The 54,416-nt window shown below is 41.1% G+C and overlaps 1 protein-coding gene across 4 annotated transcripts; it reads right to left on the reverse strand.

Annotated features, from left to right (window-relative positions):
• Positions 1-216: 216 nt before the first annotated feature.
• On the reverse strand, positions 217-28,241 carry LOC308080771 (uncharacterized protein). Of its 4 annotated transcripts, XR_013932736.1 has the most exons (14): positions 28,116-28,241; positions 24,558-24,635; positions 23,769-24,039; positions 22,742-22,789; positions 21,963-22,010; positions 21,064-21,153; positions 20,801-20,887; positions 20,218-20,511; positions 19,270-19,599; positions 16,866-16,895; positions 15,762-15,791; positions 14,484-14,890; positions 13,716-14,028; positions 12,636-12,775 (listed from the first exon to the last, which is right to left on the reverse strand). XR_013932736.1 is itself a non-coding variant. In XM_080422747.1 (9 exons), exons 1-9 carry the CDS (start codon positions 13,759-13,761, stop codon positions 1,595-1,597), a joined length of 1,386 nt encoding a protein of 461 aa, XP_080278873.1. In that variant the 5' UTR covers positions 13,762-14,520; the 3' UTR covers positions 217-1,594. The 4 variants fall into 4 exon arrangements, 1 of the variants encoding a protein (XP_080278873.1); XR_013932737.1 differs by having other exon boundaries at positions 13,716-14,890; XR_013932738.1 differs by having other exon boundaries at positions 13,716-14,890; positions 28,111-28,136.
• Between the last annotated feature and the right edge of the window lie 26,175 nt (positions 28,242-54,416).

Below are 54,416 nucleotides of genomic sequence, written 5' to 3' on the forward strand. Positions count from 1 at the left end.
CAAATAATTACCATTTAAGCCCTGTTTCAAAAATCTACAAGCTCACAATGCATCACATTTCGACACGTTGGGAGCTTTACTTGTAGATTGACTAGTACAGGCTATTTTTGAAGGGGGGGGGGAATAAAGACATTTGAACATTAAAAAAAACACACGTCTATAACATGTTCAGGTTCAAGGTTCTTCTTTAATGTTTCATCTTGTGTACAGGTACATAGGAGTTAAACTTATTTTTGTTTGGCTTACTTCAGACATTGTAGCATGTCTGAAACAATAATAGTTATAATAGTAAAGAAAAAAATTAGAAAACAAGAGCAAAAAAGACAGTAGGCAATGCTATAAGATAATAAAATAGGTCAGTTATATGTACCATGTATATGCACAGCGTATTATATACACCCATTAGCCATTATATACGTACATCCATCTACACGTGACATGATAGATAGATGGATGTACATGGATGTAAGGTATACAGTATGTACAGAGAAATAGACAAATTAGAGTAAAAACTGCTGTCTAGTTTTTACTAGAGTTTCTGAGCTGTATGTTTGACCGAGTGCGTTTGTTCGAATGTCCATATGTATGAGCACGGTCTCAACAGCTGCAGCTGATATTTAATATGTACTTAACATGGGAAAAAACACTTAAAAGTTGTTCAAATGAGTAAAAAATACTTGAAAGTAAATAAAGTGAGTAAAAATACTTAAATGTAAATACATTGAGTAAAAATATTTAAAAGTATAAAACGAGAGTAAAACATACTTCAAACTAAATAAATTGAATACAAAAAAATTGTGTTTCCACCAACTGCTTTCCAATTGTTATACTGTAGTATCTTCTTGTACATACAATACTTATATTATGTTCCTATTATAATTATGTCCCTGCTGGGTAATTACTTATTATCCATTTATACCCTAATACCCATACGTTTGCTTTGAGTTTACTGGATAATAACGTAGTATCTTCTATTAAATTCTAAATTCAATTATGATAAACATTTTTAAATAAATAAGAGTTTCAGGCCACTGTGTTTTCATCATATCAAATGTAGTCCTATGTTGCACTGAGAAGAGCAATGGTCACTGAGTTATGGCCATTTGAAGTTAAGCCATTTCAAGCTCACAATACGTCGCATCGCGACGCATTGTGAGCTTGTAGATTGGCTATTTTCAAATGTCCAAAATGTATGTAGGACTGAAATGCATGTTTTGTAATAATAATCAAAATCTACAAAGTAACTAAAGTTTTCAAATAATTGTAGAGGAGTAAAAGTACAATATTTGCCTCTGAGATGTAGTGGAGTAGAAGTAAAAGTACTGAAAATTGGAAATACTCAAGTAAAGTAAAAAAAACACCTACAAATTGTACTTATGTACAGTACTTGAGTAAATATACTTAGTTACTTTACACCATTGTCTACCAGGCTAACACCTTGTGCCATTCATATGGCGTTCTTGAGTAGGCTCCTTCCAGGGCCCTTTCCTGTTGTGCTGTGAGGGTCCATGTCTCAGCGAGTGGATGAAGGGGACAAAGGAGAGGAGGTAAGGGAAGGTGTGTCACCTCCTGAGGTTTCCTCCTTTTTCAGCCCTCAGACATGTTCTCCTGGACTGAGGAGGAGAGGAGGCTCCTCGTCAGTGGCGTTCGCTGGCCTGGGTCCCGGGGGAGTGTCCTGATCAAATGGTGACGAACATGGAACATAATGTATAAATATACCAGTGGCGAATTTTCAGGGCCTTCAGGGTATTCAGAGAAGGCCCTGGGATCCTCAGATGAAAGAAAATAAAAATTCTATAAATAAAATATTTTTTTGATATAAGTTTTTTTTTTTTATCAAGTAATTTTTTTTTTATTGTGTTGCTAATCTGTTAAACTGCACTGTTTCGCTCGCCATACTTATTTTATTTGTTTTTGCCCCATGCACTGTGTATTTGAGTGTGTTTGTGTTGGGAAAAATTAACAGCCAATCAGAGAATTTTACTACAGAGTCTCTGGGCAGAATATTCGCCATCGTGGGGATTCTAGCATGACCACCGTCCATCGGCTCAATAGTAGCCTAGGTGTGGATTGACAGTTTAAGCAACCAATCATATTTCGAGTTGTAGTCAATGGGCGTAGTCTTTCAGAGTTCAAGGTATTCTAGAAGGTAGCGGAAGTCTCGCCCCAAAACCCGCTTGCCTGAGGTTACGTTTAGGAACACCAGTTGAATACTGGCGGATTTTCCCCGGGGTGATTGTGTTTTGGTGCGAGTGTTTGGTAGACCCGCTCAGCTACGGGAAAGCGCCAGACTGTCACGGGGTCACACAGACTGTGATTGTATGAATGTAAACAAACGCAACATGGCAGCAAGTGAAGTTAATACCGTCGCAAATGATGATGTCGTTGTGGATTTATTATCAGTGCCCTTTTCAAGACGAGCCTTTAATGAAAAGATGGACATTGTTAAAAAAGGTCGCCCAACACCGGATAAACTGGAGATCAGCCAAGCTTCAAAGGCGGGCTACGAGCGGCATTTTCAGGGTAGCAATTGGGAACGATACCCGTGGCTTACAGGCTCGGTTCTAAATAAGAAGCTGTACTGCTGGGAATGCTTGTTGTTTGGTACCGATAAGGGTGCGTGGAACTGGAGAGGCTACGACAACCTTAGCAGTTTAACCAAAGCTGCACAAAAGCATGAAGGCTCAGCAAGTCACCTTAAGGCAACTATTAGTTTGAAAACCTTTGGAGACACAAGGATTGATTTACAGCTGGATGAACAGAGACGGAGAGACACAACCATGCACAATGAAAAGGTGAAAAAAAATAGGGATCTTTTGAAACGTCTCATACACTCTGTCATTTTCCTAGGCAAACAGGAGATGGCTTTTAGGGGCCATGATGAGAGCAGAACATCATTGAATCGCGGTAATTACCTGGAGATTTTATCATACTTAGCAGAATATGATCCAGATTTGCACTACCATCTGACCACTTCAAAAGTGTTTATTGGAACCTCAAGTCAAATACAGAACGACTTAATAAGTGCTGTTGGTGGTGTGATGGATGATGCCATTAAAGAAGAAATAAATAAAGCATCATTTGTAGCTCTTTTGCTGGATGAAACATCTGATGTGAGCAATGCTGCGCAGCTATCGATTGTTCTTCGTTACGTAACAGACAGTGGCGTACAAGAGAGGTTCGTTAAATTTGTGGATGTGTCGGGGGGCAAACGGGCAGAACAGGTAGCAACCCTGGCCCTTGGATTCTTGGAGGAATATGCATGCACAGACAAACTTGTAGCCCAGTGCTACGATGGTGCTCCCGTTATGGCATCGGGACTGAACGGGGTCCAAGCCAAAGTGAAGGAAAAGATTCCCCAGGCGCTTTTCATACATTGTTATGCACATGTCCTTAATTTGGTATTATCACAAGGTGTAGGTAAAATTAACGAATGCAAAATCTTCTTCGCACACCTTTCTTCCATGGCCGCATTTTTTAGTAAATCGCCAAAACGAACGCAACTGCTCGATGAGATATGCCAGAAGCGACTGCCACGAGTTGCACCAACCAGGTGGAATTTTGCATCAAGATTGGTGTGCACTGTATTCGATCAGAAAGATGATCTCAAGGATGTGTTCGAGTATGTAGTTGACCACCAGGATGAGTATGACGATCCTGCTATAAGCAGTGCTGATGGTTACATATCAAACCTGAGCAGCTTTGAATTTTGCTTTTTGCTTTCAATATTTAACGACATATTTTCACATGCAGATGTTCTCTTCGACATCTTGCAGAAAAAGTCATTTGACATGCAGTTTTGTATGGCCAGGGTGGACCAGTTTTGCATTTGCATTGAGGGGCAGAGGGCAAATTTTGATCAGCTCTATGACGAGACAGTGCAGAACACCAGCGTGCCATCTGGGCGCAGAGTGCATGGAGATCCACGTGCACACTACAAGAAGTTGTTTGACAGCATTATTGACAATATTCTCAATCAAATGACAAATCGTTTTAAAGATCACGAAAAGCTTTCATTCCTTTCCCTCCTTGACCCCAAGCAGTTCCCCATCTTTAAAACGGCGTTCCCTGAAACTGCTTTCGCGAGCTTGACTGACAGCTACGGGCCGCGTTTTGACTTGGTACGGCTGAAAACAGAACTCAGTGTCATGTACTCTATGGCAGATTTTCAGGGAAAGGACCCATCAGACCTTCTTCTATTTCTCCAAGGCAAAGGACTCTGTGACAGCATGCATCAGATATACAAACTAACATGTTTAGTTGTAACTATCCCTGTCACCACTTCATCCGTGGAAAGGACATTTTCCGCCCTCAAACGGATAAAAACATATTCGAGGAATACAACAGGACAATCCCGACTCTCTGCATTAGCTTCCATGTCTATTGAAAAGCAAATTCTCTTGGATCTTAAAAGTACTGATCAGCTCTACGACCGGGTCATTGAAAAATTCACTCAAAAGGACAGGAGGATGGATTTTGTCTTCAGGTGAACCACGTCATTGGTGAGTGAAAGTGAATTCATTTATATTGCTGGATCTGCCGCTGTGCATTTTATTTCCACACACTTATGTCTGTCTTGAATTATTGGCCGCTGTGCCTTTTATTTGGGTCTTTCTTTGCATTGATAACTGCTGTTACGAGGCTGGTTGTGTGGTTGTGTGGCACTGGCGGGCATCAGACCAGTGTTACCAAGTCCGTTTATTTACCGCAACTGTTGGAAGAAAAAAAAAGGCTTGTTTTTGGAGCTCGGCTGGCTCATTTCTCTCACGATATTTGGCAACACTGACTAACACACGCACAGCTGAGCCTGAGCTGTCACTGTCACAGTCACACAGGAAAGAGACAGGACAGCACATAAATCGCCCTGTCATTCATTCATCCATTCCAGTGGCAGCCCGCATCCATTTAAGAGTGCCATAATTGTGAATGGAATTATTAGCGGGCCTATACCTGTTTAAGTGTGTGTAGTGGTTCTGTGTTGTACGGTTATTTTTTTTTATTGTCAGCTAAATCATACCGATTGCGTGCAAAGTGTGTGCGAGGTGGTGGTGTGTGCGTGTGTGTGTGTGTGTGTGTGTGTGTGTGTGTGTGTGTGTGTGTGTGTGTGTGTGTGTGTGTGTGTGTGTGTGTGTGTGTGTGTGTGTGCGGGAGGAAAAAAGAAAAAGACGAGCAGGAGGTTTTTCACGGCTGGAAAAGTCCGACGGTTCTTGTTATCCATTTCTCAATGGAGAGGTGCGTTATGAGAGACATTTTTCTGATCCGAATTAACCGAATAAAAGTAAGAAAAACACGAAATAAAAGGGGGGGGGGGGTGCGGGAAGAAAAAAGAAAAAGACGAGCAGGAGGTTTTTCACGGCTGGAAAAGGGCGACGGTTCATCCATTTCTCAATGGAGAGGTGCGTTGTGAGAGACATTTTTGTGATCCGAATTAACCGAATAAAAGTAAGAAAAACACGAAATAAAAGGGCTATAACCCGCCCAAAAGAGAGACATTTTTCTGATCCGAATTAACCGAATAAAAGTAAGAAAAACACGAAATAAAAGGGCTATAACCCGCCCAAAAGAGAGAAAATTTTCTGATCCAAATTAGGGCTATAACCCGCCCAGAACCGCAAAAAAAAGGGCTTTAACCCGCCCAGAACCGCAAAAAAATCGCGCGCGCGCGCTTCGCGCGCGCGCGCGGGGACTCCGTCCCTGAGAAGGTCCGGTTCATTCTGGTACGCTTCGCCACTGAAATATACATATATACACACATATACTGTATACTAGTGTTGATTTTGACAACAATTTCTTCCCCGTTTTAGTCATAGTCTTTTGAATCAAATTCCATTTAGTTTTAGTCATATTTTAGTAATTTGAAATGTTTTACAATTAGTCTAGTTTTAGTCGACTAAATATCATAAGATTATAGTCGACTAAATCTAAAGTTGATTTAGTCGACTATAATGTATTTTGGCGGTGCCTTGATGGCATCGTAATGGCTGATTTTACACTTGGTTGCATGCTGAAAATAGGCGATCTACAAGCTCTCAACGAGAGCTTGTAGATCTGCTATTTTTAGAGCGCAACACCCGAGCGCAACCAAACATATAATGACTTGTCTTTTAGTTCTCTTCTCCACTAGTCCCTCCCTAACATTTTAGTCTAGTTTTCATTTGTTGACGAAATTGTCAATATATTTAGTCTTAGTTTTTGTCATCGCAGCTTAGTTTTTATCTAGTTTTTATTTAGTTTTCGTCAGTGAAAAAAGGTGGTTGACGATCTTTTTTCGTCATAGTTTTAGTCGACGAAATCAACACTCACACACACACACGCACGCACGCACGCACGCACGCACGCACGCACGCACGCACGCGCACGCACGCACACACATATATAACTAAGTTAAGAGATAAAATGTTTAATAAATGCTTTATTTATAAGAAATAGCAGTTAAAAATCATCATATAAGAATAAACTATAGATAAATAGTAACAGAAGAGAAAAAGACATACCATGTCCTGAATCACTGTTGTTTGATTTGGATCAGCTATGTTCATTAGTGGAATCTCTATGGCACAAACATGCAAGCACACACACAAACGCACACAAACAAACAAAAAAGTCCGTTATTTCTGTGAACACGAGAAGCAGTTCTCTCGGTATAATGTTAAATTGTAGCTCTGTAATACAAGTGCATTTTAAAAAGGAAAACACAGATTAAATGTTGTTCCTCATTGAGAAATTTTCCTTTTAGCAGACCAGTCTCCAAGTGGAGGTCTGAGCACAGGACCAGTAGCCTGGTAAACCATCTCGGTCGCGTGAATTCCCATAATTATGTGTCTTCTGGCCCCATGCAGGCGCTGGGTGGGCGCTTTGCAGAAACCAAAAAGTGGAGGAGCCAATCAGCGTCTGTCAATCACAGGGCCCTGAGCGCAGACGCTTGTCTCTTCCACTTTTTGGTTTCTGCAAAAAGCCCACACAGCACTTGGGGCCAGACCAGTCTGCAGAAAACACATGGTCTACCAGGCTACAGGACCAGTGGTGGAAAAAGTACTCAAAAGTTTTACTTAAGTAAAAGTATCAATACTGTTACAAGTAAAAGTCCGGAATTAAAAATGTACTTGAATACAAGTACAAAAGTATTGGTATCAAAATGTACTTAAAGTACCAAAATTAAAAGTACTAAAATGTTTTAAAATAGTAGATCTACAAGCTCACAACGCGTTGCGATGCAACGCGTTGTGAGCTTGTAGATCGGCTATTTTCAAATAGCCTAGTTATAAAATAGGGCTAAAGTGGTCAATGTATGTTTTATAATTAAATGATTTATATCTGCAAAGTAATTAAAGTTTTCAAATAATTGCAGTCGAGTAAAAGTACAATATTTGCCTCCGAGATGTAGTGGAGTAAAAGTATAAGTATAGACAATTGGTAATACTCCATTAAAGTTAAAGTACCTCAAAATTGTACGTAAGTACAGTACTTGAGTAAATGTACTTCGCTACTTTACACCACTGCTACAGGACCAGGCCTCCTAAACATCTCTTCAATTCTCAGCTTTTTTTATGTGAAGCACCCATGTGTTATGAAAGCTCTCTACAACAAATGATGAGTGCTGACGTTGTTTTTGTTGTCACAACGAGGTGTCAGAGGTCAAATACGTAGGAAAACCATCATAACTGTCCTAGTCAGTTCTGCATGTTATAGATAGAAACCTTTAGGACTTGCCTTCATATCCATCCGCTGATGAAGTCACTTCTGTCTCTTTGCCTCCTGAGTAGAGAAGAAAGGGTGTTCATGTTGTTACAGTCAAGTTAGGAAATCAAAAGCAGCTTCAGACTAGTTTATATCCCATTATTCTGTTGGTTTTGCTGTTTAAGGATATAAATATGTTGACAGTGAACTGTCAACATATTTAGGGCCACACACGCACACACAGTTTAGGACCACACAAGCACACACACACACACACACACACACACACACACACACACACACACACACACACACACACACACACACACACACACACACACACACACACACAGGCGCCTAACTTTCTCTATGAGTGGGAGAGCACAAAGAGAGACACACAAACATATTTTGTGCCAGCCAGGGAGCATTTGTGTTGTTAGAATGTTTGAAAAAAAAAAAAAATCCACATTTTATTGCACGAGTTTTTGAAAATAGCAGATCTACAAGCTCGCATGCTGCGGAGGGGGGAGAGCAGGGCAACGGGCAATGGTAGCGTGGGGGAGCATGTGCTCTCTGTGGCTCCATGCTTTAGGCGCCAGTGACACACACATCACACTCACAGGTAAAGTAAAAAAAAACAGTGCATCTAGAAAACAAACACATTATACACAACACATTATATACACACCGTTTGTATTAAACACTTGGTTTACCCGTTTGCTAAGATGGCTCCCGTCTGTCTGCCTTGGCCTACTGCCAGTGTGCACGAGCAATATGGTGCTTATCGGCACAGTAGTTTGCGAGATTAGTCACGCATACACAGACAGACACACACACACACACACACACACACACACACACACACACACAGACAGACAGACATATACAGACATACACAGACAGGAGCCAAAGCGTCTCTGCGCCTGGCCTTATCAGCCTGGTGGAGATAACAGCACTGCGGGTGCTAATTTAAAACATGATGTCTTTCATTGCCAAATTGAGAGAATGACACGTACAGCTCACAGCCTTTTCATAAAGACAATGTTTTATAATTATTATTATTATTATAAATTAGTTGAAGGTTCAACTCCATACAGAGTGCTAAAATAAAGTCCTAAAACTCACCATCAGGATTAACCACAGGCTTAGACCCACATGAACACAACATCTCCTTAAAATGATCTGAAATGAAATTCATACACATAATAATAACATAATTCCAGTCAGATCACAAGTGTGAATATTATTTGATCTTGGCGTTCAGGTCCTGCTCAGCACATTAGAAGACAACCATTTAAGAGCAGGGATATACACCATAGATGTTCAGGCCGTTATGCAGTCTATAAATCGAGTCTGATCAGAGCAATGCTCACAGAGTTACGGCCATTTGAATTGTTAAACACTGCTGCAACACTACTTTAGCACCCCGTATGTGTGCATTCTAGGTTTTTTGGTGTGACTATTCTCATGGCCAGACCCCTGAACAGTGTTTCTGTCAAGTTTGGTGCAAATTTTAAGAACAGGGCACCTGTGGCACCCAGGGGACCTGTCACGGTGACGGGTATGACTATTCTCATGAAAAGTCATCAAATATCTTGAAAAAGTTGAAAGTTGAAAAAAAATCATTAAAGATTTCGTTTTTTCTGCGGTTATACAAGCTGGCAGGTCATTTTTACCCAAAGACAACACAAGGGTTAAATAGACTGTCAGCTGCTTGACACGTCACATATACTGTACATCGCCCACATAGCGGTGCTCATGCGGGTATAAACCTCTCGAGTGTATCTAACTGAACTACAGTAGTTCCCAGGCTATGCATCGTACATAACATAACAGTGATATGAGGTTTCAGCTTTTGGCTTGTTTGAATACATGTACAGACTACTAGTTCATGCCCACACGCGGGCGAGTGAGCGGGCGGGCAGGCAGGCAGGCAGGCAGGCAGGCAGGCGGGCGGGCGGGCGCACACACACACACACACACACACACACACACACACACACACACACACACACACACACACACACACACACACACACACACACACAAACATACCTTTAAATCACAAGAGAAACTTACCACGGAATATCAAACCCAGCATCACCGATACCAATGTTAAAGCAACACCAATACCTCCAATAGACCATGGCATGGATGTATTTCCTTAAGAGAAAAAACAAAACAAACAAAAGTGCGTGTGTGTGTCTGTACATAATATCGGACACCGCAGGACGGGTCGGCATCGACTTTTGCATGCACACTCCCAGTAGCTCAAGGAAGTTACTGCACCCCCCAAATGACTTGCCTTGCCTTACTATATATATATACATATATATATATATATATATATATATATATATATATATATATATATATATATCATGAACGCAGTGTCCAATCGGCCCATTGGCCCCAAAGTTGAATAACACATTGAGGGGCCTCTAAACAATGCAGAGCGCAAAGCAATTTCACTGACACCTTTTGGGGTGCCAGAAATGCTACAAATGTCACAGTTTGTTGCAGAAATTTGATTTTTTTTTGTGTCAGTGAGCGTCAATCAGGATTTTGATTTTCCATACCGTTTGCTCGTAATTACCTTCCAAAATTGAGGGCGGGATCTATTTCTTACAAAAAACACCATATCTATTTGTTCACTGTAATATATCATGAACTCTATCAACCCCAAATTGGAATCGCATGTTGGGGCCACCTCCAAAAGCACTTAAGAAAAGCGTTTCTGGGGGCACAGAAAATGTGAAATGCTTAATCATGTGTTGTAGAAAAGCTACCCCCCCCCCCAAACGTGATGAGGAGAATTGTAGTTATGCAGCAATGAACTATCATTTCTTCCAGCTGCAACCATGCAGCATCAATAGAGGCTTCAGACACATAGAGCTGATTATAAATTCATCTTCATGATTTACTGTACTTGAGCTGTTCCAACAATAATAAAGTTAGTTACTTTTACTGACAGGGCACAGGAGACAACAAGAATTACCAACATGGTTCAGCGTGTTCAAGTGTCTTCTTCACTGTGCTCCATAAAGACATACGGTACATGAGACGTTTTATGATTCATGTGTTAGGAGCCATAATACGTCAAAAGGTCAACACTGAGCCCTCTAACACTGATTGCATTTCCAAACATTGTGGAGTAAAGTACATACCTTTTAGATAAAACAAATTGTCAAGGGGATCGCTCTGCTCCACACTGACTGGGTTCTTCATTTCACAAAATAAATGTTCAACCTTTCTCCCTTCCTCATCGTTGACAATAATCAACTGTTCAGAGCTCTGTCCAGAGTCAGACACCATCCATTCCCCTTCATCTTTCTTCCAGCGATAGGTGACCAGACCTGAATCTGTGATGTTCCCTTCACAGACCAGTGTGCAGTTGGTAGATTGAGGTGAACAAGGTTTCCTGATATCCACCAATGGCTTTGGGACTTTCTCTGTTGGGTGAAAAGAATGAACACAGCTCAGAATGAATGGTGATGTTGTCTCCAGACTGCAGTTAGAACATTTTGATGAGGAAATTACATGTTGGCTCAGGCTGCGTGATCATCCCCAGATTTCACTCCCTTTCTTGGTCTCTTATAATATGAATCACCATCACTAATTATTGAACTGGCACAGTAAGTAATGATGCCTAAACATAATATGTTTCACTTTATTAACACCCACTCCCTCTCTGATATGAATCGCCATCCCTAATTGTGAGTTATAGTCATCCATCGTGAATCTTAACGTTTTCTCCTGACTGGTCAGATGTGTATTGAAAAAGGTGGTCAGTATGAACGAGGTACGTAACACATAACCTTAACTTTAAATGTTAAAATAGGTTGCTTTTAAAATGCAAGTGCACGTTCTATAGTGTTACTAGGCTATAGAATGATAGATGTATAGTGTTATACGTCTATCATAATATCCTGGAACATTTCATACTTACTCATGACTGTAATCTTGTGAATCATGTTCTGCAGTCGACCGTTTACCTCCACAGAATATACTCCACTGTCTTCTATGTTCATGTTGTTGATGATCAACTTTCCAGTTTCTTTATTCAGTTCTGTGCGGTTTCTATAAGTCCCATAGTAATCCATAGTACCATTGAACTGATCCCCTTCTGCTGCATCATAGAACTGATCCCATTCCATAGTACCATTGAAAAGATCCCCTTCTGCTTCTGCTGTACCATAGTCATAGTAATCCATAGTACCATTGAACTGATCCTCTTCAGCTGTGTCATAGAACTGATCATAGTCATAGAACATAGCATAATATTCTACTACCTCATTGGGGCCATGTTTCCACAGGATGCCAGTGATGGGTTCAGTAACGAAGTTGGTATCTGGAAGCAATTCAAGGATTCCTCCCAATGGTATGAATGCCACATTTTCTGTGGGGAGATAATAATAATAATAATTATTATTAGTGTAATAATAATAATAATGTAATTAGGCCTGCAACTTTTTTTTGTTGATTGTTGCATTTTGCTCTGTAGCCTTATTCCTTCCAGCTGCAATCATGCAGGGGGGGGGGGGGCAACCAACATAATAGAGCTGATATTAAGAATTCATCTTCATGACTTCTGTTCCAACATTGTACTGTAATAAAGTTTGTTACTTATTGAGAGGTCACAGGAGACAACAAGAATTACCAACACGTTCTTTCAAAAATGTCTTCTTCACTGTACTTAACACAGACACACATGATCAATTTTTCGATTTCTGTGTTATGAGCCAAAATAATTGTTAAAAGGTCAACATTGTGCCCTGTAACGCAGTGATACAAATTCTACACCTTGTGTACATACCTATTATATACAATGGGTTGTTAAAGGGATCACTCTGCCTCACACTGATTGAGTTCTTCATTTCGCAAAATACATGTTCAACCTTCTTCCCTTCATCATCGTTGGGGATAAACCAGCTTGCAGGATTCAGTCCAGACTCCATCCATTCTCCTTGATCCTCTTTCCAGCGATAGGTGGGTGGGAGAAAAACATTGCTGCTGTCCCCTTGACAAACCAGGGAGCAGTAGGTCGATTTTGGTGAACAAGGTTCACCGAGAGCCACTGATGGTTTTGTAACATTTTCTGTTGGGAAAAAAAAGAATGAACACAGTTCAGAATTACTGGTGATGTTGTCTCCAGACTGCAGTTAGAACATTGTGATTGGAAAACACATGTTGGCTGTGTGATCTTCCCCAAGTAACGGTTACGGTGCAGATAGATATTTAAAATGCTCCCCATACTCTTGCATGCAAAGGAAAAGCAATTTTCACTGGGTGGCAGCCAATCAGATTGTTGAATGTGACAGAGTAGCAACCACAAGAGCAACATGACACCACTTGATATTGACTGAAACGAGACAATATGTTTATCATGGATATTATTTACAGATGGGGCAGCTGAAAGTCAAACATTAACAGTGCAGAAAAGTTGCAGCAGAATAGACCATTTGTAATGCACTTTTAAAATGTAAGATATTTAAAGAATCAGATTGTATATTGTCATCACATCTGAAACAATTTTAAATGTAACTGGAACAATCTGAGATCTATGTGAGCATTTTGGATTCCATTGTTGCCACTCTTTCTGAGTCCTTACAGTACGCCGCTTAGGCTGCCGGTAATCACTCTCACTGGCATCCTCTCTAGTTTAGACCATATACTGACTGGTAATCATTCTTTGTTAACTTTAGTCAAAGCATATCAAATGCCACCCTGTATAGCCCCAAACATGATAACGTTTTGGGCAGAATAATAAAGATTGAGCGAAGAGAACATGAATTGTACTCACTTGCTAACGAGTCCACTAATTAAGCACAATACATCCTCATTATCCCTCACAGGAGGACACAATGCATACTAACTGGTAACTGCAACCTTGTAAATCTTTGTACTAGGTAGTCTGTTTACCTCCACAGTTTACCTCCACCACCTCAGGACATGAGGTGGTGTGCCACCTGGGGGCACACCCTCAGCACCCCTATTTCCTGCGGAACCCTACTTCACAGAACACAATGCATACTTACTGATCACTTCAATCATGTAACTCGACCGCCTGTGACCGTTTACCATATGCTCCACTTTCTTCTATGGTCATATTTTTGATGACCAACTTTCCCGTTTCTTTATTCAATTCTGTGCGGTTTCTATATGTTCCATAGTAATTCACATTAGGACCATGCCGTTCATGCCATTCTGCCACCTCCACTTCACACGGTTCTTGGAATAGAGTTGTGATCAATTTAGTTCTTGTCCACAGGATGCGATTGATGGGTTCAGTAACAGATTGGACCAGAGTATCTGGAAGCAATTGAAGGATTCCTTCCAGTGGTATGGATTCTGTGTGGATAAAATGATTTAAGTTAAGTTGAACAGTTAAAGTAGTCAGTAATGAAATAATAGTAGAATGTAGAGTTTAGCAGCAACAAAAACTAGAAAGGGGCACTCAGCCAGGTGTATATCTCTGCCAGGCTGGGTTGCGGGCAACGCCCTACTCGGCAACGATGCAAGATGGGAATTGGGAATGATGTAAGTTGAAAATGCATGCCCCACCCAGTTATGTAAACCTGTTTTGCCCGTTGTCAGAGTATCCATTGTCCCTGCCTGTTTGTCTGTGTCCCTTTCATACCTATATGGAGATTTCTGTATCTGTCTGTGGTCTGTCAGTGTCCTTTTTATGCCCATATGCAGTTCTGTGTCAGGTATGCTCAAATATGGAGTCCCGGCCCATCTATAACGTCAGAACTATGAAATCATATTGATGATATCAGGGTACTCCATAAATGAGGATTTACGTTGTATCAATATTTTTGGGGAGATCCGCTGATGCTCCTCTCACTTGGCGCATCACTCCCTCAGGTCTTCTGCAATATGCACGCCGATTTTGAAATCGATTGGCGGTTCTGAACAACCGGATAATAATAATGATAATAATAATGAATTGCATTTATATGGCGTCCACTGTCTTCTTTGGTCATATTGTTGATGACCAGCTTTCCAGTTTCTTTGTTCAATGCTGTGCGACCTCCATATGTCCCGTTGTAATTCACATTAGGACCAAAGGACGCATTCCATTCTGCAACGTTCTTCATTGTACTGTCAGTGTTCATTGTCCACAGGATGCCAGTGATGGGTTCAAGAACAGAGTTATTATCTGGAAGCAATTCGAGGATCCCTCCCGCTAGTGGTGTGTATGGCAGATCTATAGTATGTGGAGAACATTATTTCAGTCTAGTTGATCAGTTAAAGCAGTTGGTAATGAGATTTAGTATGTAGGTTTTGTAAAAATATGTATGTCAGACTGTAAAACTAAACAAACTCAAACCAAAACTCAAACCAAAACTCAAACCAAAACTCAAACCAAAACTCAAACCAAAACTCAACAATCTTTACAGTAGCACACATTACAGTAGCACATATTCTCAAAGACCCAAAGATACATACAGCAGGAGTAAAATATGTGTCAGTACGCAAACATACCGTATGTCCTGTAACGCAGTGAATACATGCATTCTACATGCTGTATACAGTATACTACTCTGCGGAAGGAGGATGTTTTAGTCCAACTCAACCATTCAGTGTGATTCCTATGAGTGATTCTGAGGTAACCGGAATGCTCACCCCAAAACACACTCGCCCCCATTTTGTATTGCGGAACTCGTACCGCTTGGTGCGGAACGCTCGCCCCCAGCGAGGCGGACCATTCGGCCCGTTTGGTGAGAAGAGACTAGCCCCTAATATTAAGTTTGGAAGTAGTGAGGCAAAAAACTGTTACAACGACGGAGGCGCCCCGTCTGAAGTGGACGTGAGCCACAAGAGGCACCGCCGAGCGAGCTAAGGCGAGCGAGTCGCTGTGCCGAACGTTGCAAAGTCCGCTTCAGCTGAATCAGCGCCGTTCGAGTTATGTCCCGATAGGGACAGAATCGTGAATTGTAAGTCATCGCTATAGATATTATAATCCTTTTCATAATGACAATAATATTGTGTAACTATTAATATAAATGTGTTGGGGGCTCAAATCCAGACCAAGTCACATCACAAACTGCTCAAATAAAGTTCTCAAACTCACTCACCTTTATCCAAACACTCCCTTAGACAGGGGCCTGAAATGAAATCCAAACACAGTGATAACATATAATAGTGATTTACTGTAAATTTGCACATGTTTTGGACATGTGCATGTACATTATGCATAAACATGCTGTGGCAAACCATGGGAAACAGGGAAAACAGCGAAGCTAATCAAATACAGGGATGGGATCCCAAGCTCAGGCTGGGGGAGGTGACAGATGTATAGTCTATCCAGTCCAGGTTTTGCAGCCACTGGGTCAACCCGTTCTCACTCCTAAGGCGTCATATTTTGCTGCTCTGTCAGTAGCCCTGAAACGTCAGGTTTTGACATGACAGGACCTGATGAAGACCCTTTTGCGGTCGAAATGTTGCCTGACTATTTAATACATATTTTTCTACTGGGAGCTAAAACGGTGTGCCGACTTCCCGTCTTTCTCTGATTGACATGACAGCAGGCGCGCAAATCCCGGGGGGACGGGGGGGTCTCCCCTAGCTTCAGATTGGACTAATTCATTTAGAATAATAGAAATAAATGTTAAAATAATTATTTCTTTGATAATAAATCAGTAAAATCAGGCAAAAATAAGAATTAAATACTTCCTGTAAACACAAAAATACTGTGATGACAAAGATCAAGGGTTCCCAAACTTTTCAGGCCACGACCCCCCAAAATAATCATATTTGAACTCCCCCCCCAAATCATATTTGAAATGGGGACCCCCCCCCCCCACCCTGACAAGCACTTTTAGTTTGACTCTGTTTCACAGATAAATATTGTGAAAATAGCTGATCTACAAGCCTGTAGATTGGCTATTTCACAATGTTTGCCTCTTTCTTAGGTAATATTTGACAAATTTTCCAATTTTGTATTAAAGCGGTCTTAATTTCTAAATTCTAAATTGTAACTTTAGAAATGTGCATATAGCCAACCCTGTATACACTTATACTGTACGCTGGTTATTTACTGTTGAGTGAGAAAACAAAGTTGTTTAAGCTAATCATCTGGGGACCCCCCTAAGATCATTTGGAGACCCCGACCCCCAGTTTGGCAACCACTGACATAGATAATACCTTTATGAATATAAATAAATCTTGATTCCATTCACCTGTTGGGCCGCACGGTCCTCCACTTTGACCTGATTTTAATTAGGGAGACACAATTGGTCTGTTAGTCTTTATCCAACTCAAAATGACGGTCAGGCGGTGTATTTCTTGTTTTAAACTTAAACAGCGCATTAAAATATGTATCTGAAAACATTGGAGGTGAGAAACAAGCAATGCAGTACACAAAAGTGCTGCAGCATTATTTGCTCCCTTCTCTCCCCCTCAGCTGGTCTCTGATCAGTGCAGTGTGTGTGAGTCCAGCGATCCCATAGACACACACGACCGGAAGCGGAAGGCCTACAAATTCACGCCCACTTTTGACACAGTGCCGCTACTCGGGGTCCGTTAGAACGATGAACTGCAGCTGTCAATGCATTCCCTATGAGAGAATATGAGAATTAGCCTACTTTTAAAATTATCCTATATTAACTGGAGACGATATTGATTTAAATAAAAATATGTTTCCAAATGTATGGAGTGTCTTTGTCAACATATCTTCTTGTTTTCTTAATAGTTGATGTGTTTCACATTTAATTTGCCACTTTAACGAGTTACCCATAATGTTAACACAGCAGAGGGTAGACAGCACACAGACAATTTCAGTGACATCATCGCCGACCAGTGGCGTACCCACACTGTAGAGGCAGGACAGGCAGTCGCCTGCCCAACTAAGGTCTGGCCTGTCGCCTCCCCTAAAAAAAACAAATAACCCGAAAAGGTGTGCTCAATGCGTGCTTAATGTCCTCAAAGTCACGCATCCAACAAGCTTTGAACCGAGCAGATTGGACCTTCTGTTCCAGAGATAATGACCAAAACATCTTGAAAACGGCCACTTTCACCAGTTTTCTGGGTATTGAAAACCTCAAGGGATGCGTCCGTGACGTATATACCATGCGACCACTTAAACTCAAGATCTCCGATGCTAGCGGTTTTGACACACTGATGGAGTATATTATAGTATATTGTGGGTAGTATATCGAGATGACAGATATGGGACATTAAAAAGGACAAATTAAACAAATGGGACAGTTTATTAGAACACAAAAAAAAATCGCTACAGCCTCAGTAGTTAACCAGTGAAATTACGGTATTTTACAATGCCTCTCATAGAGATTGCATTGAGAGCTGCAGTTCATCGTTCTAACGGACCCCGAGTAGCGGCGCTGTGTCAAAAGTGGGCGTGGATTTGTAGGCCTTCCGCTTCCGGTCGTGTGTGTCTATAGCTTGGAGGGAACGGGACCGTCGGCTGTGATTGGTTACATCAAAACACACCCTTATTTCTGACCTAACTTAGCAAAAACGTTAGCAATAAAGCCATTTCATGATGACTTTATTTCCGAGCTTTATTTTTTAAACACGGAGTGCCCTTTCATGCTCAGGTGCCACTGCGCACGTGCCAAATTGACCATATGGTAGATCCGGCCCTGGCGGAGAGAATAAAAATAAAGTAACTCCCCTGCTGGGTGAGATACAATTACGAGAGGTTGTGGGTACAAGCTAAGCGTTGCTACCAGGTAAGCCACAAGACTGGTCATTACCCCGATTCAAGTAGTGTTTGAAGCTCCAATACGTACGTTATAGTTTTTGTAGGCTTATGGTAGTCTAGTTACGCATTGTTTAAAATGGTGGTTCTCAATATTTTCATGTCAAGGACCCCCCAAATTATAATGTATTTGTCCACAGACCAACATCTGAACATATTTTGTGCCAGGGACCGCCGTACCAGATTTCTGTTGTTAAAATGTTTAAAAAATATTCCAAATTTTTCACTTTTTTTCAAGAATGTTTTTGAAAATAGCAGATCTACAAGTTCACAATGCATCCGCGTTGTGAGCTTGTAGATCTGTTATTTTCAAATAGCCGATTCGTATATATAGGTTTAAAGAGGTCATGTGGCCTAGTCGCTTCTTTTGGGCTTGTTTTCATAGACCTGGTTGCTTATTTCTCTCGCAAAATGGCAACACTGGTTGGAGGAGATGCAAAAACAAAAATTTCATTCAACCATCCACCTGAGCAGCATTAATAAAGTGATAATGATGTTAGGAGACAAACAAAAGCTCTCATTCTACAATGCGTTAGACTCAAGATGAGATCAAAGCCGATCTAAGGCGCAGTCACTATCTGACTTTTCTCACTCTACCTAAAATAACAATGTGGTGCAAGATAGTCACAAATACATTAAGAAATTAATGGGCACTGCTGGTGAAACTGACAACTGGACTGACTTTAAACTAGCAATTTGCACCATTTTGCATTGGGTGTAAGATGGGACCCATAGTCATTGAAGTATGAGTGTTGGGACACATACGTATCGTCCGAACATTCCAAAACATGACAAGTTTTATGGTCAATACTGAGCCATGTAGTGCAGTGATTCAATTTCTACTCATTGTGGAGTAAACGTACCGATGAAATGAAAAGGAAAGGGATCACTCTCCATCACACTGACTTGATTCTTCATTTCACAAAATGATTCAGAAACATGCTCCGAGTCTTTATAGGTGAGAAACAACCTTTCAGGATTCCGGTTGTGTGTCTCCCATTCCACGCGGCCATCACGCCGAACTAAACGCCAGCGATAGGTGACCAGACCTGTATCTTTCATAGCATCATATTCTTCGAGGCGACCTGAAAGTTGATGTATAGATGTGCGTTTGACGCCGCAGACCAGTGAGCAGCAATTAATTGTAGGTGAACACTCTTGATCGGTGGTCACCAATGGCTTCGGGACTTTTTCTGTGGGGGGGAAAGAATGAACACAGTTCAGAACTAGAAAATATTGTTCCTATAACGAAACAATGTGGGCTCGCTTTAAAGTACTTAAAAATAAGTACAAATTCAGTTTGACTTGGTATCTCTGTCTTTGTGTTGTGTGTGGGTGCAGACTTGACTCCGGTTGATCAGATTGGGAGCACCCGTTATCATTCTCCTAATTGTCATCAGTTACACACCTGCTTGCATAGCTGATGGTAGTAAGGGGATGGAGGGGTATAGAGGGCGGGGGTGTGGGCCTGTGGGGTGCTCCAACCCTGGCTCCAGTGAGCTTGTAGATTAGCTATTTCCGATGGTTTACAGTGTGTGTGTGTGAGTGTGCGTGTGCGTGTGTGCGTGTGCGTGTGCGTGTGCGTGTGCGTGTGCGTGTGCGTGTGTAAGGCACCTGCTCACTCTTTAAGAGAAAAGATGATTCCATCCCACCCACTTTTTCCTGAGGATTTCGTTTTTCACCTGAGGTATCACTATGCAGCCATTGATAAAATAAAACTGAGTTCCCCTTACATAAAAACCTATTGGACAAGTTAGATTGATTTAATGTGTGCAAAAATCTATTGTTCACAGGACACAATGCATACTTACTGATAACTTCAACCTTGTAAGTCTTGCTGAGCAGTCGGCCATTTACTTTCACAGAATATACTCCACTGTCTTCTATGATCATATTGCTGATGACCAACATTCCAGTTTCTTTATCCAATTCTGTGTGTTCGTTAAATGTCCCGTAATAGCCTTCATACCATATTGCCACCTTATTGGGGCCATTTGCCCACAAGATGCTTGTGATGGATCTGGGTTTAGTGTCTGGACGCAGTCGAAGGGTTCCTTCTACTTGTATGTATTTCAGATCTTGTTGATGTGGAATATCGTGTGGAGCTGTGTGGAGAAAATGTTCTTTTTTGTTAAAACTTCCAGTGCAAATGAATAGTCACTGATTACATTTGCCTGCCACTTCAGATTAGAATTATAATTTGTGTGTGTTATTTTCACAGTTTTTGCACAGAGGCAGGAATGAATAAATGGAAGCAGTGTTAAAAAGAGAACGCATCTATCCATTTTCATACATGAGTTTTTATTTTTGTCTAAGCACTTGGCTGAGGGCACAAGCTCTTACAGTGCTTGTGAGGTGGGTTTTAGAATAAACATTTTTATAAACATTACTCACATTCAGGATTTCCCGAGTAGTTTGGCAAGGAGGTTCTTCCTTGGTCTGCTGGTCTGCTGGTGAGTGCAGAGCTGTGCCGGAGATTAGCTGTGCACACACACACACACACACACACACACACACACACACACACACACACACACACACACACACACACACACACACACACACACATTATAGCATGACATTTGCTTGTGAAATTGCATGCAGCTGTTGAGAAACTTTGTAAGCATGTATAACTTAAAATAATTAAAGAAACTTACCATGAAACATGACACCCTGCATCACCGATATGACTGTAAGGATGACACCAACACTAATACCTACAATAATACCTCCCACAAGTCTTTTTCCTTAGGAGAGAAGGAAAAACATATTTTGGTTTGCACTTTTCCCCAACTTTTTTTGCAATCTGCAAAATAAATGCTTACCAACAGCTTGCTTCACTTCTTCAATGTGTTCATAAAGGTGTCTAATAACACCTCTCAATTAGTTCCGAACTCGACTCCTCAGGAAACTTTGTGGGAACCCCAAGAATAAAAATATACCACTCAACAAAAATGAATACGTGAAAATTATGGTGATGGATAGGCCCCCTGAAAAGTAGGCAAGGACGATTTTATGGCCAGGGAGTCATGTTTACTAAAAACTAATGGTTGGAATGGATTCAGCACAGGGCGTACCGTCTGAAGCGGACTTCAGCCATGAGAGGCACCGCCAAGCGAGCCGCTGGGCCCGCGATTCGCCTTGCCAAATGTCGCGAAGTCCGCTTCAGCTGACTCAGCGGTGTTCGAGTTACGATAGAGACATAATCGTAAATCATATTTTTTTCATTTTAGTTCGTTTTTAAACAGTTTTGTAAAGCCTCATTTTATTTTTATTTCAGTAAATGAAAAGTTATTTGTTTTTGTTTTTTCAATTCAAAATTCTGTTAATTCGTTAGTTGTAGTTAATAATAACCCTGACACGATCGCGCGCACGCACGCTCACACACACACACACACACACACACACACACACACACACACACACACACATACACACACACACACACACACACACACACACACACACACACACACACACACACACACACACACACACACACACACACACACACACACACACACAAGACCATTCTTAGACCAAATGTAATACTTACTTTTCTTCATGTTTTGTCGAGCTTCTGGCAGCTCAATCCTGGAAGAATCTGAAATAATACATGTCAGCATATCACTACAATGACAGCACAGTGCTAAAAGCCCCACACACGATTAATTCTAGAAGGTGTGTTCTAATATTTGTCTATAGTCAGATAACATTAACTGTTGATTAATTATAGAAAATGTAATGAGTGAATTCATGTGGAGTTGTGTCATGATCCCAGGAATCCAGGGAAAGAAAGATTTTGATTGCATGATCTACGGTTCAAGAGTTATATGGAAAATAGCGGCCTGTCATAGCGCCATCATCATGTGGCTGTTTTGAAATATTTGGCGAGGAGGTTCTTCATTGGTCTACTGAAAGTGTGAGTGCAAAGTTTCACGCCTATCGGTCCAACTGTGCCAGAGATTAGTAGTACTGCGCGCGCGCGCACACACACACACACACACACACACACACACACACACACACACACACACACACAACACACACACACACACACACACACACACACACACACACACACACACACACACACACACACACACACACACACACACACACACACACACACACACACACCATTTTGTCATCTGCAATTTGAACAAATTAAAGTTTGTTTTTATGAAAATAAACCTTTTATCTAACATGACTATGGGTACATTTTGACCAAAAACACCAGCGATGTAACCAAGGTAAATACAGAATGTCTGCAGACATCAGAGAGATCAATTTAATAGTTTTTAAGACAATTTTAAGACCAAATGTAATACTTACTTTTCTTCATGCTTTGTTGAGCTTCTGGCGGCTCAATCCTGGAAGAATCTGAAATAATACATGTCAGCATATCACTACAATGACAGCGCACAAGGTGCTAAAAGCCCCACACACAATGAATTCTAGAAGGTGTGTTCTAATATGTGTCTATTATAGTCAGATAACATTAACTGTTGCTTAATTATAGAAAATGTAAGGAGTGAATTTAGACTGAAAACAAGTGGTATATTGTAAGATAAACATGACCATAAAAATACAATTTGAATCACAGTGATTTGGCCTATACCTCACGCTATACGTGGAGTTGTGTCATGATCCAAGGAATCCAGGGAGAGAAAGTTTTTGATTGTATGATCTACGGTTCAAGAGTTATACGGCAAATGTCATAGCGCCATCATGCGGCTCTTTTTAAATATTTGGTGAGGAGGTTCTTCCTTTGTCTACTGGAAGCACAACAATAACAATAACACAATAATAAACATAAATGTTCCGATCAGACACTTAGCATAAACATTAATTGGGTGTGGGGCGTAGTAAGGGACCTGGATATTGTAGGGGGCACTGGCCCAAAAAAGGTTCAGAATCACATGATTACAATCTACAAGAGTTGTTCAACCCATTAAAACCGGATAAGCATCTGTGTCATTTCAGATTTTTTTTGCATTGGCAATAAAAAAAATTGCAGATATTCAAGCTCACAGCGCGCCACTTGAAAAAGTTTGAGAACCACAGATTTAGAAGGCACTTGTAGAATCGGCCTCGGGTCTTAATCATATTACAGCATCTAAAGGAGCTCCTCAAACCCCCGACCTCCACCCGCTCCCTCCGCCCTAGAAATTCAAACACCCTCGAACCCCACCCAACGAAGCTCAGCACCATGTTTTATTATTATTGTTTTTTTCTGTTTTTAACATGTAGCACTTTGAGATTTGTTTCAAATATAAAGTGTGTTACAAATAAAATGTATTATTATTATTTATTAAATGTATTAGCATTAACATAACGTATCTACCCTCTCTTCACTTACCTTCGGGTATAAACCACTTCAGCAGATCATTCCTGTTCATCTTCTTCAGAACATTCACAGTGATCTTAACTCCGTTATTGGGATAAGCCTGCATGATCAGACTGACGGTGTCTTTCCTGTCAGCAGTCTCCAGGCGGAACTTTGTGAGTGGCTGGAGGCCTTCCAGGTAAACAGGCAGTTGCAGACGCGACTTGAAACTCTGGAACTCATTTTGATCCAGGGCCTCCAGAGATTTCAACATACGATCCTCAAGTGTTTCCATAGTTGATTCCTGGTACAGAGTATGTTAACATCTCATTTTCTTAACGCTTTAGGTATGAAGACTGGCCACTAATAGCTTTCTGAAGTTGTGTATATCAGAAAAACACACATTAAAGATGTACTTCACCCAAAAAATGACTATCAATTACACACCCCATGAAGCCTTGAATTGATAGATAATTTTTTCCTAAACATACCTAAACCAATAATTTGATGACCGGCAGAGACTCAGTAGGAGACCCAATTGAGTCTCCTACTGACTATGATTATTGGCTTAGGAATACGACAAAAAACTAAAACAAATATAAATGCCATATAGATGAAAAATAACTGTTACATTAGATCATGGGACATACACACAATAACGGAGGAGGCTTTTCTGAAGACCATCTGTACAAACTGATTCATGAGATCTTTGAATTCTCACAAACAGTATGTATTACTTACTACACTGCATTGCTACTGTAACGTGTAACTCAACATGCCCGACAAAGGTCTTCAGGTAGTTTGGTTTGATCATAAACATACCATGTTATGTGTCCTTTATAGTAGTTTTAATGTTGCGAGATTCCACCAAGTGTCCATTAGATGGCAAACCTTAACCACCTGAGAGAGAAAGAATGGCAGAGAGAATAGGGACAAAGTCACTGTGAGAGATATACAAACAATATGAAAATAAGAATATATATTCTCCTTGAAGAAAATTCAGAAACATTAAAACTCTATACTAAATGTAGAACAAAAAAAGGGCATCATCTATATATATATACACATCTATAGCTCTGCGCCAGGCTGGGTAGTCATCCCAGGGCTGTGTCAGTCCCACCTACAAGTCTTTGAAGCCAGCTACAGGCACACATTGTATTTTATTAATTAGGCCTTGTGTGGTAATGTTCCTTTGTATCTACCCTCGCTTCTAGAACCAAAGGTTACTGGACATTCAACACGTTCACACATATTAGATATACCAGTCCAACAGTGAACAAGGAAAGACTGCTTTCAATTATTATATTCCACACAAATGGGACAAACTTCAGGACTCCATAGAGACTTTTAGGGTGCTTCTTGAGGACACATTACATAGTGACTGCACCTGTTTCATGTAACCCTATTATTAATCTGTTTTAATTTGGTTCAAATGTTTGTTATTGTTTTCATTATATGTATTGTATTTCATAACTGTACTTGTTTTCATGCTGTAATCAGGGTGTCCTTGAAAAAGAGAGCTTTCTCTCAATGGGCTTCCCTGAATAAATGAAGGAAAAGAAAAGAAAAGGAAGAAAGACAGTATGGAATATCAAAACCTTGTATACAAACAATGGCATTTGTATAATTTGCGGTGCCCCCTATAGGTGAAATTTGGCTCTGTGTTGCTTAGCGGTCCCTCAATGTGTGGTTTAAATTTGGGCTAGCAAACTTTGGAGGCAATCATCAAAATGGAATATGAAACATTTGAATGATTCATTCGTATCACATGACTACAGGTACAATATGTACATATTTGCAGTGTTGGGCAGTAACATGTTACAAAGTAATATAGTACTGTAATATCATTACTTTCATGACAACACGTTATTAGTAACGAGTAGTGTAACTTATTACAATTGTCAAAACAGTCATATTATTACTGATCCAAGCAAACTTACAGGCATTGCGTTACAATGAACACAATTAGATAAGCTCACTCTTTCTCCTATGTATAGTTTGTCTTTGAGCAGTGGTGTGTGTCTGCCCAGCTCTGTACAGAAGCCCAGTCAAGCGCCATAGAAGGTTGTCACATCAAAGAATAGATCTACAAGCTATCAACATGTTGTAGCATTGTTAGCTTGTAGATCGGTTCTTTTTGAGCATGCACATTCGCTAAATTATGATTGTATGTGCAGGTCAGGGGCAGAAGAAGAAAGGAATACTTTGAACACTTGGCAGTATATGTCATTATTTTTTAGCTTGTGTCAGTTAAATATACAAATGTTGTCCATTGTAAACTTTGTGCGACCAAAGAATCACTTTCAACCAGTGTTGATTTCGTCGACTAAAACTATGACAAAAAGTGTCTACTACCTTTTTTCATTGACGAAAACCAAATAAAAACTAAGCTATGATGACCAAAACTATGACTAAATATATTGACAATTTCGTCAACAGATAAAAACTAGAACAGATAAAAACTAGAGTAAAATGTTAGGGGGGGGACGCGTGGAGAAGAGATCCAGTAGAACTAAAAGACAAGACATTATATGCTTGGTTGCGCGAGAGAGAGAGAGAGAGAGAGAGAGAGAGACAGACAGACAGACAGACAGACAGACAGACAGACAGACAGACAGACAGACAGACAGACAGACAGACAGACAGACAGACAGACAGAGGCTAGGATAGGTGTGTTGTTCCACCCACTAAGCGGTTAACCCAAAGTGGGGTTGCGGGAAGGTGCCGTTGGGGTCGCGCATTGGCAACCAAAAAAAGAAGATATAAGGTTTTTTTTTCATCTCGAAACGGTTACAAAAAATTATAAAGTGAGGTCGTCACGACCAACATGAAGAGGACGGCCACTACACTCCACCTCACACACACACACACACACACACACACACACACACACACACACACACACACACACACACACACACAGGGTGTAGTGGAGGGGGGACGCGGGGGAGCGGCGCTCCCTCACTTCTCTAACTGCTTAAAAAAATAAAAAATAAAAATATATATTTTTTTTTATGTAATTTAAAAAAAAATGATTTTAAAAAATATCATTTGCACATTTAATAGCAACAAATTTGTAACAACAGCATAATATTGGGTTGTGCAGGTGATATTTAGAAAACCCTGTGGGGTGGTCCACAGGCCATATAAGCAGACTTGGCAAGAGTCAGCCTCAAGAGCTAAGGGTGGATCAGAGGTTAACCCTAAAACCGAAATAAAGTAACAAAAAAAGACCTCCAATCCGCGCAAGACCCGAAAAATGTTCGCGCGTGCTCCCCCACTTCCAAAGCACTACAACACTGCACACACACACACACACACACACACACACACACACACACACACACACACACACACACACACACACACACACACACACACACACACACACACACACACACACACACACACACAGAGCTCGGCCTCCAGCACCGGCCGAGAACAAGGAGCAGCACAAGAAAGCAGTGGTGGAAGAAGTACTCACATTTTGTACTTAAGTAAAAGTACCAATACCGCAATTTAGAAATACTCTGTTACAAATACAAGTCCAGTATTCAAAGTGTACTTGAGTAAAAGTACAAAAGTATTCACTTTAAAATATACTTAAGTACTGAAAGAATGTCCCATTTCACAAGTTTCCAAATGTGTCAAAATGCTTTGAAAATAGCAGATCTACATTTTCAAATAGCCTAAGTATGCATAGGGCCGAAGTGGTTAATGCATGTTTTGTAATAAACAGTAAATGTATTTAGTTACTTTCCACCCCTGCAATAAAGACAACACACACTTTCACACAAGGCAAGCCCTTGTGCATGCAGAGTCTGAGGCACACAAACTGACCACCAAAACAAATCCCTCATAATATGGGGTCGTAGTATCCACAAGTTTCCTAGGCTGCCTGTGTGGGCATCACTTCCTGTCGATTTCATTGGATTTCATTGGATCAAATCGACAGGAAGTGATGCCCACACAGCCTAGGAAACTTGTGGATAAAAAAGTTTGAGAAACCCCTGGGGGGTAGGGATTACCAAATCCCTCCCCCCTAGTGTGGAAGGCACACCCACACTTTTCCCACAAGGACATTTTCCTGCACCTTTGGGTGCGTGCCGTGGACTGCACGTGTGCAATTACACACATACACATCACATCATGCAACATAATTTGCACATAGGCTACATAGGAAAGGACTGTGATGGAAATAAGCCGCTGGCTTTTTTGCGTCTATCCTTTTGATAATGGTGTGACAATGTATGTCATTTTACATATGTTTTGTTATCAATAAAGATGTCAAAGTCAAGATGTCAAAGTCATAATAAAATCAAAAGATGTGTTTTTGGTTTCCTGTTTCCTGTCCTGAATCTAAAACAGTTCATACCTTACCAAGAGTCCTGTCCGTCCATGGTCCTTGTCTGTAGAGAGTGAGACCGAGTTGCTGTAGACTTGAATAGCATGTAGAGTGTCTGTATCACAGCATGAGATTACAAGATGATGCAGGATCCTGGTTAGACTGTTTTCCTATCCACTGATGAAAGATTATACATGGGGGAAGAAAAGAAAATATTCTGTGTCAAGGGTAACAGGAAAGGTGGGGACCAAAATATTCTGGGCACTGGGGAAATGTGGGCATTTAGGGGGGAGGGGGGAGTGGGCATGAGGAAGACTGGGCACGAGAACACTGGGCACTAGGGAAATGTGGGCACCTGAAGTCTTAGGATTTTTATTAAACTTTGGCAGTTGCTGAAGCCGCGACCCGACTCCGGATAAGCGGTTGAAGATGGATGGAGTTGCTGAAGTGCTGTTATTTATGACCTGGCGTTCGCCGTTGTTTGACCACACACCCGTGTAACACCCGGGATTCAAACTCCAGTCTCCCACATGGAAAGCCAACATCGTATCCACTAGACTAAAGGGAATTACTCATAGCCCAGGGCTGTAGACGTGCACGGTGGTACCGCGTGCAATGAGCAATGCAACACTGCCCCAGGGGAGATATTAGGCTTTTTTAGGTCATCAGGCTGAGGCTGTGAGCCACTCTGCTACACTCGCACATCAAACACTGCGTTGTTTCACATGCAGATGTAGTGGGGACTGCATTCCACATGTCAACTGTCAACACAGGCCGATAGGCCTATATGCAGTGGTGGAAAAAGTACTCAAATGTTCTACTTAAGTAAAAGTATCAATACTGCGATATACTGCGAGTATTTTGTTACAAGTAAAAGTCCGGAATTAAAAATGGACTTGATAAAAAGTACAAAAGTATTGGTATCAAAATGTACTTAAAGTACCAAAAGTAAAAGTACTCAAATGTTTGAAAATAGCAGATCTACAAGCTCACAACGCGTCACGATGCAAAGCGTTGTGAGCTTGTAGGTCGGCTATTTTCAAATAGCCTAGGTATAAAATAAGGCTAAAGTGGTTAATTTATGTTTTATAATGTAATAATTTATATCTGCAACCAACTTTAGTAACTAAAGTTTTCAAATAATTGTAATGGAGTAAAAGTACAATATTTGCCTCAGAGATGTAGTGGAGTAGAAGTAAAAGTATAGAGAATTGGAAATACTCCAGTAAAGTAAAAGTACCTCAAAATGGTACTTAAGTACAGTACTTGAGTAAATGTACTTAGTTACTTTCCACCACTCCAAGAAAGACAACACACACACTTTCACACAAGCAAGCCCAAGGCAAGTCTGACGCACACGAACTGATCACCAAAACAGGAAAGGTGGGGACCAAAACATTCTGGGCACTAGGGAAATGTGGGCATTTGAGGGGGGGGGGGGGGGGGGGAGCAGTGGGCATGAGGAAGACTGGGCACCGGGAACACTGGGCACTAGGTAAATGTGGGCACCTGAAGTCTTAGGTTTTTTATTAAACTTTGGCAGTTTCTGAAGTGCTGTTATTTATGACCTGGCGTTCGCCGTTGTTTGACCACACGCCCGTGTAACACCCGGGATTCAAACTCCAGTCTCCCACATGGAAAGCCAACATCACATCCACTAGACCAGGGGTCTTCAACAGGGGGTCCAGGACCCCTAGGGGGTCCTCAGAGTAACTACAGGGGGGCCGCCAAATCTTTGTGTGATATGATTTTTATTTTTTACATTAACCACTTGAACCCTAGCATCCCTATTCTGGGCAGAACTTTTGCCAAAAATAGCAGATCTACAAGCTCATAACGCCTCGCTCACAACACTGCTTTTTTAGGTCATCAGGCTGAGGTTGTGAGCCACTCTGCTACACTCGCACATCAAACACTGCGTTGTTCCACATACACTGTGCAAGACCGCATTCCAGTATGACTGTCTGTCAACACGGGCCGATAGGAGCTGTCTATTGAGAAACAGCTACAAGAAAAGGAAACAACAGGTACTCATGGCTATTGCCGATTATGAATACTCAAAGAAGCACAGTAGGTTAGACATCATTACAGGCAAATAAATGCGAACATGACGTCCTGCACAAATTATTGAGTCATTTCTAAATTGCGAATACAACAGCAAACAAAGTTAACAACTCAAATAATGTTCAAATATGTGCAACCAAAAGCTCCATCTAGTCTACTACAGCGTGAGACAACAGGGCTTGCACTTGAACTCTATATATAGTTCAAACATTGTGTTAAATCTCTCTCAAATGCAAGGAAGGAGACATAGAACCTTTTTGGTGACTTGTGTTTGTGTAGCCTACTGGAATGTTGAGGTCGTGACCTCACTTGCCCACCCAGTCATCTTTTGTTAAGCAATGAGCAATTAATCACCACAGTTTTCTGCTGAGGTGCTGTGGACTTTGGTGTAGGGCATGCCATGTGGTGTCTTTTGCATCATCGCGGCCATGTCCAGTCCATGGATAACCACTTGAACTGACTAGATTTGTACAAGTTTGCACATTATCACTGGGCATTATGCAAAAAGTTATATTCTCAGTTCCCGCCTCCATCTACTGGTGTGTTGGAGAAACTGCAGTCTCCCCTTATCTCTCAGAAGGAGATGATTGATCCTCACCCTTCACAATACCTTAACCATTTAAATCCTATATACTAGTTGACCAGGGTCCGGCGGTTTATTCTTTGACCCCTCCTTTTCCCCTCTACATAAAATATCTTCGCTGACGAAAGTCAAAGCCAAAGTCACAATGCTTTGCATTGCGACGTGCTGTGAGCTGGTATATCAGCTATTTTCACCCAATGTATACCCCAGCATAGGGATGCTACCAGCTCAGTGGCCTTGTGGTTGAATGTCCGCCCTGAGGTTGGGAGGCCACGGTTCAATCCCGTTCAGTACAAAAGTATTGGTATCAACATGTACTTAAAGTACCAAAAGTAAAAGTACTAAAAATGTATGTTGTTAATGTATGTTTTATAATGTAATAATTTCTGCAAAGTAACTAGTAACTAAAGTTTTCAAATAATTGTAGTAGAGTAAAGTACAATATTTGCCACTGAGATGTAGTGGAGTAGAAGTAAAAGTATAGAGAATTGAAAATACTCCAGTAAAGTAAAAGCACCTCAAAATATGTACTTAAGTATAGTACTTGAGTAAATGTACTTAGTTACTCTACACCACTGGCGAAACGTACATTTGTGAGGGTTCACTTAAGCCTATTACCCGTAGCTTAATTGCAGGCCATCCCTCCACCACTTGACTGAACCAATTACTTCATAGAGATGACAGACAAAATGTGACAACTCCACAAACCACATTCTTCACTGAGGACTAAGGAATAAATTAAGCAGAAAGCAGAAATTTGGCTCTGTGCATAACTGTAGTCCCAGGTTTCAAGAAGGTGCATGGCACAAGTTAACCATTTCCAGTTAATCTCATCTGATGATCTTATCTTATATTCTTTGTCTGTATACTGAAGAATGTTTTGGTTGAAAAAACGTTAGAGCGTTAGAGCTAGAAAGTACCAGACCATACAGTATGTTCACTTGGCTGAATAACAAGAACACCAACATATGCAGAAATGTCTCATGTATTGTGGTTTTCTTTCACTTCTTAGACAAAGTAGAATAACAACACAGACTGAAAAGTACCTTGGAGTTACCATCATAAACTCTGGGCCTATCGGTTGCAACAATGCCCACTTTGAGTCTGATCCTGAAATCATATTTTATTGTTTCATGAAGTGTTGGCCTTTCCCAAGGTTAGCTACATTAAATAGTTAACATTTTATATTGCCCTGTGTAGTGGATTATTGTTTAATACCCACATGTGGCCTTATGGTTTTAAGACTCTCAGGGACTTTTCATACGTGAAGAACACCTCATACATTTGACTGTAACTTGACAAATGTAATTCTGTAATTCTAGAAACAAAAGGGAATAAACTACACAGTGTTTTCATGACACATACAAAACAGTATGATTTACATTTTAATTGAAGCTTGTAAAGAGGAAAATAGCCAACTATATTTCTATCATCCCTGGAGAGAGAGAGAGAGAGAGAGAGAGAGAGAGAGAGAGAGAGAGAGAGAGAGAGAGAGAGAGAGAGAGAGAGAGAGAGAGAGAGAGAGAGAGAGACACGCAGAGAGAGAGAGGCAGAGAGAGAGAGGCAGAGAGGCGAGAGAGAGAGAGAGAGAGAGAGAGAGAGAGAGAGAGAGAGAGAGAGAGAGAGAGAGAGATTATCTTGTGTCAAATCTTATTCTGACATAAGAGAATTGAAAGAAATTGTCAACTTTAAAGATGTCAAGACATCCATTGTTAAGGTATGATGTCGTCAATGTTAATCATTATGGTTGAGTAAAAAGGCATGGGTTTCCAAGGCTAAGTAATCATTGACGTTTATTGCAGTTTGTGGGAGGGAGAAATTTTCCAGCAATACAAAAAACTCTTGAACAGAGACAGCTTATTAAGTTCCTGGAGGGCATCCGGACAGCACAAGAAGAAACACTTGTTTGACTGGAAAGAAGAGGTAAGGCCTAAAAATGTTGTAAGAGAAAACTAATTAGAGCTCACACCTAACTGCTTGGGGTGCAAGTAAAACAATATATATAATTATTTGTAAAAAAAAATAAGTCATGTAAAAACAGGTCAGATAATCTCAGTTTTAGAGGGAACTAACTGTAGAGCTGCAAAGTACTTTGAAATAGCCTGTAAATGTATTTTCACCTCAATGTTATACTGAGTATATAACCATTTGAACTCTCGTGTCCTTATTCTAGGGCAAACATTCGGCGAAAATAGCAGATCTACAAGCTCACAACATGTCGCTAAGACTTAGCGACACATCACTTAGCGGCTAAGTGATGTGTAAGCTTTAAATTGGCTATTTTCGTTGAGGAGATTTGTTGTAATGTAGGAGAAAAGGCGCAGACCTATAGTAGGCAGCCTAGCGTTGACCCCGGTCAACTACAAGTAAATGTTATTCAACTGAAATGAGTATAGTTTCAGGTAAATCGAAATAAATCCATATAAAATCAATTCATCATAAAATAGCAAGCCAAACATGGCATGCCAACAAAGTTTTAAAAGTGCTGAAAGTGTCTCATTTGCCAGGTAGCCTATTGATGCTGTGTGAAGCTATGCTGTGGACTTCCTCAGACCAGGAGACAATGATAAGTGGTCCTGGTCCTGTGTTTGACCATCTCCAATCATCACTGTCCTCAACCGTCACACACAACCGGCTCACACCAAGGTACTGTAGCCCAGTGGTTCTCAAACTTTTTCATACATTAGCAACCAAGCAAGCCAGTTCGACCAGGTGAGGTGGATCAGGTATTAGGGGGTTTGTGTTTGTTAAAGGAGTAGTTCACCCCAAAAATTACTTATTTTCCATCAATTGCACACCCCATGAAGCCTTGAATTCCTGGAGATTTTTTTGTTTTTGTCGCATTCCTAAGCCAATCATTTGATGACCGGGTGTACTTCCGGTAGGAGACACAAAGAGACTCCTTTGTGTCTCCTACCGGATACATTAGCCGGTAGGAGACGGTAATCAAATTATTTGCTTTCGAATGCGACAAAAAAAAAAAAAATCCCTGAATTCAAGGCTTCATGGGGTGTGCAATTGATAGAAAATAAGATCTTTTTTGGGGTGAACAACTCCTTTAAGGAGCCTAATTGCAGCCTTCTTGAATAGAGAGGCACCATATCTTCTAGGTGCTGAGGTGTTGATGCTTCAGGGAAATTATGGAAAATCCGAAAGCACACCAATAACTCCACAGCAGCAAAGATGGTTGAGTGCTAATTCCTACAAACATGACAGTTTTGTGTATATTTGAAGGTGTAGAATCAAGCCAGTGTTATAATAATTCCTGGTACAAATAAATATCTATGCCATGGGTGGCATAGATATGGCATAGATATTTATTTCGACTATTCTCTACTGTAGTATTTGACGCTGGAGTTTCTATAATCTCTGCCATTGTCATTTTTCGGGGAGGTCAAGTAAGTGAATACTATGTCACCTTTCTCCACCAGGACCAGGACTGAAGACAGGGAGAGGCAGCTACCATTGCATCTCAGCAGGGAGGATGACACGGAGCAGCTGTCATGTGAGTGGAGCGCCTCGTTTTCCTCGCTAACGTTACGCATCTGGGACGCAGAAGGAGCAGGAAAGCCATCTGGGGAAGACTGTCACCGTGAACAGAGATGGAAACAAAGTTCACCTTCCTCATCATTCTTGGCATCATCGGCATCTTCGTCACGGCAACCTAAAAACTGTATTGTTTAAAGTTTGTTTTCTGTATTTATAAAGGACACATGGATTCATGCTATTTATTTGTCTTGCAAATGACCCATATAAAAGCAATCATGTTATTTACATATTCGTTGCTTTCAGAGTAATCATTTCAGAAAAAAGGCTGGCAAAAAAATACCATTTAAGCCATGTTTCAAAAATCTACAAGCTCACAATGCATCACATTTCGACACGTTGGGGGAGCTTGTAGATCGACTACAGGCTATTTTTGAGGGGGGGGAATAAAGACATTTGATAAAAAATTAAAAATTAACTGAACATGTCTATAACATACATCCAATCTACACGTGACATGATAGATAGATGGATGTACATGGATCTAGATGGATGCATGTGTACTGAGACAAGTGGCGCTCATCTAAAATCACATTCATCGGCAAAAAATAGGTAGAGAAAATATGCATAAAGTAACTGAATTTGAGATTAAATAGGGAGTGGCAATTGCCTTCCCCTGGGACCCTAAATAACGCCACCGTGAGAGTGTTATCTGTGTTTTGGCACGCATTCCAGATGATGTACTTTGTGAACTACATGAAACTATATAGAACCATTTAAAATTGTTCTTTATGTCTATTTGTGGAACCATCAGCGGTTCTAAATAAGCCTTCAGTTTTACATTTTTAAATCAGTTTAAATTGCCATTATTTTGTTTTGTGTTTTTCTGTAAGACAGAATTAGTCACAACTTAAGCATCTGCCATTACAGAAACGTAGCCTTCAATGGCCTAGATCAAATGTATAATAAGGTATATAGAAAAACATGCTAAATCAAAAACTGATGTCTAGTTTTTACAAGTTGTTCCAAAGAACTGTATTTTTGCCATGAGGTAGGTTTCCATTTATGTTCTAGTGCTTACTGTGCATTTTCCGAATAATTATTACCATCTGGGTTCCTAGAAGGTGTAGTGGGACATTCTGTACTTACTATACAGTACATTGTTGTTGTTGTTGTTGTTTGGGGGGAGCTTGGGGGTCTTGCTATTTCCACCAACCGCTTTCCAATTGTTATACTGTAGTATATTCTTCTACATACGATACTTATATTAGGCCTATGTTCCTAATATAATATGTTCCTACTGGGAATCATTTATTTGTGTCCTAATAACCATATTTTTGCCTTTGAGTTTACTATCTGGATAATAATATTTACTATACTGAATTCTTACAGCACTTCTATAATAAATAATTGGATATGCATCATCATATCAAACTAGATTGCATCTATCTTCATTGCACTGAGCAGTGGTCACCGAGTTATAGCTGTTTGAAGTGTTAAACACTGCTGTAGCGCCCCCTATGTGTGCAATTTTGTTTTTTTGGCGTGACTACTCTCAAGGCCAGACCCCTGAACAGTGTTTGTGCAAGTGTGGTGTGGATCGGAGCAACGATGCACCTTAACAACGTGTGGCACCTGAGGTTTGTACAACGTGGCCCCTGGCAGCAGTAAGCCGAGTGGTACAACATGTGGCCCTCAGGGGGCCACTGGCAGCAGTATGCTGAGTTGTACAATGTGGCCCCTTATTGGGCCCCTGACACAGTAAGCTGTGTTGTAGAACGTGGCCCCTGGTGTGGCTATTCTAATGGCAGACCCATAAACAATTTTCGGCGTGGATTGGAGCAACATTGCTCCTCGCAAGTTTGGACGTTAAATTTGTGAAGTCCACCGTCCACCATTCACCATCCACCGCGTCCACCCACCCTCAATTTTAATATAGGATTACCATCCAATTTCCTGGTGAATAGGCCTACGTGGCAATTAGGGTAGTGTAAAATAATCCTTTATAAGTAATAAAAGTTACCCAAAATCTTAGAGCGGGGAATTTCAAAGTGTAATTTAGCTGGGTCAAATGAGTAGTAGCTTGATTTAACTCATGCAAATGTAATTGGTTCAATACAAACATTTTCATGAGCAACTATTAATATTTCAATCTCAGCATTAGGAATCTATTTCACAATGTGCAAACAATAAAATCAAGCACCTTCGTTTTGGGAGTCCTGGCTAGGACAGAATCATTTCAAACATGGGTCAGTTCGAGGGTCTGCAACATGAAGTTTGAAAACTTGTTTCACATTCACAATACCAGGTTTGTCCACCAGATGGAGTGAGAACACAGTCTTTATAAGACACGTTGAGGTCTACAACAGTACCGTGGTAGACAGGATGTTGGCTATGGTTCAAACACACCAGTTACTAAAGTTGGGTACAACATTTCTGGTCATATTGACTGGTCACATTTCCACTGATCACATTTCCACTTTTGCTTATTTTACCATTAATTACATGACGTATGAAGCTGTTTCTTAGTGATTTGCCATTAACACAGATAATGTGAGGCTGTTTTGTTTCATTTCCAAATGAAACAGGGCATATGAGTTATTTTACACGTTCATATTTGTCATCTGTTATGTTATTCTTAATAGAATAGACTCAAATTACATGTCACATGGGGAAGGAGTTCTGTGCTACAAGCTCACAATGCTGTCGTATGACGGAGCATAAATTAGGCCTACCACAGAGCAGTGTTTTGTTGACCAAGACTAAGACTAAAAGACTAAGACTGAACAATTTCAGATGACTAAAATAGGACTAAAACTAGATGTGTTATTCAAAAGACTAGGCCTTATCTTGCTCGCCGCCTTACCCCTTATCCCTAAACTCTTTTGCTATGTTTTACTATTTTGAAAAACATTTTAAAATATAGTTCAAATAGCAAATCTACAAGCTCACAACGTGTCTATGTAGATCGATGTAGACATATTTTAAAATGTTTTTCAATATAGTAAAATATGGGTAATACATTTAGGGATTAGGGGTTAGACGGGCCAGAAGACTAAGACTAAATCAGAATTTGCTGTCAAAATTAACCCTGGTACCAGGGTTAATTTTATTGACTAAGAGTCTAAGACTAAGAGCAAAAGACTAAACTATTTCAGAGGACTAAAATAGGACAAAAACTAAGTGACGTGTTATTCAAAAGACTAAATCAGAATTTGCTGTCAAAATTAACACTGCCCCAGAGCCGCAGGTAAAAACTAGCTCAATCAGTAGCCATATTATGAGTGGTGGCATCATGGTGACATAGCCTACAGTAGCCGGTAACTGCATGGAACGCTCTCCCCAAAACACACTCGCCCCTATTTTGTTCCCAGACCGCTCTCCCCCTGTGCGGGACCACTCGCCTCACTTGGCGCGGAACGCTCGCACTCGCCCCACTTGGCGCGGAACACCCCCCCCCCCCCCAGCGTGGACCACTCGGCCTGCTATGGTGAGAACAGACTACAGTCCCTAATATTAAGTTACAAAGCAATAGGCAAAAAACTGTTATAATGACAGAGTCTGAAGTGGACTTAAGCCACGAGACTCACCCCCACCGACTCAAGTTAGGTCCCGTTAGGGACAGAATCGTCCCAATCGTCCCGAAAGGGGCAGAATCGTCCCTATTTGAGCCCGGGGCGAGCATGTTTTGGGGCGAGCGTTCTTGTATTCCAATAGCCTACCCGTCCATTCAATGACAATTTAATGGGGAGTCCCACCAACCTCATTGGCCAGCTCAGCTGTGATCTCAGCTCTTTTTTTTCATATTTAACCTCATATCACGTACTAATTAACAAAATTATTAAATATCAATGTAATTGTGGCTTGTAGGATCTGTGCAAAAAGACAACAAACGAGACAGGCGGACAAATAGTTCAACTTCATATGGATTTGTTATTCGCGTCACTGTAAATAGATGGTGTTTATTTATTTTCTTGGCAAAATCTTGTTCCCCCTGCTGCATTCAGCGAAAACATTCAGGGAAAACAGCAGATCTACAAGCTCACAAGCTTGGACATTGGACATTTTTTTGCCGAAGATATTTTGTGTAGTGGGAAAAAAAGGAGCGGATCTAGTGTAGAGCCCTGGGGGACCCCGGTCAAACTAAATATAAGGGTTTATGGTTAACAATCAGTTGGCAGAAGCAACAGCGGTTATAATGACCGGACTCTTTCTATACGCAGCTCTGAACTGACCTGCAGGGACCACCAGCGGTCCCACGTTCCCCCCGGTGTTTGTCACTTATTGTGTCCGTGTGAAACCCCGTCCCTGGGGTCCTTATCGCCGGCTACACGTGAACGGGGTTAACAAGGATGGAGTTGATTTGGTCTGGCACTAATATGACTTCAAAGGCAACGGAAAGGAGGAAGGAAGGGGTGTGTGTGTGTGTGTGTGTGTGTGTGTTTGTGTCGTGCGTGCGTGCGTGCATGAGTGTGTGTATGTGTGTGTATGCGCACACATGTTATGTGCGCTCATAACAACAAGAACTCTAGTGTCCCTATTCTGGGCATGTGTATATAATGCATAAGGCGAACATCTGCCGAAAATAGGCCAACATTCTGTGAAAATAGCAGATCTACAAGCTTTGCCCTGTGAGCATGTAGACCTTGAAGAGCTAATTGATGCACAACAAAGTACATAGGCTTTAAGTTATTTGTCCAAGTGTGAGAACACTTCAGAGGTGACAGTCTTGATAAATGGTGTGTATCGTGTATGAAAATACTACATCAGTGTACATCAAATACTCTACATCAGTGTATAAATAAAATGGTCAGGCACTTAGTTGTGTTTAGTCTTGTGTGCTCTTTGCTTTTGTTGTTGTTATCTACAGTGCATTTCCTATGCTGAAATGACCCAATGTTCTTCTGGGAACAAGTAGCCTAACGTTTTACCATATCTCATGATCTCGTATTCTTTTTTTTTTATCTTAAAAACACTTTGCTCAGATCCATTTCCGGTCGTGAACCTCTCCAAATGTGAGACAAACGAAGGGTTGTCAGAGCACAAGTTTATAAAGATCATATGACATCTCTTGCCTGCATGCTTTCTCCTGGCCTGCGAGAATAGCTTGATATTATAACACGCCGCTCCTGGCAAAACAGGCTCCTTTAATGGGCAATTTCTGAAATGAACCGTTGTTCTTTAAAGGGCAATTTGAAGTGTTAAAATAACATAGAATTCCGACAGCCGATTTTGCAGCGCTTCATTGGCTGGTCACGGCTCGCGCTACTGAGACACACAGCTCCACGACATTACCTTTTATTTTTGAATAAACAGACACCATGCTAGACTGGGGAAGAAGAATGGCCCTGTTTTGGGCCTGCATTTTTGGGCCTTTAACCACATTAACCCTGGCATCCCTATTTTGGGCAAATGTTTAAAAAACATTCCACATTTTTCAGAATGTTTATTTTTTAACATCCTCCTAAATTTAAATGGCTACGGTCAGCCGATCCTCTGACATCACAACACAAGTCACTATGACTCAGTCATAACCATATAAGGAGTTCCCAATGCAGACGCCCAAATGAGTGTGTTGTCAAACCTCAATGTGTCATCATGGCAACAGGCGCATGAGTATGAACCCAACAACAGTCATGACTTTTGGTTTGATATTAGATTATTTTTAATCCATTTTCTATAGTTATTGAGACCAGGCCAGTGGCCTCGTGGTTAAAGTGTCTGACTTTTAGAGACAAGCTGAGAGATCAGGTCTGGGTTAAATCCCCGGCCAAATCATACAAATGACTATACAAATGGTCAGTGGTGGAAACTAACTAAGTATCTACTCAAGTACTGTACTTAAGTACAATTTTTAGCTACTTTTACTTTACTGGAGTATTTCCAATTTTCTGTACTTCTACTCCACTACATCTCAGAGTCAAATATTGTACTTTCTACTCCACTACAATTATTTGAAAACTTTAATTACTAGTTACTTTGTTGGATTATTATTACAAACACATTAACCACTTCAGCCCTATATATATATATATATATATATATATATATATATATATATATATATATATATATATATATATATATATATATATATATATATATATATATATATTTCGTCCATTTGAAAATAGCCGATCTACAAGCTCACAATGCGTCGCGATGCAACACATTGTCAGCTTGTAGATCTGCTATTTTCACAGGATTTTATATATTCTTTCTGCACAATGACTACTGATACTTTTGGTACTTTAAGTACATTTTGATACCAATACTTTTGTACTTTTACTCAAGTACATTTAGAATTCCGGACTTTTACTTGTAACAGAGTATTTCTACATTGCAGTATTGATACTTTGTGAGTACTTTTACCACCACTGTACAAATTACGGTATGTAATGCCTCGCTGCTTGGCACGCAGCATCAAGGGTTGGATTAGGGTGAGCTTGTACATCATGTGACATACCATACCAGCGTCGTGTCCAGGGGGTGAACTTGTACATCGGGCTGCCTCACGCTACGGAAACAGAAGATAAGTCCTGGCCTACTGTATGGCTCACAACATTAAGTTCCCAAGGCTACGAAAGTTATTGGTTTGAGAACAACCATTGGCACTTGGCCTACATGCACAGCACACACACACACACACACACACACACACGCACACACTCTCACTTACATACCCCTACAAGAGGTTAACTCTAAAAACTATAAAAGAAATAAAGTATTCAAATGATAAAGTGCATTCGGTCACATTCTTCATAGCCATTTTGGAACGTCACAGGCCCAATACCCACCCTTCAGCAGGGTTTTATATTGGGGTCCTCCAAATTGGAACAAAGGACTGTCAGGAACGAAAGGTGTTGTAGGACCCAAAGCGCAGGAACTCAGACAAACGCATGCAGGAGATGAGGATCACAAACTTAAGTTTACTTACATAAAGACACATTAACAATGATGACTTACAGAAACACTCTGGTAACTAATACAATAAACTGAACTCATAACAAGACACTTGCAACATAACAGAGGACCTGACTCACACATCTTATGAAACCAGCACTGAACACACTGAAAAACACAATCTTCATAGTCTCAGGAGCTTGTCACCCAACCAGGCTCAGCTGGTCCTCACAGGTGACAGCGCTCAGGGCAATCAGAGTCTTGGCCTCAGGCAGAGCCTTATAAGAGAGTTCTGACACTAGCATTGACTCCATTGTAAGACTGGAATACGGAAGTGCTCTGTTTATCTCAATGAGATAGTTCCAATGTTTGGAACTATAGCCCATAGCAGCCCGCTTTGAGGCGAGATCAAAGCGTGAAGTTAATCTCTCTTCTACACTCTGGCCTCAGGTAGAAGGGAGAGTAGGAGATTGGCTGAGGGGAAATAGGAGCAGAGCAAGAAAGGGGCAGAGGCACACTCAGTGGCTAAATAGTCACATCAGGGACACAACAGGGGGCGGGCTGTGATCGTGACAGAGGACACTGACATTTCTTTTTCTCGTTAAGTGACATACAGATCTGTATAGCATGCGCTGGGGGAACACTCGGGTTCATGGGAAACCAGTGACACTATATGGGAGAGATTGAGGTCAAAGACTAAGCGTTTGCAGGGTCACAGAAACCCCTTAGATAGAGTGAGACAGACCAGACACTTAGAGAGAGAGAAAACTAATTCTGAATTTTTTTCTGTGAAGATCATTATAAATATACTAATATTATTAGTATGTTTATAATGGTCTTCACAGATGTAATGATCTTCACAGAAGTAAAGTAACTAAGTACAAGTACTCAAGTACTGTATACAATTTTTAGGTACTTTTTACTTTACTGGAGTATTTCCAATTTTCAATACTTTTTACTTTTACTCCACTACATCTCAGAGACAAATATTGTACTTTTACTCCACTACAATTATTTGAAAACTAGTTACTAGTTACTTTGTAGATTTTGATTATTATTACAAAACATAGTACAGTACTACTTTGGCTATTTGAAAATAGCCGATCTACAAGCTCACAATGCGTTGCCATGCGACGCATTGTGAGCTTGTAGATCTGTATGAAAATATTGTCATACATTTTGAAAACTTGAAATGGGACATTCTGCACAATAGGTACTTTTACTTTTGGTACTTTAAGTAAATTTTGATCAGATTATTTCTACATTGCATTTCATTTTTGCACATTACTTTTACTTAAAGGGATACTTCACTCTCGGGCCGGGGACACATTTAAAAAAAATATTAAAAATAAATGAAAAAAGTTATGGAAAATTCATGGCCCCCTCACGCATTAGAGTGTCCTACTAATGCGTGAGGGGGCCATGAATTTTCCATAACTTTTTTCATTTATTTTTAATAATTTTTTTAAATGTGTCCCCGTCGGGAGAGTGAAGTATCCCTTTAAGTACAAAATACCAGTACTTCTTCCTATGGCTTGACTGACATAGATGAATGATTAATTGAACATATTTTTTATTTGATGACTTGAAAAAGAGGCGACAATGGGTTCCCGCTGATCACGTCATCAGGTTGTCTCAGTCATGTGAGCTTGTAGGTCAGGTATGTTTTGGTGTGTGACACGACACAGTCATAGGACGACGTATACATTAGGCCCAAGACAATAAAAAAAAAGAATGACACGCCATCTCCGGTTTACTTCCTGTAGGTGGCCGCCTTTTTAGGAGACTGCATGGAAGCAGGCTGGAGTCTATTATTTCTAATGGAAGAGTGAACGTGAACACAGCTTCTGAACCATTTAGTTTTTAGCCCCATCGTCATTCGTCACTGAACTAAAATATTAGACCCGATCGTCACAAGCCTCATACTATTTTTTTTTTCAGAGAGAAAAATCAGGAGAAAATCTACTTTATTATCGACCTTTCTCTGTCCCAGCAAACACTCTCTCGCGGGATCTATAGCACCAATAAACACTTTGGAGGATTTGTGCATCATTTCGCCTCTAGTGGCTCCAATTGGGATGGTGTATCTTCATAAATTAACCGTCTTTGATTAGGATTACGCTTCCATTGGAAGCTATTCAGTGTATACATGCTTCTGTTGGTAACAGCTGATTGAGCATGTTACCTCCTCTGGGCTTAGGCAAGACTCTCTATCCCACTGAAGCAACACAGCCATGATTTATCTCTTCATAATATCTAGATGACATACGTATTCCTTTGTTATTGCTGCTTGGTGTTCTGCAATTCTCAATTTGAGGTTTCTCTTTGTTTGGTCTATAAGTCCACATGGACATTACCCATTAACCAGTATCAACAGAACTGTATAAATTGCACTATTTAATGTACTATAAACACATATATAATAAAGTGTTATGACACATCAGTCTATAAGGGTGTATGACTCTGGATATAAACCACCCCTGTAAGGTTTTGTAATTATGTGATGATGACTTATAGGCTAACTTCATAATAACAAACTGCAGTATAACTCATCTATTATAATACTTATGGGAGTTATGAGGCGCAATCGTGGTAAATCACAGGGATTCTGACTGGATAACTTTGTCAAATCTATTGAAAGACCCAACAGAAACAAACCAGAAGCATCCCAGACAAAGAGTTTGCGATTTATGTAAGTATGAAACATTCATAGTGACTGTGGAATCCAATTTAATAGGAAAGATTGCCTGATTCCTCTCTCTCTCTCTCTCTCTCTCTCTCTCTCTCTCTCTCTCTCTCTCTCTCCCTCTCTCTCTGTGTGTGTATTTGCCCACCCTTCCAAAGAAAGGTCACTCAGCAGAAGCATGTGATCCAGATTATAAGTACAATAGTGTGTGTGTGTGTGTGTGTGTGTGTGTGTGTGTGTGTGTGTGTGTGTGTGTGTGTGTGTGTGTGTGTGTGTGTGTGTGTGTGTGTGTGCGCGCGCGCGCGTGCGCTTGCATGCGTGCGCTTGCATGAGTGCGAGTGTGTGTGTGTGTATGCGTGCCCTGTTTCTCTACTCCATGGTCTTATGATCTGATTGCTGTAAATAAAAAACAGCCTAAAGTTACTGTATTCCAGTGCAGACCAGTTTTCACGTTTCGAGATGAAAAGAATGATAAAAATCATTCTCTTCTTGCAGCAGATCTATTCATCAGAGGGTCGTAAATACAACAACACGCTGCGTGTTTGTCTTGTTTGTTTACAACAAATTTATGCAAGAGGAGAGAGAGAGAGGCTGAGGATGAAAGAGAAGGAGAGAAAGTAGCTCGATGTGAGAGAAGGAGGGGGAGATGACAAAGGGGTTGGGGAGGGAGGGAGGGAGGGATGGAAAGATTGTGGCAGATGAAGAGGGGAGGATGCAGGGAGGAAGGAAGACAGGGAGGGAAGGAATGTGGAGAGGAAGCAAGGCCGGAGGGAGGATGCTGCTTTTCCAAATGGGCCATGTCTGAAAGCGCTCTGTCGATGGACTGATGGGAGAAAGTCATCCGGGCAAAATGACCTCTCTTAATCACGTTCAACCTGGCGCTATTAAGACTAGGAACATTTTAAAAAAGTTTACAAAAGTGTCCAAAAGTAAACAATTATGCCCCCTTTTAACCCATCCAGTCCGGGGACAAATCACTTTAGATTTCTTTGGCTATTCAAAAATATTTTTGAGAAAACATTTTTAACTGAAATCTTTGCTTCTGGGGATTCTTTTTTTAAACATTATGTTCCTATATATATCAGTGGTTCTCAAACTTTTTCATGTCAAAGACCCCCAAAATGATATGTATTTGGCCACAGACTCCCATCTGAAAATATTTTGTTCCAGGGACTCCCAGAAACAAAAATTTGAGTTGTATATGAGTTGAAAAATGTATATATTCAAAGATTTGCACACATTTCTTTCCCTAAAAAATAGCAGATATACAAGCTCATAGAGCGGCACTTGGTGCCGCTCTATGAGCTTGTATATCTGCTGTTTTTGAATAGCCAAAAGAAATCTAAAATCACACGAGATGTGTTCCCCGGATTGAATATGTTAAACAAATCTTTCACAATTTTGACTTTGGCTTGACCACATAAACCCAAGCTATGCCTATTCTGGGCGCGTCATAATAACAGGGTAAGCGGTCAATAGAGTGCCAAGAAAACTACCATGCCAATTGCAATGCAAAAATGTGTGGAATGAATGATGTAGGCCTGTAGTGGAAAAAAATAAATAGATGCATAATTTGAGAAATCATTGACAGTGAAATTGTCTGTTTGCCATATAGTAGTACACACAATATTAATATTTACATGACGACAATGGACCCTTGGGCTTGTTTATCATGTTTATCAACTCATTTATCAACAGGAGTGCACCGAGGACCCTACTGTATATAGCTGGAGCCCTCATCCAGAGCCATTTTGACTGTACTTGCACTTCATGGTACACTAGCATCGCCAAGCCACCGAAGACAAAATTACAGACCTCCCAAAATAAGCCCAGTGAGATTGCTACACAACTTTAACCCCAGAACTCATCTAATCACAGCTCAGGGTGGATGAAAGAGTATCCCACCTCTCAATGTAATCTGGTATTCAAGACACTCAAAGGAACAGTTACCAAGTACCTGTCCATTAACGTGTGTCACCGGGCAACACTTGTTTGGTTGTCTGCAGTGGTGTTAAGTAATTTACTTCAGTACAATTTTGAGGTATTTGTACTTTACTGGAGTATTTCCAATGTTCAATACTTTTACTTCTACTCCACTACATGATCTCAGAGGCAGATATTATACTTTTACTCCACTACAATTATTTGAAAACTTTAGTTACTAGTTACTTTTTTGTTTTTGATTATTAGAAAACATACATTAACCACTTGAACCCTATACTTTTTGGCCATTTGAAAATAGCAGATCTACAAGCTGACAATGCGTCGCGATGCGACGCATTGTGAGCTTGTAGATCGGCTATTTTCAAAAGATTTGTATACATTTGAAAACTTGTGAAATGGGACATTCTGCCTGATGAGTACTTTCAACTTTTGGTACTTATATGTTCTTTTACTCAATTAAATGTTTAATTCTGGACTTTTACTTGTAACAGAGTATTTCCATTGCAGTATTGATACTTTTACTCAAGCAAAGAAATTGAGTACTTTTCCCACCACTGTCTGGTATTCAAGATACTCCATTAACGTGTATCGCCGGCCAGGCATATACACTTGTTTGGCTGTCTGTCTGTTTGTTCCCCTCCCCTCTGCAATTTTGCCCTCTGTCTATCATTCATTGTCAACATCTTTCTGGAAAACATCATGGAAGAAGCGCTCCAAGAAGATCCCCACCTCCATATCCATCGGAGGAAGACCCATCTCCAACCTCCGCATCGACCTTATGGGAAAAAGTGAGGACGAACTCCGGGAACTCACCACCAGACTGGCAGAGGCGGGGGGAGCATAATGGCATGATGGAGATAAGTGCAGAGAAAAGTAAGATCCTGGTCAACAGCCACAACCATAATATCACCAACAAACATCATAATGAAAGGGGCAAACGCTGGAGGAAGTAAAGGACTTTAAATACCTCCTCGGGTCCTTTGTGAGTGAAGATGGAAGCTCCACAAAAGAGATAAAAGCAAGAATTGGCATAGCAACATCAGCCACGACGAGACTGGCCAGTATTTGGAAAAGTAACACCATCAGCTTTCCAGGTGACGGTTAGACTTTACAAGTCACTTGTACTCTCCACCCTACCAGTATATGGCTGTGAGAGCTGGACACTCATAGCGGACACTGAGTGTAGGATACAGTCCTTTGAAAGCAAGTGTTTCAGAAGAATGCTGCATATTTCATATAAAGAACACCGGACAAATGAATATGTTAGACAGTTAGTTACCACCCATGCTGGAGAACAGGAGCCTCTATACTCTCAATAGTAAAACGTCGCAAACTGGCCTGGTATGGTCATCATGTCACAAGACATACCTCCCTGTCAAAGACCTTCCTACGGGGCACAGTGGAGGGAAAGCGGAGAAGAGGCAGGCAGAGAAAGTCGTGGATGGACAACATCAAGGAGTGGACTGGCTGCAGCTTCCAAACCCTGCTACGCACGGCAGAAGGTCGAGAGCGCTGGAGGTCCCTGACTGCCCAAGCATCCACCATGATACCCCTGAGGCCCCCTAGGCCATGGGATGAGTGAGTGAGTGAGTATCATTAATACCCGGGTCCAGCCCATGTCAACTCCGCCTCTCACCACCCGATTGGTTCTCCAGATCATCAGTCCACCAATCATCTCCAGCCACCTCCTACATTAGACACCTGTGTACCTGCTGTCTGTCTGTCTCGTTCCCTCCCCTCCCCTCCACTCCGAGACAGTCCTGTCGTTTTCAAACAAACCATCATAACCATGACCAGTGGTGGAAAAAGTACTTAAATGTTTTACTTTAGTATAAATACTGCAATGTAGAAGTACTCCGTTACAAGTAAAAGTCTGGAATTCAAATTTCTAAATTGAGTAAAAGTACAAAAGTATTGGTATCAAAATGTACTTAAAGTACCAAAAGTAAAAGTACTAAAATGTTTGAAAATAGCGGATCTACAAGCTCACAACGCGTCGCGGTGCGACGCGTTGTGAGCTTGTAGATCGGCTATTTTCAAATAGCCTGGGTATAAAATAGGGCTAAAGTGGTTAATGTATGTTTCATAATGTGATAATTTATATCTGCAAAGTAACTAGTAACTAAAGCTTTCAAATACTTGTAGTGGAGTAAAAGTACAATATACTTTGTTACTTTACACCACGGCTACTGAAGATGTGGGCAAAATACCATGGTGGACAGTCAGTTTCTTGAGCAGGAGGAGACACCTTTTTTTTTGGCCTCCCGATTGAGCCTCGGACCAGCTGGAGCTGTCACAATTATATTAATATTTGATTTTTACTGGAATCTGGACAAATCTGAACATGAGCCTGTAGTTTGGACTGTTGAAACTACAGACATCTGAACAGAGCCCCGACAATATAACGGCTGTAATCTGTGATAGTGAGTTGGTGAGGTCTAAGAGGGAGCTAGGGCTGATTATAATGTACAGATACCTTATTACAGACATGAGGCCTTTTACACAGAACTTTCCTACTATCTGTCTCTCCTACGCCGTCTCCCTCTCAGCTTTCCTAATGTCTGTTTCTCTCTCCTGTCTCCCTCTCAGCTTTCCTACCGTCTGTCTCTCTCTCTCCTATCTCCCTCTCAACTTTCCTACCGTCTGTCTCTCTCTCCTGTCTCCCTCTCAACTTTCCTACCGTCTGTCTCTCTCTCCTGTCTCCCTCTCAGCTTTCCTACCGTCTGTCTCTTTCTCTCCTGTCTCCCTCTCAGCTTTCCTACTGTCTGTCTCTCTCTCTCCTGTCTCCCTCTCAACTTTCCTACTGTCTGTCTCTCTCTCTCCTGTCTCCCTCTCAGCTTTCCTACCTTCTGTCTCTCTCTCTCCTGTCTCCCTCTCAACTTTCCTACCGTCTGTCTCTCTCTCCTGTCTCCCTGTCAGCTTTCCTACCGTCTGTCTCTTTCTCTCCTGTCTCCCTCTCAGCTTTCCTACTGTCTGTCTCTCTCTCTCCTGTCTCCCTCTCAACTTTCCTACTGTCTGTCTCTCTCTCTCCTGTCTCCCTCTCAGCTTTCCTACCGTCTGTCTCTCTCTCCTGTCTCCCTCTCAACTTTCCTACCGTCTGTCTCTCTCTCTCCTGTCTCCCTCTCAGCTTTCCTACCGTCTGTCTCTCTCTCCTGTCTCCCTCTCAACTTTCCTACCGTCTGTCTCTCTCTCCTGTCTCCCTCTCAACTTTCCTACCATCTGTCTCTCTCTCCTGTCTCCCTCTCAACTTTCCTACCGTCTGTCTCTCTCTCCTGTCTCCCTCTCAACTTTCCTACTGTCTGTCTGTCTGTCTGCCTCTCTCTCTCCTGTCTCCCTCTCAGCTTTCCTACCGTCTGTCTCTCTCTCCTGTCTCCCTCTCAGCTTTCCTACTGCCTGTCTCTCTCTCCTATGCTGTATCCCTCTCAACCTTCCTACGGTCTGTCGGTCTCTCCTCCACTGTCTCCCTCTCAGCTGTCCTGTGTGTGTGTGTGTGTGTGTGTGTGTGTGTGTGTGTGTGTGTGTGTGTGTGTGTGTGTGTGTGTGTGTGTGTGTGTGTGTGTGTGTGTGTGGGGGGGGGGGGGGGGGAGGGGAGGGGGTGGAGGAGGCTGCAGGAATTTTATTTTGCAGAATATATTTAAAACATCTTAAAATAGTGAAAATAGTCAATCCGTTGTGAGCTTATAGAGCGGCTGTTTTTACTACTTTAGTCTGACACTCTTGCATGATGAAGTAGGGCATTCATTTACGGACAAACATGACGTTTTCTGCCCGACGACAACAATATATATATACTGTATGAGATGCAACAACTCCTTTCTCAGCCAACATAATTAAATTCCTGCAGCCCCCACCCCCAACAACCACAAACACCTCACTCTCCCTCACACAGAGTAAATATCCACACTCACCGCCACGGAATGTAGCAAGCGGTTTCTATGGAGATGCTAGGGCTGCAGTGTATCTCCGGTGTTATTCTAACACAGCTTTAATAGAAACACACTCTTCTGTGCTTTTGTTATGCGTCAGACGCAGAAAAAAGTCATGACTGATGATCACACTTTAGTCAGTTTGTGTGTGATGAAAGAGGCTCTTTGTGCATGCATGCATGCCCAAAGATGGCTTAGCGGGTTACACCAACAACCCTGGACCCTCTGCCCCACCGTTTCCCAAACGCTGGGTCGGGGACCCATTCTTGGGCCGCGGTCAAGACCCACTTTTATGGGTGGCGAGTAATTATGCCTAATATTTTTAGTTTCCGACATTGTGTTTTTTTTATGTCAAAAACTATTTTCTTTTTTACTTTCATAAATAAAAATAAAAAAATCTGCAGCTAATCTATCTTAAATTACAAAAAATGTTTTATTAAGAGGTGAAAATAGCAGATCTACAAGCTCGATAGAGCGGCAATTTTGACTATTTGGGTGCAGGCCCCAAGCTAAAGGTTTGGGAACCACTGCTTTACTATACACTCAAATCCTCAGTGTAAATTTAACCCCAGTAGTCCACACGTGGAACCAAACGGACCCAAAATACGGGTCCATTTGGGACCCGTAACATTGAGGATTTTAGCTGTGTGTAGCCTACTAAAGACAAGGGGCGAAAGGCAACAAACTCGGAACGCTTCAACAAAACTAAAAAGAAAAAACCCCAAAACAACTTCAACTATTAAACAGAGAGTAAAGAACAGGCTCATGAAACAAAAAGCCACAAACGTGGGCAGATAAAAAGCCCTGCCAGTAGAGTGATAGACCGTAAACAGCATACTAGTGCAGGGTGGGCTGTTTTCAGATGCTTATCCTGTGCGTCAGTCCCATGCTAATTGGTGTGAGTTGCTTTCACTGGTGACAGACGGCCTCGTCCCTTTAACCCAGTAAGACCGGGATTCCGGGAACGCATCTGTCATTTTAAAAATAGCAGATATACAAGCCGCGCTATGAGCTTGTGGATCTGCTATTTTTGAAAATGTGTGAAAATGTGTGAAAATCTTTGAACATATTATTTTTTAACTCAAATACAAAATATTTTCAGATGGGGATCCGCGGCCAAATATTTTGAGCACCACTGATATTATAGCAACAAGTTTTTTTTAAACGTTAGGATTAATAACAGTGTTAATTTTGACAGCAAATTCTGATTTAGTCTTCTTAGTCTTTTGAATAACACACCATTTAGTCTTAGTCTAGTCTTAGTCGACTAAATATCAACATCTTAGTCTTTTAGTCTTAGTCTTTGTCAACAAAATGAACGCTGATTTTGAAGACATTTGTAGAATCCCCAGAAGCAAAGATTTTCTTCTGGGGATTTGCTTCTGGGGAACATTTACAATGTTCGCTTTAAAATATATATATTCAAAGATTTGCACAAATTTTCACGATAAAAAAAAATAGCAGATCTACAAGCTAATAGCGCAGCATTCGGAGCCGCGCTATTAGCTTGTATATCTGCTATTTTTTCAATAGCCAAAGAAATCTAATAATGACACAGATGCGTTCCCGGTCTTAATGGGTTAATTAAATGAAAACCAATGTTCCGCTTATAGAGGAAGTCCTGCAACACCAAGTGAAGAGTACACACGCACACACACAAACACACACACACACACACACACACAAACACACACACACAGACAGACAGACACACACACACTCAATGACTCCCACGTGCAATGTAAAGATCACCGCAAGTGTGAAACCGGTGGGACCTTATTTATTTGGAATGTCGGGCCCCATGACAACTTTACAATTACAGCTGTACAGTTTTAAGGCATTTAGCAGACACTTTGTAGTGACTTACAGAAAAGCATGATCAGAGCGAACGGCATGAAACGATTTAGTGCAACATTATTGCCATTTGTGTGAACAAGCACACAGTAGCCTATAGGCTATCTGTCTATCTAAATAACATATGTGAACAAGTATCCAACTGCATAGTATAAATGAAAAAGGAGATGAGAACAAGGAAAGAGGAGTGCAAGGAATTGATGTGGAGTCTGAAGAGGAGTGTCCCTTTCTTTTTTTTGTTTTAAAGATTTACTTTGGGGCTTTTATGTCTTTATTGACCTGACAGTAGGCTGACGGGAAATGGGGAGAGATATGGGGAGTGACATGCAGCAAAGGCCATAAGGTTCGGGACTCAATCGCCTGGACCTCTACGGCAGTGGTCCAGGCCAGTCTGCCCATTTCTACCCGCCCCCCCTGCCCCGCCAGCACACGCACGCACAGGTCACGATGAGGTTCTGGAGGTGTAGGACTCAGGTGCTAAACGATCACGCACAGAACAGGATAGTGAATATGTAAGAGGTTTTACTCTCAAAAACCCCACACTGGGAAATCACAAGGAATCAAGGACTTAGGAATACCAATGAAAATATCGATGGAAAAAACATGGGACAAGAACTAACAACATCAAATACGACAACTAATCGAAAGGGGCCTCATACACAGGGGCATACATATAGACAAGGACTAACTAGACACAGGTGAACTCAACAGACAATCAACATTGGGATAGGCTAGGGGACTAAGAGACACAGGTGGAAACACTGGGAATCACAGAGGACTGGTTAGACAAGACCGGTACGGATAACTAAGCAGACAGGAAACTATTGGAACGATACTACATAATAAGACACAGAACACCAAGGCAACAAACTACACAGAACTAGTGACCAAAACAGAACATGAATACATAGTAAAAGTCCAAAAGTAATTAAACACAGACAAAGTCCAAGGGCTGAGGAACACACACACGCACACCCCTGCCCCCTCTACAACAATGGACCACTAAAGTGTGTCATAATTTTTTTGTCACCCAAATAAGGAGTCCAGGGGTACAAAACAGATTGCCATTATTCGTGCATGTCCTAATATTGACTATTGTACTTTCAAGGACACACAGTAAAGAGGGATAGGGTCACACGGATGGAGGCTGCTCGGAAAGCCCTGAATTGACGTCAACACTGCATGCGTCTTCAAAGCCTGTGACGGCTCTCAGGGATTCCCAGGGCGCCCGGAATCTTTCTAACGTTTGACCCATGTTTGTTTGACCCACATAAAGTGCAATGGATTCTAGTGGAGTAGCTGTACGTGGCTCATCAATGAGAAGGCTAACCATACTAAAACATTGAAATTAACTTTCCTGGTTTAGGAAATAGATAAAAGAAATTTGCATTAATAACCCTTTATAAATCCCCTAATACATAGGTTTGCATGGGTGGAAAAGAGAGGGAAATGAAAAAATGTGAATACATAATGCATTTTAATTTGGTCCGATCTGTATGTTAATAAAACATGAATTAGACAATTGGGGTGGGTGTATTTTATCTCCCTGCTCTTCTAGACATTTAGATCGTTTCAAAGGTCATGTCTCACCTACAGGACTTTTGACCTCATGGTCAAGATTCAATTTATCCCCTGAACAAGCAGGCAGGCTCTATTAGCTCAATGGTAAAAATGTCTGCAATTGTGCAGGAAACCGGCGTTCAAATCCGGGGGAGAAGAGGAAAGTTACATAGTGCTGCTTTAAGCCATAGGGGGGGGGGGGCACAGCCTGAGGCTAGGGCTATTTGGAAGCCCTTGGCATGGAAAGGTTTGGGAACCCCTGTCCTAACACAGCGCACAGAGGAATTTATATCAGGAGGCCCCTGACTAAAATCGTTTAAATATCTTTAGTGAAGTGCCCGCTGTCAAATAAAAGCACACGAAATTGCAAAAAGGTGCACAGCGAGCGCACTGCAAGAAAGCAAGCAATCATGCGTCACATCTAAAACGCTTATGAGAGCTTACACAGCAAAAATAAATCCCCGCTAATTTAACTCTGAGAGCTTACAAATGGACCCAAATCACCTTTAATGCTCTGAGAGTTAACCACCTAAGCCCTATAAAACAAAACAAAAAAAGACTGCAGAACTAGCTAGCTCACAATGTAAGTGTACTCTGAATCTTTTTTCTTTTACGTTTTGGAAATTCTTCTGCAAAAATTAGGGATGCCAGCCAGGGTGACAGTGGTGAAATTAGCACTGAGGATTTTACTGTGTGGAGAATGGAGATTAGGAATAGATCAGCGCAATGTAAGGAGTTGGGGTGGGAGGGTAGTGGTGGACAGGTACGACGACGGTAAGAGTTTGTGAGAGAAATAAGCAACCAGGTCTAGGAAAACAAGCCCAAAAGAAGAGACTAGGCCACATGAGCACTTTAAACCTACTGTATATATATATATATACTGTATACATCGGCTATTTGAAACTAGCCAATCTACAAGCTATATAATATACATATATTTGAGAACCTCTGGTTTTTAAATAATAATTACAAAATAAGCAACTACACTTTACAAGTGACTTACAGAAAAGCCCAAAGTCGCTGATAATAAGCGGACATGGCAAACCTGACTCAACCCCAGTACTTGAGTCAAAGTATAGATTTGAAATAGGAAGTGATTCATAATATAATTTCCCTCCTAGAAATGTAGTGAAGTCAAATATTTATCTTTGGAATGTAGTGGAGTGAAAGTCATGAAAGTCAAGTATCCAAAAATACAAATACTCAAGGAAAGTACGAGCTACATAACTACTCAAGTAAACAAATGTACTGTGTTACTGACCACCAACGGCTGGGGGGTGACATTTATTTGGTGCTGTGTGCGTGTGCGTGTGTGTGTGTGTGTGTGTGT

This window comes from Gymnoscopelus braueri (genome assembly GCF_963280865.1).
Source record: "Gymnoscopelus braueri genome assembly, chromosome: 24".
Lineage (NCBI taxonomy): Eukaryota > Metazoa > Chordata > Actinopteri > Myctophiformes > Myctophidae > Gymnoscopelus > Gymnoscopelus braueri.

Excerpts from the sequence above, each read along its gene's own strand:
- LOC308080771 (XM_080422747.1), bottom strand. The coding sequence starts at position 13,761 with ATGGTAAACGGTCACAGGCGGTCGAGTTACATGATTGAAGTGATCA. Across the intron at positions 9,841-10,844 it reads CAATTTGTTTTATCTAAAAG|GAAATACATCCATGCCATGG; the intron begins GTATGTACTTTA and ends TTTTCTCTTAAG. Across the intron at positions 8,860-9,756 it reads GCTGGGTTTGATATTCCGTG|ATCATTTTAAGGAGATGTTG; the intron begins GTAAGTTTCTCT and ends ATTTCATTTCAG.